Source organism: Thamnophis sirtalis, unplaced genomic scaffold, assembly GCF_051295495.1.
Source record: "Thamnophis sirtalis isolate CommonGarterSnake01/CBP01778 unplaced genomic scaffold, rThaSir2_p1.2 scaffold_10, whole genome shotgun sequence".
Classification (NCBI taxonomy): Eukaryota; Metazoa; Chordata; class Lepidosauria; order Squamata; family Natricidae; genus Thamnophis; species Thamnophis sirtalis.
The window spans coordinates 71624881-71689887 of NW_028261390.1; the positions used below are offsets into that span (position 1 = coordinate 71624881).

Genomic DNA, 65007 nt, shown 5'->3' on the forward strand with positions numbered 1-65007 from the left:
CCCAAAATTCTTTTTTTTTTTACTACTGGTTCTGTTGGCGTGGCTTGATGGGCTTTGTGTGGGGTGGTTTGGCTTGGTGGGCTTGGGAGGGGAAGGATACTGTAAAATCTCAATTCCCTCCTGACTCCAGGAGAAGGATACTGTAAAATCCCCATTCCCTCCCCACTCCAGGGGAAGGATACTGTAAAATCTCCATTCCCTCCCAACTCCAGGGGAAGGATACTGCAAAATTTCCATTCCCTCCCGACTCCAGGGGAAGGATACTGCAAAATTTCCATTCTCTTCCGACGCCAGGGGAAGGATACTGCAAAATTTCCATTCCCTCCTGACTCCAGGGGAAGGATACTGTAAAATCTCCATTCCCTCCTGACTCCAGGGGAAGGATATTGCAAAATTTCCATTCCCTCCCCACTCCAGGGGAAGGATACTGTAAAATCTCCATTCCCTCCCGACTCCAGGGGAAGGATACTGTAAAATCTCCATTCCCTCCCGACTCCAGGGGAAGGATACTGCAAAATTTCCATTCCCTTCCGACTCCAGGGGAAGGATACTGCAAAACTGATATTTACTGGTTCTCCAAACTACTCAAAATTTCCACTACCAGTTCTCTAGAACTGGTCAGAACCTGAATATCACCTGTGCTATGAACTCAGTGCAGGCATCAGGAAGGGCATCCGTCCTGCAAATGCTCAACTCTAATCCTGTTGCCCCGATTCCGCCCCAAATTGAAAGATTACAGGGTCATAAAAAGAGGAGTGGGTGTTTTTTTTTAATTGAACGGATAAAGATGGAAGTACTAATAAAACACAGCCAGATTTCAAAAGGCGCAGTTTGTTAAAACAATGAAGCCAGGAGATGGATTTGCAAGGTTAGAAAAGTTTAGAGGCTAACCTCCGAAAAAAGATTCCAATTTGTTTCGGCGTAAGAAGCAGATGGCATCAGGAAAAGATTGACAATTGATGGCGCAGAAAGTTAGGAATTTTAAAAAAATGAATAAAAATACGGAAAAAATAGGTTCACAATTCACCTGTTTATGTAGGGAAAGGAGGGGAAAAAGGCACATTACTTGTAGCAAGTGTTTTGTGAGTGCTGTGCAGGGTAACTGATCCGAAACTATGCAAATCCATCATACTGGAATCTCAGGTTTCTCCCATGCTAACTTCCTCAAGAGGCAGGGGGGGAAATTGCCAAAGCTTCACAGGTTATTAACCGTTTCTGCTTGATCTTCAGCTCCATCTGGTTAAATACCAAATGGAAATATTTGTGCATTGTAAAATATGGATCAGAATGAGAATGTAGAACCGTGTTGAAGGTTGAAAGGACACATTTTGGGCGCAGTTCCTTGGCTATGGCCACGAACCATTGGGATTTAGAGATAAAATAGCTACCGGTAAGAGATTGGATCTCAAAATGGAGACTCTTTATATTTAATATTGCGCACTCAATTCTCACCCTTCTTTTGACATTTATAAGCCAGAGTGCTAATTTAGTCATGACGGATATCTGCCCTGAATACGGCTGGAAAACCCAACTATTTTACAGCAAAAAAACTGCAGTGGGGGATTGAAGAAAATGTATAAGTAAGCATGTGGGATTTTATATCCTACTACTGTGTTTCTCCGAAAATACGACCTGTCCTGAAACTGATGCCTTGCCATATTTTTCACGTGGGCAAAAATATAAGCCCACCCCCAAAAATAAGCCCCCTGGATAAACCTGCCCCCTCCGTTCACCAACCTAGCGGTATCCCGAAGGCGCCAAGCCGCGGGAGCTGGGGGTGGTGGAAAGGTGCCCATGTTATTTTCCTGGGCTCCAAGATCACCGCAGATGGGCACAGCAGCCAAGAAATCAAAAGAGGCTTGCTCCTGGGGAGGGAAGCGATGGCAAATCTAGACAGCATCCTAAAAAGCAGAGACATCCCCCTGCCAATCAAAAGTGCGTCTATTGAAGGCTGTGGTTTTCCCAGTTGCAACGGATGGCTGTGAAGGTTGGAGCACAAGGAAGGCTGAGCGCCAAACAATGGAGGCCTTTGAACTCTGGGGCTGGAGAAGAAGACTCCTGCATTGAGTCCCTTGGACTGCAAGGCCATCCAACCGGTCAGTCCTAGAGGAGATCAACCCTGACTGCTCTTTAGAAGGCCGGATCCTGAAGAGGAAACTCAAAAGCTTTGGCCACCTGATGAGAAGGAAGAAGGGCTCCCTGGAGAAGAGCCTCATGCTGGGAACGATGGAGGGCAGAAGAAGAAGGGGACGGCAGAGAAGGAGGGGGCTTATATCCAGTGATGGATACGCTTTAAGAAGGATTAGAGCTAAATCCAGGAAAATATAACTGGGGATTCGAAATGAAACATCTGCATGGGGATCGACCTTGAGGAAAACCCAGCGGTTGAAACCACCATACGAGACCCCCCCCTCAAGGGAGTTTGCACCCTAGTGTCTTATTTTGAGCAAAATCGCAAGCATAAAGCTTAGCAAAGCCAGACTGAAGCTTTAAAAACAGAAGGTGGCTTAGCATGTCGGAATGGGCTTCCTGCTGTTTGGAAGTTTGGGATTTAAAGGTTGGTGAGCGATAGGACGTCACTTTCCGCGTTTCTCCTTCGGGGTGTCCTCTCTGCACAGCCAATCTTTAAAAGGTCTCCAGCGATCCATTTGTGCTGCCCGAGTGTTTTATTCCAGTGTTTCTCAACCTTGGTAACTTGAAGATGTCTGGACTTCAACTCCCAGAATTCCCCAGCCAGCGAATGCTGGCTGGGGAATTCTGGGAGTTGAAGTCCGGACATCTTCAAGTTGCCAAGGTTGAGAAACACTGTTTTATTCTATTTTACAGAAATTCCACTGGATTTAAAATAAAATTAAAAAGTTTGATGATGGGATGGGAGGACAAGAACGGGCTGCAGGAACTGGGAATGTCTAGTTGAATGAGAAGAAGGACCAGGGGAGACATGATAGCAGTCTTCCAATATCTCAGGGGTTGCCACAAAGAAGAGGGAGTCAAGCTATTCTCCAAGGCACCTGAGGGCAGGACAAGAAGCAATGGGTGGAAACTAATCAAGGATAGAAGCAACTTAGAACTGAGGAGGAATTTCCTGACAGTTAGAACAATTAATCAGTGGAACAACTTGCCTCCAGAAGTTGTGAATGCTCCAGCACTGGAAGTCTTTAAGAAGAGGTTGGATATCCATTTGTCTGAAACGGTATAGGGTTTCCTTCCTAGGCAGGAGGTTGGACTAGAAGACCTCCAAGGTTCCTTCCAACTCTGTTGTTCTATTCTATTTTATTCTATGGATGGATGGAAGGAAGGAAGGAAAGAAGGAAAGAAGGAGTGAGTGAGGGAGGGAAGGATTCTCCAAGGCACCTGAGGGTAGAACAAGAAGCAATGGGTGGAAACTAATCAAGGAGAGAACAACTTAGAACTAAGGAGAAATTTCCTGACAGTGAGAACAATTAACCAGTGGAACGACTTGTCTCTAGAAGTTGTGAATGCTCCAACGCTGGAGGGTTTTAAGAAGAGGTTGGATAACCATTTGTCTGAAGTGGTGTAGGGTTTCCTGCCTGAACATGGGGTTGGACTAGATGACCTTCAAGGTCCCTCCCAACTCTTCTATTCCATTCATTTCTATTCCTATTTCTTTCTATTTCTATTCTTCATTCCTCTCTTCTCCATTCTAGTCTCTCCTAGGGCTGAAGGCTGGTCGTAAGCTGAATACTGTTGGCGGTGGTCTTGCTTAACAGCAGAAATCTGGGGCTGAAGGGTGGCCGTAAGCCGAGGACTGACAGTAGTCTCACTCAACGGCAGAAATCTGAAGCTGAAGAGTGATTGTAAGCCAAGGACTACTAGCGGTGGTCTCACTTAACGGCAGAAATCTGTGGCTGAGCAGTTGCCGTAAAGCTGAGGACTGCCAGTGTTGATCTCATTTAACAACAGAAATCTGAGGCTGAAGGGTGATTGTAAGCCAAGGACTACTAGCGGTGGTCTCACTTAACGGCAGAAATCTGGGGCTGAAGAGTGATTGTAAGCCAAGGACTACTAGCGGTGGTCTCACTTAACGGCCGAAATCTGGGGCTGAGCGGTGGCCGTAAAGCTGAGGGACTGCCAGTGTTGATCTCATTTAACAACAGAAATCTGGTGCTGAAGGGTGATTGTAAGCCGAGGACTACTAGCGGTGGTCTCGCTTAGCGGCAGAAACCTGGGGCCGGAAGGTGGTCGTAAGCCGGGGACCGGCGGGGGGTGGGCTAGAGGACCTCGGAGGCCCCTTTCCGTGCCCTCTGCTGGCGCCGGCCGGGGCGGGGAGCCGCTTAGCGGGGAGGCTTCCGCAGGGACCCGCCTCTCCTGCCCAGCCGGCCGGAGGAGGCGGCGGCGGCGGCGGCGGAGAAGCCGGAGGAGGAGCGGCGGGGCCCGGCGGGGCAGCCATGAACGGCAGCCGCAGCGAGAGCGACTGGCAGGGGCTGGTGGGAGAGGTGAGAGCGGCCGAGCGGCGGCGGCGGAGGGCAGCAGCCCGGGAAGGGAGGGAAGGCAGCCAGGCCGAGGCCCCCGCTGGGCCTGCTCGGCTCCGCGCTCGCCTCCCGCCGCCCCCGGGCATCGCCCGCGACTCCCTGGGCAGGAGATGCGCCGCTTGGACGGAGGAGGAGGAGGAGGGAGGAAGGGAGGGAGGAGAAAGAGGGAGAAGGAGAAAGAGGGAAGAGGAGGAAGAAGAAAGAAAGAAAGGAGAAGGAAGAGGGAGAAGGAGGGAAGGGGAGACGGAGGAAGGATAGGAGGAGGAGAAAGAGGGAGAAGGAGAAAGAGAGAAGAGGAGGAAGAAGAAAGAAAGAAAGGAGAAGGAAGAGGAGGAAGAGGGAGAAGGAGGAAGGATAGGAGGAGGAGAAAGAGGGAGAAGGAGAAAGAGGAGGAGGGAAGAGGAGAGGGAGGAAGAGGAAGGAGGAGAAAGAGGGAGAAGGAGAAAGAGGGAAGAGGAGGAAGAAGAAAGAAAGGAGAAGGAAGAGGAGGAAGAGGGAGAAGGAGGGAAGGGGAGACGGAGGAAGAGGAAGAAGGATGAAAGATAGGAGGAGCAGAAAGAGGGAGAAGGAGAAAGAGGGAAGAAGAGGAAAAAGAAAGAAAGAGAGGAGGAGGAAGAGGGAGAAGGAGGGAAGGGGAGACGGATGAAGGAGAAGGAGGAAGAGGGAAGAGGAGGAGGAAGAAAGAAAGAGAGGAGTAGGAAGAGGAGGCCTAGGGAGGAGAAAGGGAGGAAGAGGAGGATGAAAGAGGAAGAAGGAGGAGAAAGAGGGAAGAGGAGGAAGAAGAAGAAAAAGGAGGAGGACAAGAGAAGGAGAAAGAGAGAAGGAGAGGTCTGGTCCATGCCCTACAGGCCGAGGGCTGCCTTGCCCCGCAGGAGAGTTGGGCCCCTAGGCCTTCCAAGGTGGTCCTGGAGGTGCCTTGTGAAATGACAAGGGTCTTCGCCCCCCCCCCCCCCGGTGTGTGTGTGTTGCAATTCAGCATGGTTTACTTCCCAGGTGGCACCTGGAGGGCTGCCCTCGCCCTCCCTGAAGCTGGCATAGCCTTGCAGAGTTCCCTTCTGTTTGAAAGGGAACAAAGTCAGTGAGGACAATCAGCCGGTGGAACAGCTGGCCACCGGAAAGTGGCGAATGCTCCAACACGGGGAGGTTTTTAAGAAGAGATTGGCCTGAAATGGGAAGATAGGGGGTTGGACTAGAAGACCTCCGGGGCCCCTTCCGACTCTTGTTCTCCTGAATTCTATATGCTTCCTTGGGAAATCGATGTGCGTGTTGTGTTTGTTCGGTAACGCACAGCGTGTCCTTTCCGCTGAGTGGCTACAGGACACACACACACACACACACTTGAACAATTATTGAATTTAGGCTTTGTTTGTCGTGACTTCAAAACTAACCAAACAGGTTCTAAACCAGCAAGGCCAATTTTTTTTTTTTAAAAAAAAAGGGGCAACAGGACGTCAGGGAAAACGGAGTGTGTATCGTTTACAGACGGGCAAAGCTTTTTCCGGTCTTCGTTTCTGATGTTTAAATTGACATGCGTGTGTGTTTGAATAGGGCAGGTGCTGGGAGATTATTCCTCGGTCAGCTGGCTGTATGTGGTCGTAAAACCATTTGCGCACCAGAATTAACGAGGCCTAAACAGGTTTATCGATAAAAATACCTTGGCAGAACTAATCACCATCGGATGCAGAATGAAAACTAGGCCACTTTTCTCCATATGGAGAGGGTCATGTCAATTTTTCAGTGCTGTTGTAACTTGGAACGGACACTAAATGAACTTCTGGAAGTTGAGAATTACCTGTGTTTTGTCCATACTTCCCTCATAATTAAGAGAGTAAGGGAATAATTTTATTATTTTATTAAAAATAAAATAAAACAGTAAAATAATAAAATAATATGAAATAATAAAATAAAATGTAAAATAAAACATAAAATAAAAAAAAATACATAATAATAAAATAAAATAATAAAATAAAATATAAAATAGTAAAATAATAAAATAGTAGAATAGTAGAATAATAGTAAAGTAATAGTAAAGTAATAGTAAAATGATTAAAATAGTAAAAATCAAAATAGTAAAATAATAGTAAGATAATAGTAAAATAATCAAAATAGTAAAATAATTAAAATAGTAAAATAGTAAATTAGTAAAATAATAAAATAATAGTAAAATAATTAAAATAGTAAAATAATTAAAATAGTAAAATAATAAAATGAAATGAAATAATAAAATGAAATAAAATAATAAAATAAATTAAAGTATAAAATAAAATATGAAATAAAAAATAAAAATGCATAATATATATATATAAAATACCTAAAATTTAAAATAAACTAAAATCTGAATATAAACTATATATCATGAACCATAAACCGTAAACCATAAACCATGAAACATCAAACATGAAACATCATAAAACATAAAACAACATAAAACATAATCACATGATCAAAATTCGGATTTTTTGCAAATGACTCACATTTACGACGGTCGCAGTGTCCCGGGGTCACATGATCCCCTTTTGTGACCTTCGGATGAGCAAAGTCAAGGGGGAAGCTGGGTTCACTTAACGACTGGGTTACTAACTTAACACCTGCAGCAATTCACTTAACAACGGTGGCAAGAAAAATGGGTTCAGAACTCAAACTCAGCAAATGTCTCGCTTCACAGCAGCATTGTGGTCATAAGTCAAGGACTTATGGCTTTAGGTCTTCTTTGGAATACAAAGAAGTGGGGGGGGATACCTTAGCTGCCCTGGGCTGGGTTAATTAATAGACTGCAGCCCAGATTGAATCCTGCTGCAGAAGCTCTCCATGGAGAATCAGGGTGGTTCAAATCTTTGTAAGAGTTGATTCGTAGTGAGAAATGGGGATCTACTTTCCCCCTGAAGCTGCATCTTGCAACCATTTCTACTCTCACCTTGCTTCTTAAGAGTAGATTCAACATTCCCTGCTGCTTCGCTTGGCTATTTCTCAGTTTCTCATCATCGTTTCTGGACAAATCTTCTCCAATCTTTGGTGAGTTTTTGCTGGAAAAGACACCGCTTGGCCTGCTCCAAGATTTCCCTGCCCTAAAGCTAAAGGTTCCCCTCCTTGCACATCTGTGCTAGTGGTTCCCGACTCTAGGGGGTGGTGCTCATCTCCGTTTCAAAGCCGAAGAGCCAGCGCTGTCCGAAGACGTCTCCGTGGTCACATGGCCGGCATGACTCAACACCGAAGGCGCACGGAACGCTGTTCCCTTCCCACCAAAGGTGGTTCCTATTTCTCTACTTGCATTTTGCTTTCCAACTTCCAACAAGGACGCCTGGGTCAGAACACTCCCCGAGAAATCACCCGCAGTCGGATTCAGGAGTCTTAGCGGAGAGTGACCTCATCAGATATTGAAGACAAGGAGAGAAAGAAGCTGAATTTTTCTTCACCCCCCCCAAAAAAACCTTAATTTTTATTGAGGCTGTTTTTAAAAAAAAAAAAGAATTTACCAGTTCATTGCTCAAAGCTGTCTGGAGAGAGGGAGGATGAAGATTGAGACAGCTGGAGGACCAAGATGGACGTGCAGTGAGGCAGAAGAATGATGTAAAACCCAAAAGGAGAAAGAAAAAGGAGGTGTAATTTTCGTCCCTTCTGTTGCGTCTGGAATCCTGAAGGACAGTGAAAAAAAAACCCTAAACCTTAACATCAGACAAGAAGATTGATGAAATAGGAGCGATAAGATATTTGCCGGCAAACCCAGGGAAAACATATTTAAGTGGGGAAAAATATACCCCGTATTTTTCGGAGTATAAGATGCTCCGAAGTATAAGACGCACCTAGATTTTGGGGAGGAAAACAAGGGAAAAATATCTCCCTCTGACTCCCAGCCATTTGCCTCCTTGCAACAAACATTACAGACAATATACACTGTTTGTCGTGTTATATTTCAGACTATACTTGTACAGATGCTGTTAAAATTGATGTGGCTTTCTGGAAGTATACGTTATTCTCTGCTATTTAAAAGAATAGCACTTTTTAAAAGAACAATGCATGGGGTGGAAACATATGCCACATACCTTCCTCCCCCTATTTTTCCCACAACAACAATCCTGTGAGGTCAGTTGGGCTGAGAGAGAATGGCTTGCCCTAGTCACCCGACTGGCTTTCAGGATTAAGTTGGGACTAGAATTCCCAGTCTACTGGCAATTGATCCAAAGTCACCCAGCCGCCTTTTGCGCCTAAAACAGAACTAGAACTCCCAGTTTCCTGATGATTGGTCCACGTCATCCAATTGGCTTTCGTGCCTAAGGTGGAACTAGAACTCACCGTCTCCTGGGGATTAACCCAAGTGGCTTTTCAGCCAAAGGTAGGACTAGAACTCATGGACTTCTGGTTCCTGGTGCCTTCACCACTAGAGCAAACTGGCTGACATATTGTTAGCTAACATTTCAAGCAAGTGTAAGTCTCTTGAGCCATGTGATTTTGAGAAAACCAAAAAAGTGAGGCAATCTAATGGGACGTGTTGGCTCAGTGGCTAAGATGCTGAGCTTGTCGACCAGAAAAGGTTGACAGTTCGGCAGTTCGAATCCCTAGCGCCGCATAACGGAGTGAGCCCCCGTGACTTGTCCCAGCTTCTGCCAACCTAGCAGTTCGAAAGGACGTTAAAAATGCAAGTAGAGAAATAGGAACCACCTTTGGTGGGAAGGGAACAGCGTTCCGTGCGCCTTTGGCGCATAAAATAAAATAAAATAATAAAATAAAATAAAATAAAAATAAACCATGGCCTGGATGATTGAGAATCTCCATACACATTGACACAAATCTTAATGGGGGAAAACACTCCCAAGTATTTTCCTCCTTCTTTACATAGAAACATTTCTGGATATTCGTTTTACTTTGTGAAGCGCAAGTACTAACCTTTTGCCTTTTGCTTTTCCTGTAGTATCTGGTGTGTAAACGGAAACTGGAGAGCAAGAAGGAAGCGTTGCTGATTCTTTCGAAGGAGCTCGATTCCTGTCAACAGGAAAGAGACCAGTTCAAGCTTATGGCTAACCAACTACGGGAAAAACACCAGTCGCTAAAGAAGAAATACCAAGAACTAATTGTAGGTAGCCGGTTCGGAAGTTTGGATAGGATAAAACCTTTTCCTTCTGGTAATGCAATCAACATCATTTAATGGTCCCATAATCCCTTGCGGGGTGGAGTCTGAATGGAGCCGGATGCCCTTCCTTGTCGCCAATATGGAGTTATATTCAGTAGATATATTCTCACCACACCCAGAGAGAGAAACATCGGCCTCTACCTAGGATTGAACTCACAGCCTCCCGATTGTGAGGGGAGAGCTCCACCTCTAAGCCACCACACCAGTGGCGGGTTGCCAATTTTTTTTACTACCAGTTCCTGAGCACGCATGCGCAGAAGTGCCTGGGCGGGTGGGCGGAGCCTCCCGTTGCCACTACTACCAATTCGTCCAATCTGGGCCGAACTGGGAGCAACCCATCTCTGCACCACATTACTCTTTTCTTCTGGTAATGCAATGAGTGAGGTTAAATATTCCACTATCATCTTTTAAATTCTGATTTTCTCAAAGCCGCTCACCTTATTATTCATATTAATAACATTATGCAAGCTTAAAGTGGAAACGTTTTAATGCCTGCGACTCAGTGATACAATACTTTACTAAAGGCTTAGCGCAAATTAGAATTTCTTTCTTCTGACTTATTTTCCTGTCCTCTTTTTAAATTAGGATGGCGACCCGTCTCTTCCCCCGGAGAAGAGAAAGCAGGTAGGTTTTATTTCTGACTAATATAACCGACGTTTCCAGGTCACGAGTTCTTTCAAGAAGAGAGATCTGTGTTGAATTGGTTTGATTGCAACATAGCACCCAAATAAATATGTCGGTTTATTCTTTTTTTTTTCATGCTCTGATTTGCAGAATGGTACCCCAATAATTCCATCCACCCGCTTGCCGGTAATAAGGGACTTATGTATAATTTTCAGGGTTCCGAGAGATGCCCTAATTCAGTGTTTCCCAAACTTGGCAACTTTAAGACTTGTGGACTTCAACTCCCAGAGTTCTCCAGCCAGAAGAGCTAGCCAAAGTCCCGATGGGAGTGGGCGGCATACAAATTTTATTAAACTTGGAACTAACTTACTTTCTTTCTTCTTTCTTTCTTTCTTTCTTTCTTTCTTTCTTTCTTTCTTTCTTTCTTTCTTTCTTTCTTTCTTTCTTTCTTTCTTTCTTTCTTCCGCCCTGAGTCCCGATTGGAGTGGGCGGCATACAAATTTTATTAAACTTGGATCTTTCTTTCTTTCTTTCTTTCTTTCTTTCTTTCTTTCTTTCTTTCTTTCTTTCTTTCTTTCTTCCACCCTGAGTCCCGATTGGAGTGGGCGGCATACAAATTTTATTAAACTTGGATCTTTCTTTCTTTCTTTCTTTCTTTCTTTCTTTCTTTCTTTCTTTCTTTCTTTCTTTCTTTCTTTCTTTCTTTCTTTCTTTCTTTCTTTCTTTCTTCCGCCCTGAGTCCCGATTGGAGTGGGCGGCATACAAATTTTATTAAACTTGGATCTTTCTTTCTTTCTTCTTTCTTTCTTTCTTTCTTTCTTTCTTTCTTTCTTTCTTTCTTTCTTTCTCTCTCTCTCTCTCTCTCTCTCTCTCTCTCTCTCTCTCTCTCTCTCTCTTTCTTTCTTTCTTTCTTTGAGCCGCCCAGAGTCCCGATGGGAGTGGGCGGCATACAAATTTTATTAAACTTGGAACTTTCTTCCTTCCTTCCTTCCTTCCTTCCTTCCTTCCTTCCTTCCTTCCTTCCTTCCTTCCTTCCTTCCTTCCTTCCTTCCCTTGCATTAATTTTAATTCTAGAAAGGCATCTAGAAAGGCATCCAAAAGGCATCTAGAAAGGCATCCAATAAAAAATAGTCTGTTTTTTTCCCCTCAGCTGCATCCTTGGGTTGCCCTTGTGACAGTTTCTTGCCCTTTTTCCAGGCAAATCTCACCCAGCTTCTGAGCGATTCCCGGGATCGAAATAAACATTTAGGGGAAGAAATCAAAGAATTGCATCAAAGACTGGCAGAGGTCCAAGGAGACAACAAGGTAGGGAGCAAATTAAATAACAATTATGAAAGCAGCCCTTGATTGATAACTGTTCGTTCCAAGTTTGAATTATTTGAATCCCACCACTGGTTGGAAGGGACCTTGGAGGTCTTCTAGTCCAACCCCCTTCTCAGGCAGGATGCCCTGTACTACTTCAGACAAATGGTTGTCCAATCTCTTCTTAAAAACTCCTGGAGGTCAAGTTGTTCCACTGATTAATTGTTCTCACTGTCAGGAAATTTCTCCTTAGTTCCAAGTTGCTTCTCTCCTTGATTAATTTCCACCCATTGCTTCTTGTCCTGCCCTCAGGCGCTTTGGAGAATAGCTTGACTCCCTCTTATTTCAGGGCAACCCCTGAGATATTCGAACGCTGCAATCAATTCTTCCGGATTTCTTTTTTTTCTTCCAGCTTCTACGGATGACAATTGCCAAGCAAAGACTCGGAGACGAAGAAGTCGGCGCCCGCCATTTTGCGCCCCACGAGCGGGAAGATCTGGTGCAGCAGCTGGAGAAGGCGCGAGAACAAGTAATCAAACAAAAATCTCCCGCTTTGCGAACGTTGAGTCTCGTCCCTTCGTCCTAAATTCCGCTTCTTCGTAGGGCGAGGCGTTGAAAAGAGATTTGGTTTGATCAGACAGAATATCCATCAAGCCCGCGCGTCTGTTTCCGTAGCCAAAAAATGCAACGAGTGGGTATTAAAAACTAGATATCACATTATCTGGGAGCGCCGGGTGTTTTTAGATGGCTATTTGGCTTCTAAATGTCATAAGCCAGATTTGTCGGTTGGCGGTTCGAATACCTAACGGAGTGAGCTCCCGTGACTTGTCCCAGCTTCTGCCAACCGAACAGTTTGAAAACACATTAAAAAATGCAAGGAACCACCTTTGGCGGGAAGGTAACAGCGTTCCATGCGCCTTCGGTGTTGAGTTATGCCGGCCATATGACCACGGAGACGTCTTCGGACAGCGCTGGCTCTTCGGCTTTGAAAGGGAGATGAGCACCGCCCCCTAGAGGCAGGAATGACTAGCACGTATGTGCAAGGGGGAACCAGGTAACATTCTCAGTAAAGCAGTAAAATTCCACTCTCCCACAACCTGAAGATGTTACCAAGCTTGGTAATGAAATGTTTGCAAGAAAACAAAGAATAAGAAGGATGCAAAAATTCAACCCTAGATAGATAGATTTCTGCTCTCGGAATCTTTTGGCAGTTACAACCTTTGTCGTGTCCCCATGATCACATGATCAAAATTTAGACGCTGGTTCGTATTTACGACCCAAGGTCATGTGATCCCCTTTTCCGACCTTCTGACAAGCCGAGTCCAAGGGGAAGCTGGATTCACTTAACAACCGGGTTATCAGCGTAACACCTGCAGTGATTCATTTAGCAACGGTGGCAAGGAAGGTCATAAAATGGAGCAAACCCACTTAACAAACGTCTGACTTAACAACATACATTCTGGACACTGTTGTGCTTTTAAGTCAAGGACTATCTGTAGTAGCATTTTTTCCTCTTGTTGTGGCCCACCAGTGGCCAGTGGAGCTGGCAGCAGATTCGGACAGTGGGGAGGTTGGGGAGGAAGATGGGCCAGTCCTGGAGTCTGGGGAAGGCTCTGAGGGGGGCTCTGTGTCGGAGGCAGAGAGGGGGCTGAGGATGTCTGGCAGTTCTCAGCTGCCTTCTGAGTCAGACATCACTGAGGCAGAAGAACAGCTGGAGCCTGTTCCCAGTGTGCGCATGCACAGAGTTGCCAGACGAAGGGAACAGCTAAAGAACAGGGGTCAACTTGGGAGTAAGGCCACAGGTGGACGGTGAATGGCCCCTCCCAGAGGAGATAAAAGAGGAACGAAAGGGGAGTGGAGTTTGCAGGAGACAATTAGTTTGATTAATTGGTGAATTGGCTCATGACTCTCCAAGACTCTTTGCCATGTTCTGCAGATCTCGGCCTGGCAGCTCTCCAAGCCAGATAAGGTCTGTGACTGTAAATCCTCCCTTGAAAGACTTTGCTGGATGTGAGTGAGAAGAATTCACCGTCAATTAATAAAAGGGGGTTTTGTCTGGAGAAGGAGTTTTCTTCAGGCTCTCCATCAGAATATTACCTACCTTTTCTCTCTTGTTTACAGAGTGGGGGGTGAGGGGAGCCCCACTCTGCTTTTTTTTTAAGAAAAAAAAATCCTGGTAAAGCCCCAGGTGGACGGTGAATGGCCCCTCCCAGAGGGAATAAAAGAGGAGCGAAAGGGGAGTGGAGTTTGCAGGAGACCATTAGTTCATTCCTGCATTCTTGCCAAGTATTGCAATGGAGTCTGAAAGATATCAGCTTGGCCACTCTCCAAGCCTGATAAAGGTTGGTCATTGTGAACTCTCTTGAAAGACGGTGGGAGAGGAAAGATTTTGCTGGAGAGGAATTCACTGTCAATTAAATAAAAGGTGTTTATCGGGACGGGGACTTGGCTTCGTGCCGCTGGGGAAGCCTCGGTGAGAACAACAGTCTTTCCCTCTCACTTTGTCAAGTTTGTTCCTGAAAATAGGCGCATGAGAGATACAATAACCCTTGGCAAGAATCAGTAGGATGAGTTGGCCTGGAGGAAACGGTGGAAGTTCTCCTTATCTTCGTTAACGCTCTTGACGCTTGGCTCTCTTGCCAGATGGAGACGCTGCACCTTGATCTCCAAGCGTCGCTGGATGAGCTGCAGGATGTGAGAGAAGAACGTTCTTTTTATCAAGATAAATCGGAAAAGTTAAACCAAGAGCTGAACCATGTCCTCGGGGGACACGTGGACCGCATCGTTGATATAGACGCTCTCTGTATGGAAAATAAGTGAGTTGGCTTAGAAATTAATCGTGATTTATGAAGGACGGGACATGAGCAAAGGGGGAATTCTGCTGGTTCAGACCAGTTCATACGAATGAGGAGTGGAAATTGTGGCTGGCCATGCCCACCCACCTCGGCTCTATGGCATCCCATTTAAGCCCTTTTTTAGCCAAAGCACATGCGCAGAAGTGTGTGGGTGGATGGGTGGGTGTGGGTAATTATATTTATTATATTATATTATATTATATTATATTATATTATATTATATTATATTATATTATATTATATTATATTATATTATATTATATTAATTATATTATATTATATTATATTATATTATATTATATTATATTATATTATATTATATTAATATTATATTTGATTAGTTTAGTTTAGTTTAGATTAGATTAGATTAGATTAGATTAGATTAGATTACATTACATTACATTACATTACATTACATAATATTATATTATCATTCCTGTCAGGCCTGCAGCCATCTTTTCTTTTGGATCTTTGGCCTGCCACACTTTCTATTATTCTACTGTGCATTTTCTATGGTGGGAAAATGGGAGGGGGGATTGTAGGGAGTTAGATGCTATGTAGCCATAACAACATTCTTTCTAGAAAGCCAAGGTCATCTTTTGTCTTTGCACCTCTGCACCTGGCCGGAACTGGATGGCTGGAAGCTGCCAGCATGGCAGTGGGAGATGGGACCATGGGATGGGCTTGTGGGTGTGGGGGGCAAGATCTTGAACTTTCATTTAGGTGGGGAAAACTGGGAAGCCATCAGATTCGGGTTTTCCCAGATGTGCCAACATGGCTCTCTTCATAAATTGGGACTTTGAGGAATCCTTTGCCTCAGATTCTGATTTACTTTTGGATGCTATTTGGAACCCTGACAATTACATTATGTATGTATGTATGTATGTATGTATGTATGTATGTATGTATATATATATATGTGTGTGTGTGTGTGTGTGTGTGTGTGTGTGTATGTATGTATGTGTATGTATATATATATATATGTATATATATATATATATATATGTGTGTGTGTATAATTATTATTATTATTATAGTATTTGTGATGCATTTTTAAATGTTCAGTTAACTGAGTTTCATGTTTAATGAATAAAAGAAATAATAATAATAATAATGATACCCATTGTCATCGGGGCACTTGGCATCATATCCAAGAATTTTATAAAATATATCAACAAATTGCAGCTTTCTGCAATAACACCAGCGGAACGGCAAAAAAGTTGCGCTACTCCGAACATCTTATATTTTAAGAAGGTCCTTGGTTGATACCTAGGACGCTGGCAGCAAACCGTATCAAGCATTAGCACCAGTCACTGGTATTTGTGATGCATTTTTGAATGTTCAGCTGGCTGAGTTTCATGTTTAATGAATAAAGTATATAATAATAATTTTAGATTTGCACCAATTTAGTAGCAATCTAATTACTTTAAGGCCTTCTCATGGCTGGGAAAGAAAACACGGCTGTGGGACTGAGTTTGGGAGTGAGTTTGCATATGCTATATACATACATATATAGCACCCCTCGTGCGTGTGTGTGTGTGTGTTTGTGTGACAGTACAATTGGCAAGGTATTGAATGTAAGTTGTAGGATTTTGTCTATGCTCCGACCCATTATTTCTCGTTCTTTCCTTTCCCCCCATGAAGCACGTAGCTCATTTTGAAATACTTAATAAATGGCATCTGAGTAATACTATAAATCACTCTTTCCCATGCCCAAAATTCAGATATTCTTCATGAGCGATTAAAGCAAGTTCAAGAAGAGGTTAATATTCTGAAATCGAACATTGTGAAATACAAGGTAAATTATACCGCGGACTATAAGGGGAATTATAGGGAATATTTTTCCAGTGTAAATACATTTCATTTCAAACTTCTTGCAAGGCTAATTAATGTGGCTTTTTTACTTCATCAGTTTCTGAACTATTTATTTCTTTCACTAAAAAAAAATCACCCTGCTAATATTTCTCTCCATAGTTTTTAAATGCTTTTTTAAAATAAAAAAAAACCCTGAAGCTTTAGGCAGTTTTTAAACATAATATTTTCTTTATATTGGTAGAATTATTCTTTTGCACAATTCATTTTGTTTGATCTGCCTATCAAAAGATGTGTTCTGTTCTCTTTATTCCCTCTGAAATTATGTTTCTTGCAGAGGAAAATAGCGGTATTTAATTTACGTCCCATCTCCTAAATCTTCAGAATCATAGAATTAAAGTGAGGGAAGGGATCCCAATAGGTCCTCTAGTCCACCCTCAGACCCTTCCTTGTCTCTCGGTACAAAGGAACAAAAATTAAACTTTATCAAAGAAAAAAAGGGTGAGAACCGTCAAATACCACCTCTGGCTGGCCCCAGAGTGGGATGGGAATGGGGATTTGGCAGTATCCTTCCCCTGCCACTTCCAACAAGCCACGCCCACAGAACCGGTAGTAAAAAAAAATGAATTTCACCACTGCTTCTACCACTGATGAAGTTACCTAGTTTGGCAATGAAACGTCTGCAAGAAAAGAAGCAAGCTCAGAGAGCACCAAAGACCCCACAGTTCTCCTTCTCCTCCTCCTCCTCCTCCTCCTCCTCCTCCTCCTCCTCCTCCTCCTCCTCTTCCTCCTCCTCCTCCTCCTCCTCCTCCTCCTCCTCCTCCCTCCTCCTCCTCCTCCTCCTCCTCTCTGCAAATCCCCCTCCCTTCTAGCACTGATGATGTTACCTAGTTTGGTAATTCAATATTTGCAAGAAAACAATCCAGCTTAGAGAGCACCAAAGACCCCACAGTTTTCCTCCTCCCTCCTCCTCCTCCTCCTCCTCCTCCTCCTCCTCCTCCTCCTCCTCCTCCTCCTCCTCCTCCTCTCTGCAACCCCCCCTTCCTTCTAGCACTGATGGTGTTACCTAGTTTGGTAATTCAACGTTCGCAAGAAAATAAGCACCCCAGAGAGCTCCAAGGACCCTTCATTTCAACCCTGAGCTACAAATATTTTTCTTTATTAGTAAAACAAGGATCGGATTTTCTCCCCCCGTTTTAACGCACATTTCCCCTTGCCCCCTTCCCCTCCTTTCTTTAGACGCTCTGGAAAGAAGGAAAAACTCAAAAGGTCACAACAAGTCCCAACAGCAGCGCCCTGACCGGAATCCTTTCTGCGAAACAAGGTATGGGACACGTTTTCTCCTCAATTGTGGCCGTAAGTCAGAGAGCACCTTCCTAAATTTGTTTTGACTTCCTTCAACTGCTTCCTAGTGCAAGAGCTGTTATCCGAAGATCATGGCTGTAGTTTACCGGCAACGCCTCAGTCCATTTCTGATCTTAAATCCTTGGCTACTGCTTTATTGGAGACGATCCACGAGAAGAATATGGTCATCCAGCACCAAAGACAAACCAACAGTAAGTGATTTTTTTCCCTACAATATACTGGTGTAGAATTTCTGTCAGAGTACGCACAGCTTTACCATGTGAGACAACTCAGGAGCAATAACAGTAAACAGAGATTTGTCGTATAACATTGGTTTTATCTACAAAAGATGTATACTATACATACACGTACTATAGGCAGAGGTCAAACAATCAGCAATTACAGCAGGGAAAACGTACAGTGGACTTAACCCACAATTCTCCTCTTAATAAATCGATCGAAAATGATATTTTCCGAGACGTTTTCTTTTAAAGTAGCAAAATGTGGGTGGTAAGAAATACAAGGAAGCCCTCGACTTACAACAGTTCGTTTAGCGACCGTTCAAAGTTACAACGGCACTGAAAGAAATGGGGCTTATGACCGTTTTTCAATGTTATGACCGTTGCAGCATCCCCCCCCTGGGGTCACGTGGTCAAAATTCAGACGCTTGGCCAATGGTTCATATTTATGACGGTCGTAGTGCTCCAGGGTCACGTGATTCCCCTTTGGCGACCTTCCGACGAGCAAAGTCACATGGGGCAACTTGATTTTATTTTTGTTACATAATAAAAAATTATTTTGTGAACAAAGTGCTGTCCGGATTTCCCCTTTAACATTTCCACAAACACATCATTCATTTTACATTATATTTCCATTATTTCCAATTTTAGCCGTATTACTTTCCTTCTCATATTTTGCAAGTTCTGTTTTTTTACATATATAAACAGTATTATTTCCCCCACTTCTCTTTAAAAATAAATCAACTTATCATTTCCTTTCCATCTATTTTCTATTAGTGACGTATGTCTTCAAGTTCAATTTTTTTTATATAGTAAACATTTAACATAATTACACTTTTAAAAAGTATTAATGCAGCTCACACACATCCCACTTAGATACATGCTATTACCATGTTTAGAATAGTTCAGTTCATTCTACTAGTTCCTATCAATTTACTAATCTCCTATTCCTAGATTTTTTTCTTCTTCTTCTTTTTAAATGTCTTATATCTTTTCTTCTGATTTTTTTCTATTGCTTTTCGATTGTTTTTGTAGGATATCCCACCCTCATGGCCTTCAGGAAAGCTGTAAAACCTGGCTGTTCTGGCAGGCCTGGGGCTGTTGACCTTATTGTTAAGGTCCAGCCCCGATTAGAACGAATGCGTGGTTTGTGAATTTTAAACTATTCTTTTTATTTTTCTTTTCTTTTTTCTCCCTTCTTTGTAAGCCGCCCGGAGTCCTTCGGGATTGGGCGGCCTATAATTTAATAAATAAGTAAATAAATCTCTCCCCCAAGTTTATCTTTTCCATCTCCCATTATTTCTCTCTTTATTTTTGGCTAGTTTCTTTTTCGGATACCATTTTTCTTTTTTCCTCTCCATTCTCTTTGTGCTTCTATAAATCTCGCTATTATTACGCCCTTGATTTTTGTTTTCCATTTCTTTTTCTGCCTTGTTAACTTCTTGCTCATTATGTTACTTGTCTGTTCCCCTCCTGTCTTCTCTGGAAACAAATACTGTGGGGGTAAGGCACCCCTCGGGGTGTGGGTGTGTCTGTGGGTGCGTGTTCCGGCATAACTCTGGAACGCCTGGCCCGCTGAAATGAAAAGGAATGAATTATATGTATAGTGTCAAATCACAGTATTTTTGACAGCGATTGTGTGCATTTTGGATTCAAGTTCATGTGTCTTGTGTGTCTGTGTATTCCAGCAATACTTTGACTTGGCATTGTTGATATAATTCATTCCTTTTCCTGTCTAATATAGGATTAGCATAAATAAATAAATACCCGGGGAATGCCAGGTTATCAGCTAGTAATTATATATTTGTGTTTGTACGAGAGACAGGCTTGTAGACGGATTCCTAAACAGCCCTGTATCTTCATGTCCAATTTTATTTATTTTTCCATTTATATAAAATGTTGAAATCTTGTTTCAGAATCTTAGTGAACCGGGTGGCTGAGCTGGAGAAAAAACTGAGAACTTTAGAAGTTTCTGGTTTATGGAGTCTCCCAGGTCAGTAGCATTTAGTAAAAATTTCTACCTGTCCAAAAGGCCGTTCGGCTTGAATACACACACACACACACACACCCTTGACACCTCAAGGCTGGATTATTGCAATGCGCTCTACATGGGGCTACCCTTGAAAAGTGTTCGGAGACTACAGCTGGTCCAGAATGCAGCCGCGCGAGCGATATTGGGTGTACCGAGATACACCCATATTACACCTGTCCTCGCGAGCTGCACTGGCTGCCAATTGGTCTCCGGACGCAATTCAAGGTGTTGGTTATTACTTTTAAAGCCCTACATGGCTCAGGACCAGCGTACCTGCGAGACTGCCTACTGCCACACACCTCCCAACGGCCGATAAGATCCCACAGGGTGGGCCTCCTTCGGATGCTGTCAGCCGGAGAGTGTCGGCTGGCGGGCCCCGGAGGAGAGCCTTCTCTGTGGCTGCTCTGACCCTGTGGAATCAGCTACCCCCAGAGATCCGGATCTTGCCCACTCTCATGGCCTTCAGGAAAGCCGTTAAAATCTGGCTGTTCCGGCAGGCCTGGGGCTGTTGACCTTAGTGTTAAGGTCCAGCCCCGATTAGAGCGTATGTGTGTTGCGAATTTTAATTATTTCTTTATTTATTTTGCTTTTCATTTTTCTTCTTTCGTTGTAAGCCGCCCGAGTCCTCCGGGATTGGGCGGCCTATAAATTTAATAAATAATAATAATAATAACACACACACAAAATGTTGATAACAGGTAGACCTCGACTTACAACAGTTCCCTTAGTGATCGTCCAAAGTTATAACAACACTGAAAAAAGCAATTTAGGGCTGTTTCCCACCCTTTCCGGATCCCCATAGCCACATGAACTACATTCAAACGCTCGACAACTGCCTCGAATTTATGACAGTCGCAGTGCCCCTGTGTGTGTGTGTGACATGATAACTCACTGGGGACCTCCCGACCAACAGAGTCAATGGGGAAGCCAGATCCACTTAATGGCCGTGTTACCCGTTTAATAAGTTCGGTGATCCGCTTAACGCGTGCGTCAAGGGGAGCCGTAAAGACGAGCAAAACTTTATTTAGACTCTGGAAAGAGTGCAGAGAAGAGCAACAAAGAGGATTAGGGGACTGGAGGATAAAACATATGAAGAACGTTTGCAGGAACTGGGTTATGTCTAGTTGAATGAAAAGAAGGACCAGGGGAGACATGATAGCAGTCTTCCAATATCTCAGGGGTTGCCCCAAAGAAGAGGGAGTCAAACTATTCTCCAAAGCACCTGAGGGTAGGACAAGAAGCAATGGGTGAAAACTAATCAAGGAGAGAAGCAGCTTAGAACTAAGGAGAAATTTCCTGACAGTGAGAACAATTAATCAGTGGAAAGTAGCTTGCCTCCAGAAGTTGTGAATGCCCCAACACTGGAAGATGTTGGGTATCCATTTGACTGAAGTCTTTAAGAAAATGTTGGATAACCATTTGTCTGAAATGGTATAGGCTCTCCTGCCTAAGCAGGGGCTGGTCTAGAAGACCTCCAGGGTCCCTTCCAACTCCGCTATTGTATTGCATAATTGACCATACATTAAATCAAGGGCATAAGGGACACCTGTGCATTTGGTTAATTTAAATGGGGCTTGAACGAGGTCCCTTCCAACTCTTGCTATTCTAAATTCTAAATTTAAGACGTGTCTCACTTCACAACTTGAACGTTAGGCTTGGTTGAGGGATACCTGTAGTTTACTGGTGGTGAAGGTAAAAGGAACATTTGCAACCCCCTTTTCAAACGTGGGCGTTGTGTTTTCGTTTGTGTCGCTTTTAAACCGGAGAGATTCTCTTCATTTGAATGTTTCGCCAGAGGAATTCCTGAATTCACTGGAGAGCCGCCTGGCGCTTTTAAAGCAAAAACCACGGTGGAAGAGAGGCCACGATCTCTGAATAGCCCACTCTGTTCTTGTTTAGACGTCAAAAGCTGACCTTTGATATAATAATGGTTTTTCTTTTCCTTCTCTCTCTCCTTGCTGCTGCCTGAAGGCCTGAGCTACAATATCTCAGTGGGATTCGGGAGTAGGTTTCTCCTTGACGTATTTACCTTTCGTAGTAACAAACCTTTTCATGTGCACAAAGTATTATCGCCGGCGCGCATCAGTGGAAATGTTATGTGAATGTTTTAAAATGCTTTTTTGCTCGATTTAAGATATTCACTCGGGACAGTTGCAACAGAAATTATTTCTAATTGGAAGGAAGTCTGATAAGGGAAGAACTATTTCCGAGGGTAAGAGGTACAAATGTAAGAATTGGGGAGGGAGGGAGGGAGGAAGATGAGATAGATAGATAGATAGATAGATAGATAGATAGATAGATAGATAGATAGATAGATAGATAGATAGATAGATAGATAGAGATAAGAGAGATAGAGAGATAGAGAGATAGATAGATAGAGATAAGAGAGATAGATAGATAGATAGATAGATAGATAGATAGATAGATATGATAGATAGATAGATATGATAGATAGATAGATAGATAGATATGATAGATAGATATGATAGATAGATAGATGATAGATAGATAGATAGATAGATAGATAGATAAATAGATAGATAGATAGATAAGATATGATAGATAGATAAATAGATAGATATGATAGATAGATAGATATGATAGATAGATATGATAGAAAGAAGATAGAAAGATATGATAGATAGATATGATAGATAGATAGATAGATAGATAGATAGATAGATAGATAGATAGATAGAAAGATATGATAGATAGATATGATAGATAGATAAAGGTAAAGGTTCCCTTTGCACATATGTATGTGCTAGTCGTTCCCGACTCTAGGGGACGATGCTCATCTCTGTTTCAAAGCCAAAGAGCCAGCGCTGTCCGAAGACGTCTCCGTGGTCATGTGGCCGGCATGACTCAATGCCAAAGGCGCACGGAACGCTGTTCCCTTCCCACCAAAGGTGGTTCCTATTTTTCTACTTGCACTTTTTACCTGCTTTCGAACTGCTAGGTTGGCAGAAGCTGGGACAAGTCACGGGAACTCACTCTGTTACATGGCGCTAGGGATTCGAACCGCCAAACTCCCGACCTTTCTTATCGACAAGCTCAGTGTCTTAGCCACTGAGCCACCACATCCGATAGATAGATAAATATCTCCAGTCTACAACACAGATTCTTTCAGCAGTTCCAAGAATACCCATTTGCACCACTCAGGTGACCCAGAGGACACAGAGAAACCTCCAAGTGGCCTCAACGACCCTCTAAAAAGGATGCAAATGACCAGCTTGTCTGCAAGGAGTATCAATCCTTCCATTCCCCACCATCCAGTCGGAGTTTGAAGAAGCTTCTTGGATGAGAAGCAAAATGCCTTCAAGGAAAAAAAACAAAACAAGAAAGTCCAGTTGCTTCTTGTGGGGGGGGGGGGGGAAGCACCTTTGGGACAACATGACCTGGATGATTTGAGGATCTCCATAGGTGTTTAACTTGGTTCTTTTAATGAACTTTCCTTCAAACAAAGGGAATTTTCCTGGGTCGACGGACGCCGTTTGTGGCAAACGCTGTCAATTTCTCAGTCTTCAAAAATTCTTCCGACATGACAGATGCAGCAAGATGAAGTCTACTAAACAGAGGAGTTAGTAAACGGTCACCTTTCTGTACCAACTGTGCCGAAAATTCAACACCGTCCGCCGTCTGGACTGCTGAGTTGGTGCCTGTAGGCCCGTTTTGATAAATGCTCCATGAACGTACAATTGTTCTCTACCAGAAAACTCAAAGCTATGTTTTCCAGAGTGACTCGTGCTATTTATGGATTTACTAGTTGATAACCTGGCGTTGCCCGGGGAATTTATAGACATCGAAGCCAGGAGTGGGTTCCTGGCGGCGTTGCTGCACGCACATTCGCAGTTGATTATAAATTGTTCAGGCATGCGCAGAATGTGAAAAAATTGCAAAAAAACATGCCAGCCGTAGCATTGCTGAGCAGAGAACCAGTTCGGGGGCGTGGCCAGCCTGGGTCACTGCCGGTTTGGGCGACCAAGGCCAAATTACCACTACCGGTTCGCTCAAACCGGTGCGAACCGGTAGCAACCCACCTCTGGTTGAAGCATTTGTCTGACAGAGAGCGATTGAGTGGGGCCTTTCTACCCCATACTCCCATGCCCATCATCCATGCCCTTTCCCACTCCCATGCGCTCGCTCTCCTTAACGGCCCAGGCATTCCAGAGTTATGCTGGAACACACACACACTCACACACACCAGGGGTGTCTCCCCCCACCTTATTTATTTTCATAGAATAAGTAATCTGTGTATCAAGTTTGGTAGAAATTGCTCGAGATGCTGCAGAGGTATGCTGGAACGTACATAGAAACAAAAATAAGAAGAAAAGGAGGAAGAGGAGGAGAGAAAGAAAGAAAGAAAGAAAAAGAAAGAAAGAAAGAAAGAAAGAAAGAAAGAAAGAAAGAAAGAAAGAAAGATGTGTGCCACCAGAAAGAAGAGGAGGAATTGATTCTCGGAGAACGTGCCAATCTGTGTTGCTTCCTCAGATTCTTGAGTGAAAGACAGAGGAAGGGAGACAAAAATTGGCAAGTTCCTTCTGATATCAAGTAGGATATCCTGGTTTTATCAGGCTGAGATGTCTAATCTAGCTTTTTTTTTTAACCCCGAAATTCCAGCTTTTGAGCTTTAATCCAAAAGTGCTGGGATTATTAGATGCAATTTTAAAGTTGATTAAGCTCTACACAATTAAACAGAGGTGGAGAAACAGAAGAAGTGATAAGAAAAGAACAGGATCCATCTGGTATCAAGCAGGATATCCTGGTTTCATTGGGCTGGGTTTTCAAACTAGCATCTTGCAACCCTAAGATTCCAGCTCAATCCAAAAATACTTAGATTATTGGAAGTGGCCTAAGAGTTGATTAAGTTCTAAACAATTACCGTATTTTTTCGTAATATAAGGTGCACCAGAGTATAAGATGCACCAAAGTTTTGAAGAGGCAAATTAAAAAAAAGTTTTTGCACTCTACAAACCTCTCAAAAACAGCCTGTTTTTCACAAAAACAGGCCCGTTTCCCCCCCCCCCAAAAAGAAAGGCATGAATAGCCCTTAGGAGGCTTATAGAGTGCTTCTGGGGGGCGGGGTCGGGGCAGACCAAAAACGAGCAAAAAAACGGCCCGTTTTTCACAAAAATGAGTCCATTTTTGTGAAAGAAATTGCGTGCATAGCCTTTAGGAGGCTTATAGAGTGCTCCTGGGGATTGGAGGGGGGGGAGGCGGCAAAATTGAGTAAAAAACGGCCCATTTTTTCACTCATTTCTGCCCTCCCCAGCCCCCAAGAGCTCTCTAAAAGCCTCCAGCAGGCTCTGCACAGCCATTTTGGTGAGGGGGACGGGGTTTCAGGAGGTAAAAAAATGCTGTATTCAGTGTATAAGATGCACCCAGATTTTCAGCCTCTTTTTTGAGGGAAAAGGGTGCATCTTATACTCTGAAAAATATGGTAAACAAAAAGGGAGGAGCAAAGGAAGCGAGAAAGAAAGACCGAGATCCTTATGGTATCAAGTAGAATATCATCATCATCTTTTAGTCGCCTCATAATCTCTTGTGGGATGGAGTCTGGGCAACTGAATGGAACTGAGTGTTTACTGGCCGGATGCCCGTCCCTGTTGCCAATGCGGAGTTTTGTTCAGCCGAGAAATATCTGCCTCTACCTAGGATCGAACTCACAGGCTCCCGATTATGAGGCGCGAGATCCACCTCTAGGCCACCGCAACACTCCTGTATCAAGTAGAATGTCCTATTTTTAAAAATGCTTGAGTTCTACTCTTGGTTTTCGTTTTTATCTCTTGCTTGAGGGAAATTAATTCGTTTGTGTCCTGTGATTACAGGCGGGAAGGATACTATTACCTTTAGTGAACCGGCTGTCCCTGTGATCCGGAGGTCACAATCCCCGTTACGGTCGTGCGTTGAGAAGCCCCAGCAGAATCTAGAAGGTAAGCCCCCCGGAGTCGTAATAGCAGAACTCCCAAATTTTGGGAAAGCCCCAATGATGACATGTTGGGACCAGGTTATCTGAGGGACCGTCTCTTGCCGATCACATCCAGCCGACCTATTGGAGCGGGGAGGCGAGGAATGTCAAGAGTCCCGCCCCCTAGGAAGCTCCATTGGGCAGGATGCAGAAGAAGGGCCTTCTCCATGGTGGCTCCCTCCTTCTGGAACATCATCCCGCTGGAAATTAGACCAGACCCCATTCTGACACTTTTTTGAAAGGACCTGAAGACCTGGTTCTGCCAGTGGGCCTGAAAATGGGATGGAGCCCAACAAATGATTTAGTTGATTGTGTGTTGTCATGGGTGTGTGTCTGTGTGTGTCTGTATGGAATGGTTATTTTTTAATATAATTTATTTCTATACTAGCTGATAACCCGGAATTGCCCGGGTATTTATAAACGTCGAAGCAAGGACCCATTTGAGAGGGGCCTTTCTTGTCCGTACTCCCATGCCCATCATCCCTCCCCTCTCCCTTCCCCCTGCCATGCGCTCCTCTTTTCCGCCCTGTCTACGATCCTGGCACTTTGTCCCAAATCCATCATGCACTTCCTCATTGGTCCACCGGAGGGCGAATGTCACGGCTGGCTTTCCAGAGGAGGCTGCGAAGGAACTGACAATTGCCGCTCTAGGAACGCCGCACTCGCTCTCCTTAATGGGCCAGGCATTCCAGAGTTATGCTGAAACATACAGACACAAACACAGACAATCACACCAAGGGTGCCTTATATATAATTTCTAATTTTTTAATTTTTATCTTGTTTCTGTAAGCCCCCCCAGAGTCCTACGGGATTGGGCGGCATACAAATCTATTAAATTACTAAATTACTATTACTAAACTATAAGAAGATTGTACTTTTTATTGTTTGCAAGCTGCCTACAGTTGCTGTGAGAAGAGCAGAGTGGGCGGCTGCATAAATTTTCTAAAATAAATAAATGCATAAAAATCTCGCTCTTGAACACAAGTTTGGTCTCTCTTGACTGAACTGGGCCCAACCAGAAGGAACCCACCTCTGTTGCCAGCCCTCTCTAAGCGGTTTACAGAGTCAGCCTCTTGCCCCCAACAATCTGGCTTCTCCTTTTACCCACATTGGAAGAATGGAAGGCTGAGTCAACCTTGAGCTGGTCAGGATCGAACCTCCTAGCTGTGGGCAGTTAGCCTGCAATACTGCATTCTAACCTGCGCCACCACGGAAGGAAGGAAAGGAAGGAAGGAAGGAAGGAAGGAAGGAAGGAAGGAAGGAAGGACTAGAAATAACGCTTAGAGTTATATACCCCTTAACAGCCTTCTGTAAGCATTTAAAGAATCAGCCTATTCGCCCCAACAATCTGGGTCCTCGTTTTACCCACCTCGGAAGGACGGAAGGCTGAGTCAACCTCAAGCCTGGTGAGATTCGATCTGCCAAACTGTCAGCAGCTGGTGATCAGCAGAAGTAGCCTGCAGTTCTGCACTCTAACCACTGCGCCATCACAGAAGGAAGGAAGGAAGGAAGGAAGGAAGGAAGGAAGGAAGGAAGGAAGGAAGGAAGGAAGGAAGGACGAACTAGCAATAGCACTTAGATTTATATACTGCTTTACAGCCCTCTCTAAGCGGTTTACAGAGTCAGCCTCTTGGCCCCCAACAATCTGGGTCCTCATTTTATCCACTTCAGAAGGAGGGAAGGCTGAGTCAACCTTGAACCGGTCAGGATCGAACTTCCTAGCTGTGGGCAGAGTTAGCCTGCAATAGTGCATATTAACCTCTGCGCCACCATGGATGGATGGATGGATGGATGGATGGATGGATGGAAGGAAGGAAGGAAGGAAGGAAGGAAGGAAGGAAGAACTAGCAATAGCACTTAGACTTATATACTGCTTTACAGCCCTCTAAATGGTTTACGGAGTCAGCTTATGGCCCTCAACAATCTGGGTCCTTATTTGACCCATCTTGGAAGGATGGAAGGCTGAGTCAACCTTGAGCCGGTCAGAATCGAACTTCCTGGCTGTGGGCAGAGTTAGCCTCCAATACTGTATTCTAACCTCTGCGCCACCACGGAAGGAAGGAAGGAAGGAAGGAAGGACTAGCAGTAGCACTTAGATTTATATACTGCTTTACAGCCCTCTCTAAGTGGTTTACAGAGTCAGCATATCGCCCCCAACAATCTGGGTCCTCGTTTTACCCACCTCGGAAGGACGGAAGGCTGAGTCAACCTTGAGCTGGTCAGAATCAAACTTCCTGGTTGTGGGCAGAGTTAGCCTGCAATACTGTATTCTAACCTCTGCGCCACCACGGACGGACGGAAGGAAGGAAGGAAGGAAGGAAGGAAGGAAGGAAGGAAGGAAAGAAGGAAGGAAGGAAGGAAGGAAGGAATGACCAGCAGTAGCACTTAGATTTATATACTGCTTTACAGCCCTCTCTAAGTGGTTTACAGAGTCAGCCTCTTGACCCCAACAATCTGGGTCCTCATTTGACCCACCTCGGAAGGCTGAGTCAACCTTGAGCCTGGTCAGATTCGAACCGCCAAACTGCCGGCAGCTGGTGATCAGCAGAAAGTAGCCTGCAGTTCTGCACTCCGACCACTGCGCCACCGCAGTGCAATATAAACATGCAATGTTCCCATTTTTTCTCTCCCGCAGAAGATCGACCCAGGCACCCGCCCATTGCGTGTCCTGCTAAAAGAGAAGGGACTCTTCCAGAGGAAAATGCTCCGCTTTCCGACGACTCGCGCGGAAACCCAAAAAGTGCTCCTCAAGCCAACGATTTCCCTTCGTCCTTGTCCCAGTTTCTGTCGGAAGGAGGCGGCACGGGCGGCCCTGAGAAGGACAACACGAAGGTGTCCGAAGATCTTGCAAACGTGGACTTGGAGGATGGAAGGGCGGAAGATCCCACGGAGGAACAAGACGGGAGCCCTTCCGAACTGGACTCTCCCTGGTCCAGCCCTCCTGGCTGGACTTCCAAAGAAGCGAGTTCGGAGGGCGAGAAGAATCATGGGGGTGGAATCCAAACTGTGGAAGACCTGACAGGCGCCCAGGGAAAGAGTGTGGCGTTGTGTAGCTGAAAACGGCCAAAGTAAAGACATGACAATGTTGGGTGTTTAAAGATGCTCCAAAGTTTCATTCTTCCAGCTTCAGCCTTCGTTGAGTTGCGTTCCAAATGGAACACCTGAATCTACGAAGGTGGAAGATTCTTTCTTTCTTTCTTTCTTTCTTTCTTTCTTTCTTTCTTTCTTTCTTTCTTTCTTTCTTTCTTTCTTTCTTCTTCTTCTTCTTCTTCTCCTTCTTCTCCTCCTCCTCCTCCTCCTCCATCTTCATCTTCATCTCCTTCTCCCTTTTCTCCTTCTCCTCCTTCACCTTTTCCTCCATCTCCTCTTCTTGTTTTCTTCATCCTTTCTTGTTCTCCTCCTCCTTCACCTCCTCCACCACCACCTTACCTCCTCCGCTGCTTCTCCTCCTCCTCCTCCTCCTCCTCCTCCTCCTCCTCCTCCTCCTCCTCCTCCTCCATCTCCTTCTCCCTTTTCTCCTCCTCCTCCTTCATCTTTTCCTCCACCTCTTCTTCTTCTTTTCTTCATCCTTTCTTGTTCTCCTCCTCGTTCACCTCCTCCATCACCACCTTACCTCCTCCACTGCTTCTACTTCTCCTCCTCCTCCTCCTCCTCCTCCATCTTCATCTTCATCTCCTTCTCCCTTTTCTCCTTCTCCTCCTTCACCTTTTCCTCCATCTCCTCTTCTTCTTTTCTTCATCCTTTCTTGTTTTCCTCCTCCTTCACCTCCTCCACCACCACCTTACCTCCTCCACTGCTTCTACTACTACTACTACTACTTCTTCTCCTCCTCCTCCTCCTCCTCCTCCTCCATCTCCATCTTCATCTCCTTCTCCCTTTTCTTCTCCTCCTCCTTCATCTTTTCCTCCACCTCTTCTTCTTCTTTTCTTCATCCTTTCTTGTTCTCCTCCTCGTTCACCTCCTCCATCACCACCTTACCTCCTCCACTGCTTCTACTTCTCCTCCTCCTCCACCTCCTCCTCCTCCATGTCCATCTCCTTCTCCCTTTTCTCCTCCTCCTCTTCTTCTTTTCTTCATCCTTTCTTGTTCTCCTCCTCCTTCACCTCCTCCACCACCACCTTACCTCCTCCACTGCTTCTACTTCTCCTTTTTCTTCTTCTTCTCCTCCTCTTCTTCATCTTCTTTCTCTACCTCCTCCTTCTTTTCCTCCTCCCTCTTGGTGAACATGTTGACCTTATTGTCATGTTCTCCATCTTGACGTTGCTCCACTCTGCCTTTTCGTTTCTCAGATGTGAATATTGTTCCTCCCATCAACACTGCAATGCATACAAAATAAATAAATAAAGGCATAAATACAATCCTCCTGTAAATAATTACAACGAAGGGGTGGCCTGAGAAATGGTTAAGATCCTAGATTCTGGCCTCTTCCATTTGCTCTTCCAGTGGTGTTAATCAGAAAGGAGAATATTTGTAGCTTGGGGTTGAAATGAGGGGTCCTGGGTGCTCTCTGAGCTTGGTAGGTGTCCCCCCCCCAAATTTGGTAATGACGTTTCATTACCAAGCCAGGTAACATCATCAGTGCACTAGCAGTGCACATTTGCAAGAAAACAACCAAGCTCAGAGAACACCAAAAGCCTTGAGCGACAAATAATATCTTTTCTGATGAACACTACCAATGTTCTGAACAAGGCTTCCCAAGAGCATGAAGCAAAGTCCTGGTCCCAACAAAAACCCTTTTTATTAATTTCCTGTGAATTCTGCTCATTCCCATCCAGCAAAGTTTTTCAAGGGAGGATTTACAGTCACGGTGTGAAGTCCCCCCCCCCCCAAATAACCTAATTAATTTACGAGCCTCGAGACAAAGTTCAAAAGAAATCCATTCATTTATTAGGGCCAACATTTTTGGCAGGTTCTTCTGCGGAGCCGAAACTTGATTCTCGCTTAATGGCATCTGAACTTTACCCTTGTATCCCCTCCCTTCTGTCTGTGTCATAAATCACATCCACCAACAAGGTGCTGCGGCAGGCGATGAATGTGCGCATTTCACACACTAGCTGTAGAAATAATGAGACCTGACTCTGGCCAAAGGTATGCATGGCATTCTCCTCCCTTTTCTCTCTTTTTTATGTCAACTTGATAATAGTCGTGGAAACGCTTTACAAGTTGACACACAGACTTTCTCTGGCTTGGAGAGCTGCCAGGCCGATATCTGTAAAACTTGGCAAGGAGACTCGGAGAGTCACAAACCAATGAATTGAACTAATGGTCTCCTGCAAACTCCACTCCCCTTTCGCTCCTCTTCTATTTCCTCTGGGAGGGGCCATTCACCGTCCACCTGTGGCCTCACTCCCAAGTCGACCCCTGTTCTTTAGCTGTTCCCTTCGCCTGGCAACTCTGCGCATGTGCGCATTGGAAACAGGCTCCAGCTGTTCTTCTGCCCCACTGATGTCTGACTCTGAAGGCAGCTGATAACTGTCAGACATCCGTGGCCCCCTTTCTGCCTCCGACACAGAGCCCTCATCTGAGCCTTCCCCAGACTCCAGGACTGGCCCAGGTTCCTCCCCAACCTCCTCACTGTCCGACTCTGCTGGCAGCTCAACTGGCAGGTCACAACAACCAAATAGAACGACAGAAATAATAATAGGACTTGGTGTTCCTCCATTGGTTTATGCAATTTCTTTCTCTGTTTTTTTTCAGACTCTGCAGAATGTATATTTTTTCTCCCCCTCTCTCTTTGCAGAATGTATATTTTTGGCACGGTGCCTGCTTGAATGTATATTAAGAGATTTAAATGTCACAAAGAGGAGGGTGAATATTGGACTCAGCCCCAGAAACAATAAAATACAGAGGCATCCATGAGCTAATTTTCCCTTTCTATTTCCTTGGTACAAATGAGGTAACATTCAGCAGCAGATTGTGGAAACGTTTCAGTCCATCGGAATAGAGCTGGAAGGGACCTTAGAGCATGGATTAATTCCCAACAAGATAAGATTTCTTCCAAAGAGCCAAGGTGGCGCAGTGGTTAAAAAGCAGCACTGCAGGCTACTGCTAGATCAGCAGGTCAGCGGTTCAAATCTCACCGGCTCAGGGTTGACTCAGCCTTCCATCCTTCCGAGGTGGGTAAAATGAGGACCCAGATTGTTGTTGGGGGCAATATGCTGACTCTCTGTAAACCGCTTAGAGAGGCCTGAAAGGCCTATGAAGCGGTATATAAGTCTACTGCTATTGCTATTGCTAAATCCAGGGAAGTAATTTGTTTGAAGCTTGAGTTTTAGTCTCACGCTCCCATGGCAGTTTTATCTTTGGCCAAAGTCAAATTAAACAAGCTCGGTAAAGCAAAATCAATCAATCAGAATAGAGCTGGAAGGGACCTGGGAGGTCTTCTAGTCCAACCCCCTGCTCAAGCAGGAAACCCTAGACCATTTCAGTGACTATCCAGTCCTTTTCTTTAAATTCTCCAGTGATGGAGCACCCACAACTTCTGAAGGCAACTTCTGTTCTACTGGTTAATTGTCCTCATTGTTAGGAAGTTTCTCCTTAATTTCAGGCTGCTTCTCTCCTTAAGAATTTTATTTTTTATTTTTTATTCTCTTACATAGCATCTTAAGTATACATTCACATAGTTATTCTTCTTCTATACATTTATAATTCTTATACATTTATTACTTCATTTAATAGATTATAATATACAATTTGGGTTGCTTTATTTAGCATCCCTTCTTCCTGTTGTAACACCACCTCATTTTTCCCTTTCTTTTCTCCCTCCCTCCCTTCTCTACTTTCTTCATTCTTCCTCTCCTTCCCCTTCCTTCTTCCCTTGCCTTTCTCCTGCTCCTCCTCTTCCTCTTCCCCTTCCTACCCTCTCTCCTTCTCTTCCTCTCCCTTCCATCCTCCTCTCCTTTCCCTTCCTTCTTCCCTTCCCTTTCTCCTACTCCTACTCTTCCTCTTCCCCTTCCTACCCTCTCTCCTTCTCTTCCTCTCCCTTCCATCCTCCTCTCCTTTCCCTTCCTTCTTCCCTTCCATTTCTCCTACTCCTCCTCCTCTTCCCCTTCCTACCCTCTCTCCTTCTCTTCCTCTCCCTTCCATCCTCCTCTCCTTACCCTTCCTTCTTCCCTTCCCTTTCTCCTCCTCCTCCTCCTCCTCTTCCCCTTCCTACCCTCTCTCCTTCTCTTCCTCTCCCTTCCATCCTCCCCTCCTTCCCTCTTTCTTCTTTCGCCCATCTTCCTTTCATGTTCTCCTTCTTTCTCTCTTTTCTATTATTTTTTTTAATTGAAAATTTTAAAAAAACCTTTCACAAATGTTTACTTCCCTCCCCCTCCCCTCCCCTCCCCATCCAAACTTCACCCCCGACTTCCCAGAACCAATACAGGGTATAAATCTTTAACAAAAATATTCTAAAGTAAACTTAAAAGTAAAAAAATTAATATCCTCTATGATTTGAGCTTTAACTCCTCTTTTGTTAAGCTAACTCTAAACAGATTATATCATTCCTCGCTTTTTCAATCAAAAACTATCTGGAGTTTCTTAGTCCCGTATTTATTTTGAATATAGTCAATCCATCTTCTCCACTCCAGTTTATATTTCTCATTTGAGTGGTCCTTGAGATATGCTGATATTTTAGCCATCTCTGCTAGGTTTGTTACTTTTAATGTCCATTCTTGAATAGTAGGCAAATCTTCCTTCTTCCAATATTGCGCCACCAACAGTCTTGCTGCTGTTATTAAATGCAAAATCAGGTTAGTCTCTATAACTTTTCTTTTCTATTATTGTAGGTGTCTCTTTCTGGCCTCGGTATATATTTCCTTGGTATATGGTATTTCCGCAGACCCAAATATAATTTGATATCATTTCTTATTCCCTTACCTTCGCGAGTCTATCCTAGCTATATTTTCCTCCCCTTTATATCTCGTTTTCGCTGTATACTTAGATATTTAATATTTTCTGTTTTCCCTTTCTTCCCCCCCCCCACTTTTGTTCCCTTTCTAACCCATTAACTGGTGTCCGTGCTAAAACGCTGCTCTGCATGGTCATTTCTCATCCCAAATGCTTTTCGCGGGGGCAATCAATTAACTTCCAGTAGGAAAGTAGAATTTGAGCGTTTTCTATCCTGCAGAGGGTACCATCCCATGGACCACAATTTCAACAGTGCCGAGGGGCCTCCCTTTTCGGTCCCTGGGACGGTGGGAGCTGTGCACTATTTATGGTGGAGATCTGGTAGCTGTTGCACAGATGGGAGGTCGTGTTTCATATGTTTTTCTCTCCAAAATAAGAAAACGCCTCTCGGCAGCTGCGAGACTTGTTTTGGTTCTCTCGGCCCCAGAGACAATTTCCCTGCTGTCTTGGGAAGCTAATTGTCTGTGAACGTTTGTTTCTGATTCGTGGGTCTTCAGACCAGTTGGAGGGAGCAGTAAGAATCACTTGCTTTTATTTTATTTTACTTTTTAAAAAAGGAACTCCTTCCTGGGTTTGGCAGAATTATCTGCCAGACGCACCTAGCTCTTAATCAAATGTTTGGGTGGGAGAGCAAACTAATTATAGAGTTTGAGTTTAATAATAAATAAGAAGTAGCAAAAACGACAACAGAGTTGGGAAGGCACCTTGGAGGTCTTCTAGTCCAACCCCCTGCGTAGGCAGGTGATCCTACACCATTTTAGAACTCCCTCAATCACGAAACATGGTTTCATTCTGGCTTGTGACTGTCAACCAGACAATCGCTCTCTTTATCTGTCTTATTTTTCTTGGGGAAGAATCATCTTCTTTTAATCACCTCATAATTCTTTGCGGGGTGGAGTGGGGGCAACTGAATGGAGCTGAGTCTTTACTGGCCAACTGCCCTACCTGTCGCCAATGCGGAGTTTTGTTCATCCGATATAGATTCTCATTGTGCCCAAAGAGAGAAATATCTGCCTCCACCTAGGATTCGAACCCACAGCCTCCTGATTGTGAGGCGATAGCCCCACCTCTAGGCCACTGCATCACTCCTTCTTGAGGAAGGGACGCAGTGGCTCAGTGGCTAAGACGCTGAGCTTGTCGATCAGAAAGGTCGGCAGTTCGGCGGTTCGAATCCCTAGCGCCATGACTGAGGTCCAGCCCCGCTAAGACTGAGTGCATGATGTGTTTTTAACTTGCTGTTTTCTCTATTTTATTCTTTCTTCTTTGTATTCTGTGTTTTATGTAAGCCGCCCGGAGTCCTTCGGTGATTGGGCGGCATATAAATTTATTAAATTTACAATTTACAATTTAATTTGGGTGAGAGAGAAGTAAAAAAACAATCCCCAAGGGCTCAGATATAACCAAGAAACCTAACTCTGTCCTAAATCAACCGCGTGGTATTTTTCGGAAGGGAGGAAATGAGGCGCAACCAGAGACGCTTCGGGAAAGAGGACTCATCTTCACCTTCCCTACAGAGAGTTGGCGGACAGAAAGATGACACACAAAATTTAAGCGTCCCTCGGCTGCGTCCCTCGGTTGCGTCCCGCCAAGTCAAAAACGGCTGCCATTTCCCACGGAGAGAACAGCTGGGGGGGAGTCAAAGCTGCCTATTTCTGTCCAGATGTTCCAGAGATTTCATCGACTGCAGTGTGCGTTTCTTGGTGGAGACACACAAACAGTGCGCGCCGTAGGAGGGGGAACAACAGCGTGGGCCTCACAAGTGGAGAACATCAGGAAAAGAGAGGGGGAAAAAAGGGGGGATTTCTTTGCATTTGCTCATTTCTTTTGAAGGTTTATGCTGCCTTCTGGGGTATTTGCTCAAACGAGAGTTTCTGCTGATGAAACGATGTTTGTTGAGAAAACTTTGTGGCTGGCCTCGCGGTGGGTTTAGGAAGAGAACAACAACAGAAAAAGAACAATTGTCAGGCGGACTCTCTTTAAATTGCTCGGCTGATCTCACTGGGGGTGGGGGGCTTTAAGTCACACCGTGGGTGGCACTTTTAAGCTTTTAATTTTTATGGCATGTTTTGGGGACTTTTCGCACAGTCAGATTTCCCGATGAGTTTTTTTTTTTTTTCCTTCTCCTTCGGAAACATTTTCCGATTTTTTGTTCCCAAGAGCAAAAAACAAAAAGTCCTCCTTTTTCCTAAACTAGCCAAACCCAAATCCCATTCGTTCTTTGTATGTTTTAATCACACACAACCAGAGTTGGGATATAGCCGGTTCGGATCGGTTCAAGCAAACCGGTTGTTAAAATTCTCCCCAGTTCAGCGAACCGACTAATTCCACCTCTGGCTGGCGCCGTTCCTGTCCTATTTTTCGAGCCGTTTTCAGGCCATTTTTTTCCCGGCCCTTTATGGGTTTATTTTGGGGGTTGTTTTTTGAGCTGTTTTGGATGTTCAGTAGTAGTAATAGTTTGACGCCCCCCCCCCTCTTTTCAAATACTGGAAGACTGCTATTGTGTCCTTCTTTTTACTAAACTAGACATATACAGTTCCTGCAAACGTTCTTCCTATGTTTTTATTTTGAGTTTGGGCTAAATTGTGCAAAATTTGAAAACTTAACACTTTGAAGAAGCGTCAGGCACGAAAGGCCAGATCCGCAATTGGTTTAACGGATTTATTGCTCAAAGCTTACACGCGGGAATCTTCTCCGATGGTCAGAACTCGGCTAGAGTTAGAGTCAAGGCCGGTCTAAAGGACTTTATGACCATGTAATGGTTCTAGAGCCGGGCTGGCTGGGGAATTCTGGGAGTTGAAGTCCACAGGACTTAAAGTCACCAAGGGTGAGAAACACTGTTCTAGAGGGACGCGGTGGCTCAGGGGCTAAGACGCTGAGCTTGTCAATCATAAAGGTCGGCAGCCCGGTGGTTTGAATCCCTAGCGCCGCATAACAGAGTGAGCTCCCAGCTTCTGTCAACCTAGCAGTTCGAAAGCACGTAAAAAATGCAAGTAGAAAAATAGAAATTGGTGGGAAGGGAACAGCGCTCTGTGAGCCTTCGGCGTTGAGTCACGCCGGCCACATGACCACGGAGATGTCTTCGGACAGCGCTGGCTCTTGGGCTTTGAAACAGGGATGAGCACCGCCCCCTAGAGTCGGGAACGGCTAGCACAGATGTGCGAGGGGGCTACCTTTATTTTTACTCACCTTTAGCCGAGGTGGCGCAGTGGTTAAATGCAGCATTGCAGGCTACTTCAGCTGACTGCAGTTCTGCAGTTCGACTGTTCAAATCTCACCGGCTCAGGGTTGACTCAGCCTTCCATCCTTCTGAGGTGGGTGAAATGAGGACCCGGATTGTTGTTGGGGGCAATATGCTGACTCTGTAAACCGCTTAGAGAGGGCTGAAAGCCCCATGAAGCGGTATATAAGTCTAACTGCTATTGGCTATTGCTACTTTTAATGATTCTAGGCTGATATCTCTTTTCACTCCTTCCCCCGGCTTTGCCAGTCCTTCTCCTACAAAATGTGATCATCACACCAGGAGAGTCCAGGGAGCGGGCGGGTGAATTAATTCATTAATTAAAATAGTTAATTGCAGCCCATCCATTCTGAATGACTGGAGGGTGGGGGGGTTGCTTTAAAGCAAATAAACACAGACGCGAATCCTGCCAAGCGTCCCTTTCCCAAATATTCCCGCTTATTCGCGTTGTCGCTGGCACAAGTCCCAAGTTCGTTTTCTAACGGAGCCAAAATCCGTCAACTTAAATGGATAGCTACCGACCCAGCCTTTTCCGAAACTTGAGTAGTAGAGAACGGGGAAAAAAGAAGGAACTTTGAAATGTGTTCCCGGCTGTAACACCATGTGCTTGAATATGTCTGGAGCAGCGTAGGAAGAAGAGAAGTATTTATTTTTTGTTGTGTAATTAGCATTGTCCAATTTTACTGGATGAGTTCCATCTTGCAAATATCCCGAAATAGTCTTATCGGGGATTTATTATTATGTATATATATATATATATTTTTGACACCCTACTAAAACCCAAGATTATGCTTGTTTCCAAGGTGAGACAGATACCGGATTATGGATCTTAAGTCAAACAAGTTAAGAAGATTAAAAAAAAAAAAAAGGATGGGAGAAGCCGAACCGATCCATATATAAGCAGGGCGGAAGAATAGATCTGAAGGTTTAAAATACAAACCGTGAACGAACTCCCTTCCGACACAATTTGGCAAAAGCTGTTATCACTCCCACCCAGCCATCGTCCTCAAAAAATGGGGAAAGAAGAGGAGGGAAAAAAAACCTATTTAATGCATTTTTAGGCAGGCAGGCAGGGAAAGGGAGCCCATCCCCTTAGTCAAAAACTTGTGTTCTCCCCCCCCCCCCGCTTTTCTCCTCCTTCTGGATTTTGTGATGGCGATGGTCGTTGTCACTCTTGAGGTGCTTTCAAGAGAAATGGCAACTCAGAAACAGAATTGGATAAGGTTTCCATACCATAAAAACTAACACCTAAAAACTAACTTTTGGAGATGGATGGATGGATGGGTGGGTGGGGTAGGGTAGGATAGGGTAGGATAGATGAGAGAGAGAGAGAAGGAAAGAGAGAGGGGGGAGGGAGGGAGATATAGATAGATGGATGGATAGATGGGATAAATGAGTTTGGTAGGTAAAGATAGATAGATAGATAGATATAAAATAGGGAGGGAGGGAGAGAGAGAGAGAGAGAGAGGTGGGTTGCAGGCAGTACGCCCCGGTACAGGCTTACCGGTGCCTACCCGGAGCCTTACCGGTGCCTACCGGGTACCGTTCCGGTACGATGCTCCGGAGGGCTCACCTCCCCGCTGGAACTCCTTTCCTGTATTTGAGCTGTTTGGCGCTTCCGCGCATGTGCAGAGAGCGCAGGGCGCCTGCGCGATGCTCCGTCGAGGAACTGGAGCGTCATGGAGGCTCATGGAGGTAAGAGGTAAGGACGTAGGTAGGTAGGTAGGTAGGTAGGTAGGTAGGTAGGTAGGTAGGTAGATAGATAGATAGATAGATAGATAGATAGATAGATAGATAGATAGATAGATAGATAGATAGATAGATAGAGATAGATGATGGATGGGAGATAGATAGATGATAGATAGATAGATAGATAGATAGATAGATAGATAGATAGATAGATAGATAGATAGATAGATAGATATAGATGATGGATGGGAGATAGATGATAGATAGATAGATAGATAGATAGATAGATAGATAGATAGATAGATAGATAGATAGATAGACAGACAGACAGACAGACATAGATAGATAGATAGATAGACAGACAGACAGACAGACAGACATAGATAGATAGATAGATAGATAGATAGATAGATAGATAGATAGATAGATGATAGATAGATAGATGATAGATGATAGATAGATAGATGATAGATAGATAGATGATAGATAGATGATAGATAGATAGATAGATGATAGATAGATAGATAGATAGATAGATAGATAGATAGATAGATAGATAGATATAGATGATATAGAGATAGAGACAGAGATTGATATAGATCATAAAGCATGAATATCAAATTTGAAAGGCTGGTCCTGTTCTTTATTATGAATCTGCTTAAAGAGGGAAGAATGCCCTAAAGGGGAGGGGCCTATTTTAACATTTTCCAAAAGGGAAACGCCTGTGGCAACCCGCTTAGCGGATACAAACTCAGCATTCGATCGGCGTCCGGGATGTCAGCCCCCGCTCAAGCCCTCCCAGCTTTGATCACCCTCTTCTTCCTCTTGGCCGTAACTTTGGGCAAATGCTTGTCCCACAGCTCCTTCTTACAGGTGCCGATGACGCAACACGCCAGGCGTGGGCCGGCGTTCCCGTGCGCCAAGCTGCCTTGGTCCTTGCCCTTCCCCAGGTCGTCTTCCTGTTCGTGGATCACCACCGAGCGTCCGAGAATGGTCTGGGGTCCAAAGAGGGTAGCTTTGAGGTTCAATTTAAGTTTCTGAATGTTGCCCCCCTTGGGGTGAAAGTTCCCGAAATCCCCCGGGTGGTGAGGGTGATTGACTTTCCAAGGGTTGTAGTGGCCTCCCGCAGAATCGCAGCCGTCGCTGAGGTCGCCGTATTGATGGATGTGGATGGCCCTCGCCGAGGTCTCCGCGGCGAAGCCGGCGAGGTCGAAAAGGGCCGCCAGCTTTCCATGGGGGAAAAGCTGCTTGAACAAAACCAGCCCGGTCACTTTCAGTTTGCCCTCCTCTAACTTGCCGCTGGGCTTGGCGACACAACATGCGTAGGCCGTCCGGTTGGCCCTGAAGATGTCGTCGTAGAGTTGCGGGTAGAGCAAATTCAGCCACAGATCGTTGATTTTCCTCTGCATGTCTACCAGGGGGCTGGGGGTAGACGGGGCCTCTTCCCAGACGACGGTGACATTGTCATCGCCAAGGACCAAACCGGGCGCGAGAAGCAGCAGGAAGATCATGATTGGAGCCAGTCGGACGCTGGAGCGAACTACGGGGAAATTAACTCGATTAAGTTTTGGTTTTACGATACAAAATAGAAAGGAGAGAAAAATGAAATAGGAAATGAAGGGGAAAGAAGGGAGAGGGAGAAAGTGGGGGTGAGCAGAGGTGGGCTCCTACAGGTTCAGTCCGGCTCGGCCGAACCGGTAGTGATTTGGCGGCCTGGGTCGCTGGAACCGGCAGTGACCCGGGCCAGCCACGCCCCCGAATTGGTTCTCCTACGGGGCCGCCATCTTGATTTTTGGTTCTGCGCATGCGGAGAACAATTGTAATTGCACAAATTTAATGTTTTCCCGTTTTGCGCATGTGCAGACCTATTTTTGTGCAAATGCGCCAGTGGTGGGTTTCAAATTTTTTTTGAACCTACTCTGTGGGTGTGGCCTCCTTTGTGGGAGTGGCTTGCCGGCCATGTGTTTTTTTCTTTCTTTCTTTCTTTCTTTCTTTCTTTCTTTCTTTCTTTCTTTCTTTCTTTCTCTCTCTCTCTCTCTCTCTCTCCTTCCTTTTGTCTCTCTGTCCCTTTTTCCTTTTTTTTTCATCTCTCACTTTTTCTTTTTTTTCTTTCTTTCTTTCTTTCTTTCTTTCTTTCTTTCTTTCTTTCTTTCTTTCTTTCTTTCTTTCTTCCTTTCTTCCTCTTTCCCTCTGTGTGTGAGTCTGTGTTTGTGTGTGTGTGTGTATGTGTGTGTGTGTGTGTGTGAGTGGTGGGTTTCCAAATTTTTGGGAACCTCTTCTGTAGGTGTGGCCTGCTTTCTGGTGGAACCTCTTCTATCCGGTTCGGTAGATTTGACAAACCGGTTCTACCGAACTGGTGCGAACTTGTAGGAACCCACCTCTGAAATGCGCACACGTGCAGAGCGAGCAAGCATACCCAAAACTTTTGCGCACCCCAAACCGGCAGTATTGCCATGAGTAACCCACCTCTGGGTGTGAGATACAGGGGATAGAAATCCCGTTGTGGTCACCACACTATAAAAAAAGAGGTTGAGACTCTAGAAAGAATGCAGAGAAGAGCAACCAGGATGATGGAGGCTAAAACATACGATGGACATTTGCAGGAAATGGGCACATTTTCTATTCTAGTGAAGAGGAGGACCAGGGGAGACACGATGGCAGTCTTCCAATATTTGAGGGGCTCTGTTAATCTAATCTAATCTAAAAGAGAGAGAGAGAGAGAGAAAGAAAGAAAGAAAGAAAGAAAGAAAGAAAGAAAGAAAGAAAGAAAGAAAGAAAGAAAAAGAAAGAGCATTGACTTCCAACTTTTTTTAGCACAGTACAAGATGATCACACTCCGACCACAATTTTTTTGCTTTTACACATTAATATATTTGTGGATTTGTGATTTTAAACTGTCTTTTTTTCTCTCTTTTTTCTTTTCTTTTGTAAGCCGCCCGGAGTCCTTTGGGATTGAGTGGCATATAAAATTTAATAATAAATAAATAATAAATATATGTATAACTAGCCATTGCCAAATCTTTCTAATCAAGAAAAACAGTTTCCTGGGTTTTTTTTCTTCTTCTTCACAAGCACAAATTCCAGAAGGAAAATGTGTTTTTCCTCTTTGAATCAAACAATCGATTTAACTATTCCCGCGTTTCCTTCCCTTGCTGTAGAAATAATGGGTTATTTCTATTCGTGCCTTGTAGTCTTTCTTGACCTGTCACCAGTTTTATTCACGAAATTCATTGTATTTCTTTGATCTTACTGGAAAAAAAAAGGGGGGGAAAAGCCTTTTATTCCCACTCTTCCCCCCACTTTCAAAGTACTACTCTTTTTTTTGTTTAAAAAAAGAGGATTTACGGAGAGATTAAGCTGGCAAAACCACCGAGTGACATAGGCACCCAGAAATCACTTTTTAAGAGTAATCTTTTTTTTAAATTTTATTTTATTTTATCAATTTCATATATACATTCACAATTATATGATCTCATAACTGTTATTAATAATATGTATTTATAACAATTTTTCCCTACTGTTGACAATATACTTGAAGATTGCGTTCTTAACATCCCATAGATCCATCTTATCTTACAACGGTCCTACTTCTTCTTCCCTCCCTCCCTCTTTCCTTCCCTCGTTTCTTCTCTCCTACTCCCCTTCCTTCCCTCCTTCCTTCCCTCCCTCCTTCCCCCTTCCCTCCTTCTCTCCTTCCCTCCTTCCTTCCCTCCTTCCTTCCTTCCCTCCTTTCTTCTCTTTCTCTCCTTTCTTTCCTCCTTCCTTCCCTCCTTCCTTCCCCCTTCCCTCCTTCTCTTCTTCCCTCCTTCCTTCCCTCCTTCCTTCCTTCCCTCCTTTCTTCTCTCCTTCTCTCCTTCCTTCTTTCCCTCCCTCCTTCCCCCCTCCCTCCTTCTCTCCTTCCCTCCTTCCTTCCCTCCTTCCTTCCCTCCTTCCTTCCTTCCCTTCTTTCTTCTCTCCTTCTCTCCTTCCTTTCCCCTTCCTTCCCTCCTTCCTTCCCCTTCCTTCTTTCCTACATTCCCTCCTTCCTTCCCTCCTTTCTTCTCTCCTTCCTTCCCTCCTTCCTTCCCTCCTTCCTTCCCTCCTTCTCTCCTTCCTTCCCTCCTTGCCTCCCTCCCTCCTTCCCTCCTTCCTACCCCCCTTTCTTCTCTTTCTTCTCTCCTTCCTTCCTTCCTCCTCTCCTTTCCCTTCTTTAAGAGTAATCTTGAGCATTTGAAAGGATCGTTGTTATTATCCCATTGGCCGGGGAGGGAATTATATTTAGAAAATTAATGAAATTTGATCCTGGAAGGCAGAATGCTTTTTCCTTCTAAACTTCTATCATTCCAACAGGCATCCCAATGTATGGGATCTTTGCAGACTTAAACAGTGGGTGGAAGATTCCTTCCACTCATCAAATTTCTCCCCCAAAATAACCCTTGTATACATACATCCATTTTGTCTGTATATACAGGGAGTCCTCAACTTAACTGTTCATTTAGTGACCGTTGAAAGATACAATGGCGCTGAAAAAAATGTGATTGATGACCGTTTTTCACAGTTACAACCTCATAATCCCCTGATCCAAATCCAGATGCTTGGCTACTGGTTCGTACTTATGACGGTTGCAGTATCCGGAGCTCTTGTGAACCCCTTTGGCCAAGCCATATCAACCGGGGAGCCAGATTCACTTAACGACTGGGTAACTAACTTAACAACTGCAGTGATTCGCTTAACAACATTGGCAGGAAAGGTGGTAAAACAGGGCAAAACTCACCTAACCAATGTTTCACTTTAGCAACCGCAAAATTGAGGCTCACTTGTGGCCGTAACTCAAGGACGAGCTGAATATATGTTTCTAGGTGGTTTTAGAAAATATGAATGTTTTTTATTTGCAGATCAGTCTTCTGAACTTTCCCGGGTTCCTAAACACTTTGGTTCCTCTCTGGAATCAAAGTTCTCATCCACACAATCAACCTAAACTCTGAAATACGGATGGCAAATAAAAGAATATCGGATCTACTCTTTTCTTGATCTCCTTTTGGAAACTTTCCTCCCAAATCAGCCCGTTTTAGTAACAAACCTGTAGGGAAATTAACTACGAAGGTCAGTAACTTGAGCTTCTAAAGTCCGTTGAATTCCTTTCTGTTCTGTTGAAAAGATATTTTCCCTCAACAACCCACATCCAGATCACCTCTAAGAACGCTGCGTTTCGCTTCTAACAGTAAATCTCTTCCTACCTTCGCCCGAGTTTTTTCTGCACCAAAGTTCTGTTTTTCGGTGAAACAGTCCAGTAGTTGCTGGCAATTTCTTCACAGAAAGAATGGCGAGCCGTCAGCTTCAGAATCCAGACCTCTGTGGACACGAAGCGAATGGACTCTGCTTGCTGTTATGGAAGCATTAGGAAATATTAACTTCTGGGAGTGGTTGGCAGAGACATTCAGAGGTGGGGAAACGCTGGATTAGTTCAACAAGTTTAGCAGAAATACCTTCTCCCAACTTTGCTGGAACAAAAGGAAGGGCTTTCCATGAATCCTCACCAGAGATAGATGATAGATAGATAGATAGATAGATAGATAGATAGATAGATAGATAGATAGATAGATAGATAGATAGATAGATAGATAGATATAGAGAGATATGATTAATAATGATATAGATATACATAGATATGATTGATAATTATAGATAGATAGATAGATAGATAGATATAGATAGATAGATATAGATATAGAGAGAGATGTAAGATGATTAATAATGATATAGATATACATAGATATGATTGATAATTATAGATAGATAGATAGATAGATATGATTAATAATGATATAGATATACATAGATATGATTGATAATTATAGATAGATAGATAGATAGATAGATAGATAGATAGATAGATAGATAGATAGATAGATGGATAGATAGATAGATAGATGAATAGATAGATAGATAGATAGATAGATAGATAGATAGATAGATAGATAGATAGATATAGATATAGATATAGATATATAGATATATACAGAGAGAGAGAGATGTAAGATGATTAATAATGATATAGATATACATATGATTGATAATTATAGATAGATAGATATAGATATAGATATAGATATAGATATATAGATATAGATATAGATATAGAGAGAGATATAGAGAGAGATATAGATAGATATAGATATAGATATAGATACAGATACAGATATAGATATAGATATAGATGATATAGATATAGATATAGATGATATAGATGATATAGATATAGATATAGATATAGTTATAGATATAGATATAGATATAGATATAGATATATAGATATATAGAGAGAGATAGATGTAAGATGATTAATAATGATATAGATATACATAGATATGATTGATAATGATAGATAGATAGATAGATAGATAGATAGATAGATAGATAGATAGATAGATAGAGGGAGAGGAGAGAGAGAGAGAAAGAGAGAGAGACCAGACAGACTGACAGACCTATCTATCTACCTACCTACCTACCTATCCATCTATTTATCTAGAATAAATTTATTTAATTTTCTATGAATTATATTCCTTAAAGGTAAAGGTTCCCCTCGCACATATGTTCCAGTTGTTCCAGGCTCTTGGGGGCGGTGCTCATCTCCGTTTCAAAGCCGAAGAGCCAGCACTGTCCGAAGACGTCTCCGTGGTCATGTAGCCGGCATGACTCAACGCCGAAGGCGCACGGAACGCTGTTCCCTTCCCGCCAAAGGTGGTTCCTTTTTTTCTACTTGCCTTTTTTTATGTGCTTTCGAACTGCTAGGTTGGCAGAAGCTGGGACAAGTCACGGGAGCTCACTCCGTTACGCGGTGCTGGGGATTCGAACCGCCAAACTGCCAACCTTTCTGATCGACAAGCTCAGCGTCTTAGCCACTGAGCCATTGCATCCCATTTCTCAGTGCTTAATAAACATTGTGTTGTCTGGGTATTTAATTTGCTTAACAATTCAAATGCCATTCTTACACTCCACCTCCTTTTTTCCCTAACCATTGATAAAATAAATTCCAAGTTTGATAATATTCCGTGTCTTCTTTCTGCTTGATTTTCAATGTAAGTCTGCTCACTTCTGCAGAGTCGGATATCTTCTTAATTATCTCTTCATCTTGCGGTGTTTCTTCATCTTCCCAATATTGTGTGAAGGTAATCCTCGCTGCTGTTAAGGCATGTAATACTAAATGCATACTTCTCTTATCAAAATTTTCTGATATCATCCCTAATAAAAGCAGTTCAGGTTTAAAATCTACATGTTTCCCCTATTATATTTTCTAGCCATCTGTGTATTTTCGCCCAATTTTTTTTTTTAGAAGAAGAAGTCCACCACATATGATAAAATGTGCCCTTCTTTTTCTGTTAGGTTCCCCCCGAAAGTTATCTGGAAAAATCTGTCTAAGCCATTGTAAAGTTGAGTTTCCAACCAACCTCAAAAATCTTACTGACTAATACATCATTTCTGGAAAAGCTTTAGCTAATGCAGATTCCTTTGTGTGCAAGAGACAGTTTTGTACGTCAGGAAGATTTATATTGGAAACAACAATCTCCGGGGTGTGTGTGTGTGTATGTGTGTGTGTGTGTGTGTGTGTGTGTGTGTGTGTGTGTGTGTGTGAAAGATGGTTATTCTGCATGAATCATTAATATGTAACTTGATCATAGGTCCCGTACGGTACAATGAGTAACAGTCTGGCTATCAGAATGGTAAATCACGACTTGCTAAACAAGTTTGGGGATAAAATCTCTGGCAATGTTCACGACAACCACACAATGTTTACGATAAGCCCAATAACATGTGAGTTCAGCAACCAGGAAAAGCACCAGGCCCAGACAAGATAATTCCTTCTTGCTTAAAAGTCTTTGCTGACCAATTGGCCCCCATCTTCACCCGAATCTTCAACAAATCTCTAGAGATGTGCTATGCTCCTTCTTGCTTCAAATGCTCCACTATCATCCCAGTGCCGAAGAAGCCCTCCATATCAAGGAACTGAATGACTACAGACCAGTTGCTCTAACATCTGTAGTTATGAAAACCTTTGAAAGGCCAGTGATGTCCCACTTGAAAACCATCACAGATCTGCTGTTAGACCCCCGGCAAATAGATCGACAGATGATGCTGTTAATGTGGCTCTGCAGTACATCCTACAACATCTTGAATCTCCAAAGTCCTACGCAAGAATGTCCTCAGCATTCCATACCAAGGTGGCGCAGTGGTTAAATGCAGCACTGCAGGCTACTGCTAGATCAGCAGTTCAGCGGTTCAAATCTCACCGGCTCAGGGTTGACTCAGCCTTCCATCCTTCCAAGGTGGGTAAAATGAGGACCCAGATTGTTGGGGGCAATATGCTGACTCTCTGTAAACCGCTTAGAGAGGGCTGAAAGCCCTATGAAGCGGTATATAAGTCTACTGCTATTGATATTGATATTGATACCATCATGCGGGACATTCTTCTAACTAAACGAAATCAGCTAGCGGTGCCTGTTCACACTTGTAAATGGATCGCAACTTCCTAACAGACAGGAAGCAGCAGGTGAAGCTAGGCAAAATCATATCATATACCTGTACAATGAGCACAGGAGCCCCCCCAGGGCTGTGTGCTCTCTCCACTTCTCCCTCTACACCAATGAATACACCTCAAACGATCCCTCTGTTAAAATACTGACGTTTGCAGTTGATACAACAGTGATTGGTCTCATTTGAGACGATGATGAATCTGCACACAGACGGGAGGTTGAACAACCAGCCTCGTGGTGCAACCGGAACAATTTTGAACTAAATACACCCAAAACCATACAAATGGTGTTAGATTTTAGGAGGAACCCTCCTATACGATCTCCTCTTACAATACGAGACAACACAGAATCAACAGCAGAGGCCTTCTAGTTTCTAGGTTCTACCATATCTCAAGACCTAAAATGGACACCAAACATCAAAAACCTCATCAGAAAAGCACAACAAAGAATGTTTTTTTCTGCACCAACTCAGGAAGCTCAAACTGCCCCAGGAGCTGCTGATTCTGTTCTACGGAGGAAGGATTGAGTCTCTCATCTGCACCTCCATCACTGTCTGGTTTGGCTCTGCAACCCAACAAGACAGACGGAGACTTCAGAGGAGAATCAGAACTGCAGAAAAAACAATGGCTGCCAACCTGCCTTCCGTTGAGGACCTGCACGAGTCAAAAAGAGGGCCGGGAAAATATCTACAGACCCCTCGCATCCTGGACATCAATTCTTTCAACTCCTAGCCTCAAAATGATGCTATAGGGCAGTGGTCTCCAACCTTGGCAACTTTAAGACTTGTGGACTTCAACTGGTCCAAAGTGGCTGAATCCGACCACTGAATTCGTAGGCTAAAAATGTGACACCTGGGCGAGAAGCTGCCTTAAGCGGTTCACTCTGATGCTGGGGAGAGGAAGTCTTTCAGTGTAAACATGTATTCTGTTGCTTTGATGCACGTCTGGGGAACACATGTACTGGGACCTGGGAAGACTGTTCCAAAGAGGAAGCCCAGCTGTGAATGTTGGCAGGCATCTGTTTAGTGTTTGGGCAACAGCGATCTCGGCTGTTTTCGCAAAAAGATACTCTGCAGAAGAGGAGGCTAAAGCCGAGTCATTTAGGGGACACATCCCTGGGACAACGTCCCCCAGCGACAAGAGTTCAGAACAAAAATGACCTTTGCCAGGTCACAGGTCACATGCTTTCCGATTACTATCTGACTAAGCTTGGCTCAGGGTTTGTTTGTTTTTTAAATTTCAACATGCTTGAAATTTCTCTGAGTCATTAAACCTGTCGAAGCGGCCCAAACAATTTTGGCAGGCAATGCAACAAAATGTTTAACTCACATTTTGTTTTTCTAGGCTGATCCTGGCGGAGGGAAGGGAAATCATATACATACATACATTACACACACACACATACGTGTGTGTGTGTGTAGTTACATTTTTGCTGATAAATAAATAAGGGGAGACTAGTATAGATCTATTTCAAGCTATTTAGTCCTCATCAGCTAGCCTTACCCTTGCTGGGATTCGAACCTGGGCTGTTTTTACATATTCGGCAGTTGTATTAACCTCTAAGCCACAAGCTCTCCTCCCTTATCAGCTGAGCCAGGGGAATGATTAAGTGTTTGGGTTTTTTTTATGTGAAAACACCTAATGTGCCCAAATATGGGAGGGAGCATACTGCTTTCCTTTTGCCTTTCAGCCCCACTCCAGGAGCCTACACACAGACACACACACACAAAGACACACACACACACACACACACAGTGAAATTAAAACCATTGCAATGCAAGATAAAATGCTAGGTTTGCTGAATGTCTGTGGCAGGCATTCTCGCTGGAGAGTCCTAAAAAGTTGTTGACCCCCTGTTTTCGCTTTGTACACAAAACTGAAATGCTGCAAACTGGGGTGAACTCACGAAGACTTAAACTTTACTGTAACCACATCTTATCTCATACGTCCATGGAAATGCTCAGTCCTCCAGATGGCGGATGCCCCAAAGGCACTTTTTCAAAAGGCAGCTGGGGAGGGGGAGGGACGCAGCAAGGCTTTCTTTCTGTTTGCAACACAGTCCTTTCAACAGTTCCAAGAAGAACCCTCACCCATTTGCACTATTCAGGGGACCCGGAGGCAGAGGTGGGATTCAGCCGGTTCTGCCAGGCTCTGGCGAACCGGTAGCGGAAATTTTGAGTAGTTCCTAACTCTGCCAACTGCCAACAGTTCAATTCTCACCAGTTCAAGGTTGACCCTTCCTTCCTTCCTTCCTTCCTTCCTTCCTTCCTTCCTTCCTTCCTTCCCTCCCAGTGGTTAGAATGCAGTATTGCAGGCTAACTCTACCCACTGCCAGCAGTTCGATCCTGACCGGTTCAAGGTTGATTCAGCCTTCCGTCCTTCTGAGATGCGTAAAAGGAAGACCCAGATTGTTGGGGGAAAGAGGCTGACTCTGTAAACCACTTAGAGAGGACTGTAAAAGCACTGTGAAGCAGTATATAAGTCTAAGTGATATTGCTAGTCCATCCTTCCTTCCTTCCTTCCTTCCTTCCTTCCTTCCTTCCTTCCTTCCTTCCTTCCTTCCTTCCTTCCTTCCTTCCTTCCTTCCTTCCTTCCTTCCTTCCTTCCTTCCTTAGTATGTAAGTCTAAGTGCTATTGCTATTTCTACCCAAACATATCCAGACACACAGATGGTTAAAAACACGCACTTTCATGGGTGTGAGAAAGGCGAAGTAGCAGAATGGTGTTCTGCTGATTTATCTCCAAAAAAGCCATTTTGCAACAAGGGGGAAAAAAAAAAAGGATTTCTTTTTCTCTTTTTGCTTTCCCTGTTGGTTTTAGAAAACAAATGTTCTCCAAGAAATACTGTTTTTAAAAAGCTCCCCACTTTCCAAACCAGTATTCACTCTAAGAGGTCGGGCGTTTGCAAGCCTAATTCAAACCCCGGGAGACTAATGAAGTTTTGGAGGATGGGTTAATTATTTTTTTTCTCCCCTCTCTCTCTCTCGGTTAAAGCAAGCTCCTCAATTCTATTTACAGTGTGAAACTTCAGGCCGAGGGAAAACCTTCTCGGCTCATGGGGCTTTCGCAGGCCTTGCAATGTTGCTGTTGAACACATCCGGACACACACAAACACACCACGGCAAGGGCTCCTTTAAAAGCACAGGGGGTGAAGATTTCCGAACAGAAAACAATTCTGAAGATTGTTTTCACTAATCCAGGCAACGCAGGAGAAAGGGCTGGGCGATGCTGTTTTTAACGGGGAATCAAATGAGATTATGGGGTTTCTTGGATCCAGCTCGCCCAGGGTGGGAAAGAATCACTTTCGTGTCCTTGAATGAAATAAAATCTCACTCTAAGCGGCAAGGCAAGGTTGATTATAATCCAGGTAGTCTCGACTTACAATCACAATGGAACCCAAAATTAATGTTGCTAAGTGAGACATTTGTTCAGGAATAAAATAGGATAGGATAGAATAGAATAGAATAGAATAGAATAGAGATTGAGATAGAGATAGAGATAGAGATAGAGATAGAGAGAGATAGAATAGAATAGAATAGGAATAGAGTAGAGTAGAGTAGAGTAGAATAGGAATAGAAATAGAATAGAATAGAATAGAATAGAGATTGAGATAGAGATAGAGAGAGATAGAATAGAATAGAATAGGAATAGAGTAGAGTAGAATAGGAATAGAAATAGAATAGGAATAGAATAGAATAGAATAGAATAGGAACAGGAACAGGAACAGGAACAGGAACAGGAATAGGAATACAATAGAAATAGAATAGAATAGGAATAGGAATAGGAATAGGAATAGAATAGAAATAAAATAGAATAAAATAGGAATAAAATAGAATAGGAATAGAATAGGAATAGAATAGGAATAGGAATAGGAATAGAATAGAAATAAAATAGAATAGAATAGGAATAGAATAGAAATAGAAATAGAAATAGAAATAGAAATAGAAATAGAAATAGAAATAGAAATAGAAATAGAAATAGAAATAGAAATAGAAATAGAAATAGAATAGAATAACAGAGCTGGAAGGGACCTTGGAGGTCTTCTAGTCCAACCCCCTGCTTAGGCAGAAAATCTTACACCACTTCAGTCAAATGGATACCCAACATCTTCCAGTGTTGGAGCATTCACAGGTTCTGGAGGCAAGTTGTTCCACTGATGAATTGTTCTCACTGTCAGGAAATTTCTCCTTAGTTCTAAGTTGCTTCTCCCCTTGATTAGTTTCCACCCATTGCTTCTTGTCCTACCCTCAGGTGCTTTGGAGAACAGCTTGACTCCCTCTTCCTTGTGGCAGCCGCTGAGATATCGGAAGACTGCTATCATGTCTCCCCTGGTCCTTCTCTTCATTAAACGAGACACACCCAGTTCCTGCAGCCCGTTCTTGACTTCCCATCCCATTATCAAACTTAAATTTTATTTTAACTTTGATCAATGGGTTTACATGCAGCCGGGCTTTATTTCGTTAGCAGCTTTCCAATCAATAAAGGATTTCTTTCCTAAACTGAGATCCTTCTTCCCACAGCCAATTTTCCTGAAGTTTAACATATTTGGGGAAGAATGTCAGGGAAAATAAATGGCATTGAGATTCAGCAGGTAGGTAGGTGACTTTGGTCTCTCAAAGCTTCCCCCCCCTTTTTTTTTTCATTTTATTGGAACATTAACTTATGCTCCAGAGGAAACTCAGTTGGCAGAAGAAGGAAGCAGGAAAATGCCAGATGATTTATTGCGACTCTTTCGCCTCGTGTATCATGTCCTCTCACCAAATATCACTGCATGAGGAACCTTTGCAAAAAGATTGTTTTTTCCCCCTTGACTTTGGCCAATGCCAACTGTTAAGAGGGCAGGTTTTAGTCACTTAAAGGTAAAGTTTCCCCTCGCACATATGCGCTAGTCGTTCCTGACTCTAGGGGGCGGTGCTCATCTCCGTTTCAAAGCCGAAGAGCCGGCGCTGTCCGAAGACGTCTCCGTGGTCATGTGGCCGGCATGACTCAACACCGAAGGCACATGGAACACCGTTCCCTTCCCACCAAAGGTGGCTCCTATTTCTCTACTTGCATTTTTTTACATGCTTTCGAACTGCTAGGTTGACAGAAGCTGGGACAAGTCGCGGGAGCTCACTCCGTTACGCGGCGCTAGGGATTCGAACCGCCAAACTGCCGACCTTTCTGATCGACGAGCTCGGCATCTTATAGCAATAGCAATAGCTGTTAGACTTATCTACCGCTTCATAGGGCTTTCAGCCCTCTCTAAGCGGTTTACAGAGTCAGCATATCGCCCCCCACAGTCTGGGTCCTCATTTCACCCACCTCGGAAGGATGGAAGGCTGAGTCAACCTTGAGCCGGTGAGATTTGAACCGCCGAACTGCAGTTAGCAGTCAGCTGAAGTGGCTGCAGTACTGCACCCTAACCACTGCGCCACCCTTTTTTCCCCTCCCTCCCTCCAAAATCCATGATTGTGCGAAATGTCATCCCCTTACCCCCCAGTGGGTATCTCCTTCCAGAAATGTTAGCAAAAGACGAAGCTCTCTGCTGACGTCGGCAAAAAGTTCCCACCACGGTTTGTAGAAGAGAAATGCTCCTATCCTTCACGCAACCCATAGCTCTCTTTACAACGTGGTTGTAAAGAAATAAGAGATCACAGGACTTTTCTCCCCCTTCACAGCCTCCTTTTGCCGCATCTCTTCACTTTGGATACGAAGATATCAAATGCCGTTTGCTCAGCCAGCATTAGGCATGGGTCAGCACTTCCTTCTACTCTCAGGCATCGCAGCTTCTGCTTCTGACCTTCCCGTTAAGCCGGGAGAGTTTTCAAGTTCAGACTTCAAGGCTCCAGGAATCATAATCGCCCAAATCCGGTCGCTGGAACTCACAATCGCGGCCCAAGCAACAGGAGGTGAAGCGTTGTGGGGGTCCTGGTCTTCTCTTGAGGGGCCTGCGCCCTGCACGAGTCCAAAAGAGGGCCGTGAAAATATCTACGGACCCCTCGCGTCCTGGACATCAATTGTTTCAACTTCTGTCCTCAAAACGACGCTATAGAGCACACCAGAACAACTAGACACAAGGACAGTTTTTTTCCCGAATGCCATCACTCTGCTAAAGAAGTAATTCCCTCACCACTGTCAAACTATTCACTAAGGCTGCATTACTATTCCTATTAATCCTTTCACCTTAAACGCTATTGCCACAGCTTGCCCTTGAGGACCTGGATTGTTGTTGAGAGCGATATGCTGACTCTGTAAACTGCTTAGAGAGGGCTGAAAGCCCTAGGAAGCGGTATATAAGTCTAACTGCTATTGCTGTTGTTCTAAAGCCTAGCGCCACTCCGGTTCCCCAATTATTTGCTTTCCTCCACTTGCCGTTGTCAGAATATTTTTTATCCAGCATCGAGAGTTCTGTGCAAACATTTGTTTTAATTGCGCTGGAATCAAACATCTGGGAGACTCTGGAAAGCTGTCGTGTCAGGAAAGCTGGAAGGCAATCTTGCTGTCAGATTTTGGATGGAATGGGTCTGTTTGTGATGGGGAGTTAACCCTCCGGCCAGCTCATCCTCTGAACACATCAAACAACGGCTGTCATAAACAAATAACAAATTTGTGCTAAGCATGCAAAGCACAAATTCGTTTGCTGGAAAAAAAAATCTGTGTCTGCTTATTGTTTGTTTTCCAAAGCCAGACGAGGAATAATGGACAAGGAGAGAGAGAATTCAACCTAGAAATAATAAGGAGGAATTTTCGGACAGTGAGAAGAACCATCAACCAACTTGTCCTCAGACGTTGTGGGAGCTTCGTCCCTGGAAGCTTTCAAGAAGAGAACTGGACCGCCACCCAGATGAGGAAGTGTTTGGAAGGGGCGTCAAACCAAAGGATGGAGTTGAGGCCATAGCTCCGCCCACCCGCCCGAATCCTTCTGCGCATGCACAGAAGCGTTGCGTGTGCAAACGCTCCCGAACCGGTAGTAGAAAAATTGGCAACCCGCCCACTGATGCACAGAAATAAATAAGAGCCGAGGTGGCGCAGTGGTTAGGGTGCAGCACTGCAGGCCACTTCAGCTGACTGTTATCTGCAGTTCGGCGGTTCAAATCTCACCGGCTCAAGGTTGACTCAGCCTTCCGAGGTGGGTGAAATGAGGACCCGGATTGTTGTTGGGGGCGATATGCTGACTCTGTAAACCGCTTAGAGAGGGCTGGAAGCCCTATGAAGCGGTAGATAAGTCTAACTGCTATTGCTATTGCTACCTGTTGAGCAAGGTCCCCTTCGGGGTGAAACTCCTCCTTCTGCAGAGTACTATCTCCATCAACGCAGCAGATGATGAATGCAAAGCGGTGTGACTAACGGACTGTATGTTTTATTCACAATTTTTTTTTTGGGAAAGAGAAAATACTGCCTTGTTGATGCTGATAGATCTTTTAAAAATGAACCGCTTTGAAAAGCTGAAGCTTTTTTATATACAGATACAAAAAATTATGTCTTCGAAGCTGTATAAATCACGGCTAGGCGATGACGCCATTAATTTCCAGGCCTGCCTGGTGGGTGACCTACTTAGCCAGGCCACAAACACTAATCTTGCTGGATAATTAAAAGAGAGTAAATACCATTTGTCCTAGCAAACACCCCCCCCCCCGCCACACACACATACACAATTTGTTGCAGGCGCTAAGGAAATGCTGGGCTTGTGTGAATAGGAATCCCTTGGTTGTATGAAAGCTCAATATCAGTAACTGGGAGAGGGATCGTGGAGTCCTAGTGGACAATCACTTAAACATGAGCCAGCCGTGTGCAGCAGCTGCCGAAAAAGCCAATGCAATCCTAAATTGCATTAATAGAGGGATGGAATCAAGATCCAGGCCTTTGAACTCTGGTGGCTGGAGAAGACTCCCGCATTGAGTCCAGTGGCGGGTTTCAAAAATTGTTGGAACCTACTCTGTGGGTGTGGCCTCCTTTGTGGGAGTGGCTTGCTGCCCATGTGACCGGATGGGAGTGGCTTGCCGCCCATGTTCACCGGATACGAAATTATGAATTAGAACTTAGGTCGGTCCAAGTAGCTATTCAGAAGTTAGTGGTTAGAAGCAATCGTAAAGCAAGATAGGGGAATTAAAACCAGAAATATTTTGTTGGCTATTTGAAAGGGATTATAATATATATGTTGTCATTGTTAAGCTTTTATTTTACTTTCAACAGGGCTTCCAAGTGACTATCCCAAATTGGCAAGCGTATTGCCTGTTTTACTGGTAGTCAGACAGTAGCAGAATACTTGGCTGTGAATCCTTTTAATTACTCACCACTTATTTAGACTCCATGACTTCAGTTGGATTCCAGTTAAAGGTGACAAGAGATTAAAAAAAAAATGGTTGTGAGGATTGGAGAAGAGAAATTATTTCACATTGGATACAGTGCTGGGATTCAAATTTTTTTTACTATGGGTTCTGTGAGCGTGGCTTGGTGAGCGTGACATGGCTTGGTTGGCGTGGCTTGGTGGGCCTGGTAGGGGAAGGATACTGCAAAATCTCCATTCCCTCCCCACTCCAGGGGAAGGATACTGCAAAATCCCCATTTCCTCCCCACTCCAGGGGAAGGATACTGCAAAATCTCAATTTCCTTCCCACTCCAGGGGAAGGATACTGCAAAATCTCCATTCCCTCCCCACTCCAGGGGAAGGATACTGCAAAATCCCCATTCCCTCCCCTCTCCAGGGGAAGGATACTGCAAAATCCCCATTTCCTCCCCACTCCAGGGGAAGGATACTGCAAAATCCCCATTCCCTCCCCACTCCAGGGAAAGGATCCTGCAAAATCCCCATTCCCTCCCCACTCCAGGGGAAAGGATACTGCAAAATCCCCATTCCCTCCCAATCAGCTGGGACTCGGGAGGCAGATAATAGACTGGGGCGGGGCCAGTCAGAGGTGATATTTGCCGGTTCTTTGAACTACTCAAAATTTCCGCTACCAATTCTCCAGAACCGGTCAGGACCTGCTGAATACCCACCTCTGATCGGATACGAATTTCACTCTTACTCACTCTAGAATTACATCAGTTCCTCCTCCCTTCCTGATGCGCTTCTCTTTGGATGGGATACTGTAGTTTTCATAATGATGAGCTTGGAAATTGACATTTTAGGAGCATCCATTAAGCAGGGCAGGCAACAGGCAACATAGGTGCTCCCAAGACCCAGAGCAAAGGAAGCTCCTGATCCAACTTTTGGCAGAGCAAAAGGAGAAGAGGGAATAGAAGGGGAACTCATCAGATTTGCAGATGACACTAAGCTGGCAGGAATAGCCAACACCCCAGAAGGCAAGTTCAGGGTCCCAAAAGATCTGGACAGGCTTGAGCAACGGGCCCTATGATCCAACAACATGAAATTGAATGGGGAGAAAAGGAAGGTGTTACATCTGGGCAGGAAAAACCAAAGGGACAAACTTTGATTGTATAAAGAGAGGGAGAGACAGAGTGGGAGGGACGTTGAGAGAGGGAGGGAGGGGGAGAGGGGGAGAGAGAGAGAGGAAAGGAGGGAGAGAGGGAGGGAGGGAGGGGGAGAGAAAGGGTGGGAGGGAGGCAGAGGGACAGAGACGGAGGGAGGGAAAGGGAGGGATAGAGAGGGAGAGAAGGAGGGAGAGAGAGAGAGAAGGGTAGAGAGAGGATGGGAGGGAAGTAGAGAGGAAGGGAAAGAGAGGGAAAGAGAGGGAGAGGGAGGGAGAGAGGGAGGGGGAGAGAGCAATAGCAATAGCAGTTAGACTTATATACCGCTTCATAGGGCTTTCAGCCCTCTCTAAGCGGTTTACAGAGTCAGCATATTGCCCCCAACAACAATCCGGGTCCTCATTTCACCCACCTCGGAAGGATGGAAGGCTGAGTCAACCCTGAGCCAGTGAGATTTGATCAGCTGAACTGCAAAACTAGCAGTCAGCGGAAGTAGTCTGCAGTGCTGCATTTAACCACTGCGCCACCTCGGTTCTTTTTAGAGGATGGGAGGCAGAGGGAGAGAGACGGAGGGAGGGAGAGGGAGGGAGAGAGTGTAGGAGAGAGGGAGGGAAAGAGAGAGAGGGAGGGAGGGGGAGAGTGGGTAGAGAGAGGATGGGAGGGAGGGAGAGAGGAAGGGAAAGGGAGGGAGAGGGAGGAAGAGAGAGAGGGAGGGAGAGAGAGGGAGCAAGGGAGAGGGAGAGAGAGGATGGGAGGGAGGAAAAGGGAGATTAGTCTTTCTCCCTCCCTCCCTCTCCCCCCCCCCCGTGTTTATCTGTGTGCGCGCATATGCTCCTCCATGCCATTTGTTTTGGTCTGCCGGTTGTCGTTTCTAAACAATGAATCTGCTCTTTTGAGTCCCGACTCTCTGTGATGCTAAGAGGTTATTTGAGGCTATGCAGCCTTTGGAAAAAAAACAATGATACCTGTTAAGTTTCACAGATCCGGGACGATGCATTTGAATTCGTACCCAATTTTTATGCCATCCCTAAATAAATGGGCACATTAAAGGTAGACGGTGGCAGCACCCCGTCATTGTTGGAAAGGGAGAAGGCCACTAACTGCTAGGAAAGGAAAATTTCAGGGCGCAGCCATTAATATGTGGTCAGAGGCAGTTAATCATCTCTTGTTTTGTGATTACTTATTGGGGGGGGGGGAAGTGCCACATTCCAGCCCTTGCTGGCACATTTCATTTGTTGTAATTAGTCAAGCCACAGAATTATAGAAGACATGTTAAGACTTGTTGGAAGAGAAATCCGGTCGGGTTCCAAGCCTTCCATGGAGGACCTGCGCACTGCACGAGTCAATGAGAGGGCTGTGGAAATATCTACGGACCCCTGGCATCCTGGACATTAATTGTTTCAACTCCTACCCTCAAAACAATCCTATAGAGCACTGCACACCAGAACAACTAGACACAAGGACAGTTTTTCCCCACATGCCATCCCTCTGCTCAACAACTAATTCCCTCCTCACTGTCAAACTATTCACTAAGGCTACATTATTATTATTCCTATTAGTCTTCTCATCGTTCCTATCACCCATTTCCTCCCACTTATGACTGCAGGACTGGAACTTTTGTTGTTTGTATCCTTACGATTTATATTGATATTGTTTCCTGATTGCTTATTTGTACCCTGTGACTATCATTAAGTGTTGTACCTTACGATTCTTGACCAATGTATCTTGTCTTTTTAGGTACACTGAGAGTTTATGCACCAAAGACAAATTCCTTGTGTGTCCAATCACACGGCCAATAAAGACTTCTATTCTATTCTATTCTTCATTCCAATATTTATTCTATTCTATCCTATTCTAAATGCTCTTCTCTTCTTCATTCCAATATTATTCCATTCCATTCCATTCCATTCCATTCTATTCTATTCTATCTTCTATTCTATTCTATTCTTCATTCCAATATTTATTCCATTCCATTCCATTCCATTCTATTCTATCTTCTATTCTATTCTATTCTATTCTATTCTATTCTATTCTATTCTATCTTCTATTCTATTCTATTCTATCTTCTATTCTATTCTATCTTCTATTCTATTCTATCCTATCTTCTATTCTATTCTATCTTCTATTCTATTCTATTCTTCATTCCAATATTTACTCTATTCTATCCTATTCTAAATTCTCTTCTCTTCTTCATTCCAATATTTATTCCATTCCATTCTATTCTATTTTATTCTATCTTCTATTCTTCATTCCAATATTTATTCTATTCTATTCTAAATTCTCTTCTCTTCTTCATTCCAATATTATTCTATTCTATTCTATTCTATTCTATTCTATTCTATTCTATTCTACTCTATTCTTCATTCCAATATTTATTCTATTCTATTCTATTCTTCATTCCAATATTTATTCTATTCTATTCTAAATTCTCTTCTCTTCTTCATTCCAATACTTATTCCATTCCATTCTATTCTATATTCTATTCTTCATTCAAATATCTATTCTATTCTATTCTACAATCGGAAAGTTTCTTACGTTTTCTCCTCTCTTTTCTCCCTTCCTTCTTCCTTCCCCAAATGTTGCTGCCTGCTTAGTGTTCTAACTCAGTTCTCTTAACATCCTGATCTGTGTTTCCTTTCCTCATTGTTCTCCACGCATTCCATAAAGTCTTTGCCCAAATACAATGCATGTTTGGCAGCTTACCGGGAGAATTTCATCCACATCAAAGGGCTGAGGAGCAGCACAGGTGCAGCGGGAGGAGGTGCCACCTGCCAGCGCCTCCGGGGAGGGCAGTTTGTTTGTCCCCGCTTGGAACAGAATGTTAAAACCTTGATAAAAAGAAAGAAAAACACATGCGATGGAGGAATGGGGTGCGTCTGGCCTAGTGAAAAGAAGGATTAGGCGGTAACATGATAGCGGTGTTCCAGGAATTAAGCAGCTGCCACAAAGGGAGTCCAGCTATTCTCCAAAGCACCTGAAGGCAGGAGAAAAAGCAACGGGTGGAAACTAATCGAGAATTTCAGATTAATATACTTTTGGTCCAGTTGCCCTAGTGTAACTGTTTTTGAAAATATTTTTGGCCTGAATCTGGTGTGAGATCTAGCAGGTTCTGACAGGTTCTGGAGAACCAGTAGCGGAAATTTTGTGTAGTTCGGAGGACCGGCAAATGCCACCTCTGACTGGCCCCAGAGTAGGGAGGGAAGGGGGATTTTACAGTATTTTTGCCCTGGAGTGGGGAGGGAATGGCGATTTTGCAGCATCCTCCTCCTGCCACGCCCACCGAGCCACGTACCAAGCCACACCACACCCACCAAGCCACGCCCACAGAACTGGTAGTAAAAAAAAATTGAATTTCACCACTGGCCTGAATGATTGAGTCTTCGTTGACATGAATTGTAACGTAACCATCCTCTGCTACCAAATGTGATGTTCCCGTGGTTCGTCCATGAGGCCAATGTGGAGAAAAGACAGGACACGATCTTTCTCGGGATGGAGCGACCCAGATTGGGGGTCTGAGAGCCCCTTTTATTGAGATAGGACAAAGCCAGGGAGGAGCAATAGCATGTGATTAGAAACAGCCTGTAAAAGTACAATTTCTAATGTACTACTCAGGAAAGTTCTGTCTATATATGGTCAAATCCTGGACGTCATTGGTAAGGCACATCTCAGGATGTTATGTTATGAACTATCAGGATGTTATGGAGTTTTAGGAGTTTGTTTTCTCCTGTGTGGTTCAGCGTGGCTCTGCAACTATATTACAACAATGAATGACGGAGAAAACCAGCCGAGAACTAAGGAGGAATATCCTGACAGTGAGAAAAATTAACCAGTGGAACAGAAGTTGCCTTCAGAAGTTGTGGGCGCTCCACCGCTGGAGGTTTTTAAGAAGAGATCGGACAGCCGTTTGTCTGAAAAGGGTCTCCTACTTGAGCAAGGGGTTGGACTAGAGGGCCTCCAAGGTCCCTCTCAACTCTGTTGTTCTGTAAGATGGGTGACACTGGCCAGTATATGTAGTACAAAACTCCTGGGCTTTGTAGGAGCTGCTCTTGACTGATTGCTTCTGAGAAATAATGTGAATTGTAAATTCATTCGTTTGTTCATTCATTCATTCATTCATTCATTCATTACTGAAAAAACAAAGAACAGTTGCAGGAATTGGGTTGGTCGCATGGCATGAGCCTTGTTTCCACCAAGTGAATGGCCTTTTAGGTTTCCTCCGCCTGAGTAGAGTTCACTTTTTGAGCAAAGTAAGAATTATATGTCACGGGGTGGAGGGGGGCATCGGGATTTTAGAGGTGCTTAGGTGCGGCATGGCCAAAAAAAGGTTGGGAACCATTGGTCTAGATACTTGTCTTAGTCCAATAAGCTGTTTATCTCTTTAAGTGTTGGCATCTGCTGTGGGCTATTAAGGAAAAAAAAAAGGGGGGGGGCTGCTTCCTGCCTCTAAAAAAACATGTTTCTCCATTTCTCATTTAGGAAAAATATAATATTTTTTGAAAAACATTCCTCAAAATATTTAATTCTTCTAGGAGGGGAGGGGGGGGGTGTTCCCAGAATGGTATAGCGCTTCCTGCCTGAGTAGAGGGATGGACTAGAAGACCTCCAAGGTCCCATCCAGCTCTGCTATTCCAGTTTTCCTTCGAAAGTGAAAGCGAAAGTGAAAGGGAGGGAGGAAAGGGCCAGGATCCATCTGGTGCAATCAATGGGCTGAGTGCAGCTTCGGCTTCTTCTACCTGGAGGGTCTCCGCCACAAATGATACAACAAAGGATATGCCACAAAAATACGACTTCAGCAATAGAGTAGTAAATATCTGGAACACTCTCCCTGATCCTGTTGTTCGTTCCTCTAACCCCTGGGATCTTTTACTTTAAACTGTCTACTGTGGACTTTACACGTTTCTTTTTTAAAAAAACCTTTTCTCTTTTTTTAAATTTTTATTCAGCATTTTTAAACATTAAAATCACAATTACACTTTTACAGCTTTCCGCTATCGGTATTCTTTTGTTATAATTTCTAATTTTCCATTCTTATTCCTATTGTTTCGTACATGTACCTCATGATTATTATTTTTATAATATATACAACATTTGCATCTCTAGTGGTTTCTGAATATGTACCATCTCCTTTTGTTATACTTTCTATATAATCATTATGCATTAATTTTACATCTCTTTTCGAGCCAATTATACCAGCTATTCCATATCTTATAATACTCTCTATTCCTTAAGGTTCGTTGTTAATTTAGCAATTTCCGCACATTCTAGCACCTTTTTTTAATGATCTCTCCATTCGAGGGGATGGTTTTTTTGTTTCCAGTTTTGTGTGAATGAGATTCTGGCTGCGATAATTATATGAATTTATTTGCTTATATTTCCTTTTATTATTCCTAGAAGAAACAGCTTGGGCTTCATGTCAAATTTTTTGCTCAGTTACTTCCTCCAACCATTTTTGAATTTTAAAATTCAGAATTCCTTAGCTTTGGGACAAGTCCACCACATGTTGTAGAAGGTCCCTTTGTTGATGGTTACATTTCCAGCCATTTGGAGGTCTGTGGCCTTACACGTTCCCTAAGAGGTCCGCAAAGGAGGCATGCATAAGCCCACCAGCGGGCCTACCGTCCCCCGTCCTACTGTCCCCATTGCTAAGTACTCATATTTATGTGTTTACGGCTGTGTTTTGCTTTATTTATATCCATTTATTTGTGCCATTTTTCATGTCTCCGTGTCTATTGCCTATACTGATGCTTGTGTTGAAAGAAATGTCCTTTTGGGTTCAGCTCCAAGTGGAGAAGAAGACACTGGAGACATGGAGGCTGCTTGGAAAGATGGTTTATTGTTGGACAGGGCCACATGGCTTGAGCCCTGGACAGGAAAGGGGATCACATGCTTCAATGTTGGTGGAGAAGAAGAGAGAAGGAAGGGCTGAGGAAGGGGCTTGCTAGGCTTTTATACCCTGTTCAGTCCCACCTCTCTGTTTCCTGTTCCTGTGTAAAAAATGTATTCCGATTGGTTGTCAGACTCCCATGGTGCCATGCAGGGGGCTACTCTCTAGGCTGTGATGAGTTCTCAGTTGCCTTGTGGTCAGTTGAGTAATATCCCTTCCCCCTACAGCTGCAGTGAGGAGAAGTCTTTATTATGTAAAGTGGGCTAGCTTGGCCATCTTAATGGCCCATTAGCTGGGGATGGGCAGAAAGCTACAGGCAACTATTCTGTCTTTTAAAGCATGTTTCTTTTCACATCCAGAGAAATATTCTGCCTTTTCGATATTTCCTAGGATATTTCATTTTTCTGGGAGAGGGCTGGATGATAACTTCCAACAATCGCTTCCTTGTACTTGTCCATAAATAACAATAAATAAATAAATAAATGAGACCCCCACCCCACCCCACCCCAATTGGCATGGGGTCTCCTGTGGATTTTGGGTTGCAAGCAGAACAGGGAAAACACACACACAAACACAAAACTTGGCTCAGTCAGGACATGCCTTCTAAGAGAGGGCCGGATTTGGGGAGCCGAAATTCAGGGGACCCTCAGCGGGTCCGAGGACAACCTCCCCTCCTGCAACCCCCCCACCCCACCCGCTATGGACCAGCCAGAGAAAGACTCTGTTTCGCGGGTAGGCCGGAACCCTCGCGCGGGGGGGGCGAAGCTTCCCCGCCGGACGCGTCCTGGGGACGGACCCAGCCCGTTCCCTCCCTCTTTGCCGCCCCCCTGCGCGCGGCGCTTCCGGTGGCGTCCGCGGCTTCCTTCCGGCCGCCATTTTAGCTGCTGGGAGCGGGGGGGGGGACCCACCCGCTAGGCCGGCCGAGGCGGGAAAGTGAATCCGAAAAAGGAGGAGGAGAAGCAGGCCGCGCCGGTTTCGTTCGGAGAGGCCGGGCAGGAGCTCCAGAGGCGGCTCAGCCACGATTAAATGGCATGGGGGGGGGGAAGGGGAGTGTTGCAGGTGTCTCCTGGTCTGGCTCCCCCCCCCCAATACTGTCCTATATATATATATATATCTCCATTCTGTTCTATTCTAATTATTCTATTCTACTCTACTCTTCTAATCTCCATTCTCTTCTGTATTCCCTTTTAATTAGGCTCTTCTCTTCTCTGGAAAGCGAAAGATATATCTATATCTATCTATCATCTATCTATCATCTATCTATCTAATATATCTTTCGCTTTCCAGAGAAGACCCTAATTAAAAGGGAATACAAAGGAGAATGGAGATTAGAAGAGTAGAGTAGGGGGTTGGATTAGAAGACCTCCAAGGTCCCTTCCAACTCTTATTGTTCTATTCTTTTTCTATTCTATTCCCATTCCATTCTATTCTAAACTTACTGTACGTGTTCAGGGCAGTGTGTTGAAATGCAGCATGAGATGAAATTTGTTTGGTAGGATTGCTAACAGTGAGGTCTCTCACTTCTGTGCAGAAGATTCACAACGGCAAAAGGGAAACCTGTGATCCGGCCATTTGAACTTTTTATGACTCTGCAATCTATGGGCATAGAATTTATCCTGGAATGGAGCTGTAATGAGCTGTAAAACTGCCACCTTTGATGTCCAATGGGAAGCTGTGGTCAATGGTGAGAACAAGGGAAGAAGATAGCACTAATGAGGAAATATTCTATCCTTTTGCATGAATAGGATTGAGGGATTTTACTGACGGTAACATTTATAATGGTAAAAAGAAGGCATTTCCCCTCTTGTGAGTAGTTCTTCCCTGCATATCCTTGGATGTGTTTGGAACTGACCATCATGTTTTTCAACTTTGATCAGAGATTAAATGCTGATTGTTCTTCAAGCCTCCATCGAAGTCTCATTTTTGTCTCACTGTGACTTGGATGTATTCTCAAACTTCTATATTCTCAAACCTTACACTGGGTTGACAGAATCACAAATGAGGAGGGAATAAGCCCCCTGGGAAAGCCAAGGGAAATCATCAAAGCCATTAAAAAGCAAAAGCTAGAATATTTTGGAGGTGGGATGCAACACCCAGAAAAATATGGCATCCTTCACTTAATCCTCCAGGGGAAAATTGAAAGCAAACATGGGGCTTTCGCTCCAGAATGCAGCCGCACGAGCCCCTCCGGGAACAGGGCGGCATACAAGTGCAATAAACCTTTAAACCAAACGAGGTCCAGCCGTGAAGAACATCAAGGCTTCAAAACCTAAGGGACTGTTTAGCAGCACTTTTTCACGTGGCTGTTGACAAAAATAGGATTGCCAACATGATCGCTAACGTCTGATGACAGATATGGCACAAGTAGTAGTAATAACGTGTGGTCATTTCTCTGTTGAAGTGGCTAAACTTTGTTGAGACAGCCAGCTATGAAACCCAATAGTGGAGGGCGGGGGGAACAGCATTCTTTCTAAAATACTATTCTTGGGATGAGAGCCTGGTAGTTTAAATTCTAGCAAAGAAATTACACACATTACTACAGATAGTCCTAACTTACAACTATTCATTTGGATCTTGGAATCCCAGTGG

General features: G+C 44.2%; 2 protein-coding genes and 1 long non-coding RNA gene across 3 annotated transcripts; 1 reads left to right on the plus strand and 2 right to left on the minus strand.

The window, feature by feature from the left end:
* The first annotated feature begins 4305 nt into the window (after positions 1–4305).
* CCDC149 (coiled-coil domain containing 149) lies at positions 4306–28892 on the plus strand. Its single transcript, XM_087724894.1, is given in 14 exon segments — positions 4306–4457; positions 9400–9561; positions 10204–10242; positions 11440–11547; positions 11957–12073; positions 14188–14362; positions 16127–16197; position 16750; positions 17451–17494; positions 17496–17535; positions 17624–17771; positions 19711–19787; positions 25655–25759; positions 28430–28892. Coding segments are annotated over 14 exon segments (1557 nt in total). The 5' UTR covers positions 4306–4409; the 3' UTR covers positions 28852–28892.
* A 179-nt stretch (positions 28893–29071) lies between these two features.
* On the minus strand, positions 29072–30275 carry LOC148043935 (uncharacterized). Its single transcript, XR_015697926.1, has 2 exons — positions 29808–30275; positions 29072–29255 (listed from the first exon to the last, which is right to left on the minus strand). It is a non-coding gene; the product is annotated as an uncharacterized LOC148043935 (long non-coding RNA).
* An 8960-nt stretch (positions 30276–39235) lies between these two features.
* Positions 39236–43987, minus strand: SOD3 (superoxide dismutase 3). Its single transcript, XM_087724893.1, has 2 exons — positions 43831–43987; positions 39236–40154 (listed from the first exon to the last, which is right to left on the minus strand). The coding sequence occupies exon 2, from the start codon at positions 40123–40125 to the stop codon at positions 39403–39405; it is 723 nt and encodes a 240-aa protein (XP_087581019.1). The 5' UTR covers positions 40126–40154; positions 43831–43987; the 3' UTR covers positions 39236–39402.
* Between the last annotated feature and the right edge of the window lie 21020 nt (positions 43988–65007).

Excerpts from the sequence above, each read along its gene's own strand:
- SOD3 (XM_087724893.1), bottom strand. The coding sequence starts at position 40,125 with ATGATCTTCCTGCTGCTTCTCGCGCCCGGTTTGGTCCTTGGCGATGAC.